Raw genomic sequence first — 72,089 nt, forward strand, 5'->3', positions numbered from 1 at the left:
CACTGACCATGTCATGAGTGATGTAAGATGTGACGTCATCAGCAGTGCATTGCGGGGGCGCGAGTTATAGTTTGCTGAACTAACTATAACGGGGGAATTTCTAGGGTTTTGTATGAGGGAAATGTCCAGCTAACTATAACGCCCCTGAAACCTATGGTTTTTTCAGTGAATTAATATTATGTTTAGCACCATTTTGCAATGGGTGTTCGCCAAAATGAGTGACCATTGGGAAGTAACTCACTATTTGGATGATTTCTTGTTTGTGGGTGAGAAGGCTCCAGGAGAGAGCTTCGGCGATTTGAGTCCTTGTTGCAGTTGTTCGGAGTGCCTCTGGGTCCTGAGAAGACAGAGGGTCCTAGTGAGGTCCTAGTGAGATCTTGGGCATTAAGTTGGACTGGATCACTGACAGAATATCAACAGCCTATCTGTACATGGGTAAGTACAAAAATATCGAAACCAAAATATAATTGTTTGAAATATCGTTGTTTAAAATATTGTTTTTTTAAAATGTCTTAAAAATAATTTAAAAATAATTAAATAATAAATATAATTAATAAAAACACAGTTAGAATTATTTAGAAAACAGTTAAAAACTGATAAATGAAATATAAAAAAAATTAAACATACAATTATTTATATGTATTAACTTAATATTGATAAATCATTATTTTATTGAATTGAAAACTGTTAGAAACATAAAAAAAGTTATAAATACATATATATATATTCACTGAAAAAACCATAGGTTTCACACATATTATAGTTAGCGGAAATTTTACTGATAAAAAACCAATGAAATTGCCCCGTTATAGTTAGTGCTGGCAACTATAACTCACGCGACCGCAATCCTCTGCTGATGCTAATACTGTATTTAGACACTTATTTGCCCATGTCTTCTTCCATACATTTTTAGCTATACATATATTACAAATATTTTTTTTTATAAAGACACATATGTCATCAGCAGAAGATTGCGGTCGCGTGAGTTATAGTTGCCAGCACTAACTATAACGGGGCAATTTCATTGGTTTGTTATCAGTAAAATTTCCGCTAACTATAACATGTGTGAAACCTATGGTTTTTTCAGTGAATTTGCAAGGTTTTTTAAATGCTAATTCCTAACTATAACGTGTGTGAAACCTATGTTTTTTTCAGTGAATTTGTACGGTTTTTTAAATGCTAAGTTACTTTACGCCATTCGAGGCGTGCGCGCCCACTTAACGCAGTGCGTTCCGTGCACGGTTTTTATCAACTTTAATAAGCCCTGTACATTTGGTGGCCTTCGGCCACCAAAAGCACAGGGGGTGGGGTCAATGTGGATAGTGTTTTTTTTATTTCGATTTTATAATTTCATGTTGCCAAAATATAGTTTTTTTACTGATGTAATAAACACTGTACATTTGGTGGCCTACGGCCACCAAAAGCACAGGGGGTGGGGTAAGTGTGGATAGTGTTTTTTTTATTTCTATTTTTTACCGTACGCTTACGGTAAGCGTACGGTAAGCGTACTCGGCGAAATTGCCGAAAAAAAAATAAAACCGTTTTTGCTCTTGGGGGATGTTTGGGGACTCCCTCAACATGACTGTGTGGGAGGGAGTTGTCAAAACAGCCCCGTAACATGTTTTTGGGCATCATGTTTGATAAATAACACTCAGTGCGAGAGACAAAATGGCGGACGCTGCTTCCTGGTTTCGGCCGATTCGAATGTTTACTAAGATCTAAGAGCCAATCAGAATCGCGCTCGCGCACGCCACCGTACGCGTACGGTAAGCGTACGGTAAGCGTACCGTAAGCGGGCTCAGATATATATATTGATTTAAAGGCTATTTTCTCAGAATCTACTGAACAGATTTACACCAAACCTACAAAAGGCACTTCCTTGACATAAGGACTACCTCTCTGCCAAATTTCTAGTAATTCTGTTCAGCCGTTCGGGCTGTAGCTCTGTCTAAAGGTCCTATGGAAAAATGCATGGGAAAAACGGGTTTTGGGACCCCCCTTTTATCTCAGCCCCCGCTTGACGAATCACCCCGAGACTTTCAGGGTAGGAGCGGAGCGTAGCGCCCCACCTATTTTGAGAAATTCGCGAGGATTCATCGACCGGCGCCAAAGTTATTCAAAATAGAATGTTGCGGATTTCCTATGGAAAAGGGGTCCTAACTATAACTACCTACTGGCGACCGCCAGTAGGTAATATATATATATATATATATATATTTCGAAGAAGGTTGCCCAAAGTGGAGAGACTGCACCCGAGGAGGTAAACACACATGCTGCAGGTGGTTGAAAGTAAGCCTGACACACCCCATTCCGCTGGCTTGCCAAACGCGTTTCGGGCGTCATCCCACCCTTGATCACTGGCTGCACTACAGAAGGACAAAGACAAGGTAATGTCGTGCACCTGTTTTTATTGCAACGGAGTAGGGCAGCCCACATGGGCTCTAGCAAGGCATTATGGTCTTAGCAGTTCCAGCCAGACTCCAGGCACAAACCGCTGTGGGTGCCAAAGTCCTTTAGTAGTAAAAATGTCTCACCCAAGTGGGTGGAAAGGGATATACACACAGCTGCCATCACACCAATATATACCGGCAGCTCAGGCCCTCCTCAGTCCAATCGCCGCTTGCATTGATTAAGAAGCGCAGATCCACCATGAGAAAGCAGCGGGGCCTCCCCGCGACCAGGCTGGCCGCTTAGTATTTCAAAGAAGGTTGCCCAAAGTGGAGAGGCCGCACCCGAGGAGGTAAACATACAAATGCTGCCGGTGGTTGAAAGCAAGCCTGACACACCCCATTCCGCTGGCTTGACAAACACGTTTCGGGCGTCATCCCGCCCTTGATCACTGGCTGCACTACAGATGGAGAAAGACAAGGTAATGTCGTGCACCTGTTTTTATTGCAACAGAGTAGTCCTGCCCACATGCGCTCTCGCAAGGCATTATGGTCTTAGCAGTTCCTGCCAGACTCCAGGCGCAAACCGCTGTGGGTGCCAAAGTCCTTTCGCAGTGAAAACGTCTCTCCCAAGTGGGTGGAAAGGGATATACAAACAGCTGCCATCAGACCAATATATACCGCTATTATTAATACACCACATGTACTTGCAAGTGAATGGCAGGTTGGCGAGGCCTCTCACCCTACAGGGTAGGATATACATTTTTTTTAACTGAGGCAGCGGAGCCCACTTGGGGAGAGAACTTTAAGTCTATGTGGTATATTTTGAACTGCAACTACCAGCATACCACTGTCGCCCAGTGGGGCGGGGCTAACATTTGAATACATTTGTTCTTTGAAATATGCTTCCTGTGTTCAGCCAGCCAGTGATCAAGAGTGTTATGCTTGTAACGCGTATGGCATATGGGAAGGCAGCTACCTGCTGTGGAGCTTTGCTACCTGTGGCGTGTGTGCGGATACCCCTCCGTGTGTGGTGTTTTCATTGGAGACAACCCTGGTTTTTGTATTTTGTGGCTGGTCCAGCCACGAAAATGCCCCACCGCTTGTCAGAGCGGGTCTCGAGTGCTTGATGATCGGAGCACTCTTACGAACGTAGTGGGCCTACGCTACAGGGACGTACTTGCAAGTGAATGGCAGGTTGGTGAGGCCTCTCACCCTACAGGGTATGATAGTTTTTTTGAACTGAGGCAGCGGAGCCCACTTGGGGAGAGAACTTTAAGTCTATGTGGTATATTTTGAACTGCAACTACCAGCATACCACTGTTGCCAGTGGGGCGGGGCTAACATTTGAATAAATTCGTTCTTTGTAATCCACTTCCTGTGTTCAGCCAGCCAGTGATCAAGAGTGTTATCCTTGAAACGCGTATGGCATATGGGACGGCAGCTACCTGCTGTGGAGCTTTGCTACCTGTGGCGTGTGTGCGGATACCCCTCCGTGTGTGGTATTTTCATTGGGGACAACCCGTGTTTTTTAAATATATATATATATGTATATATATATATACACATAAACGTGTAATATAAATATAACAATAATATATATATTACCTACTGGCGGTCGCCAGTAGGTAGTTATAGTTAGGACCACGTTTCCATAGGAAATCCGCAACATTCTATTTTGAATAACTTTGGCGACGGTCGACGAATCCTCGCGAATTTTTCAAAATAGGTGGGGCGCTACGCTCCGCTCCTTCCCTGAAAGTCTCGGGGGGATTAGTCAAGCGGGGGCTGAGATAAAAGGGGGGTCCCAAAACGCGTTTTTCCCATGCATTTTTCCATAGGACCTTTAGACAGGGCTACAGCCCGAACGGCTGAACAGAATTACTAGAAATTTGGCAGAGAGGTAGTCCTCAGGTCAAGGAAGTGCCTTTTGTAGGCTTGGTGTAAATCTGTTCAGTAGATTCTGAGAAAATAGCCTTTAAATCAATATATATATCTGAGCCAGCTTACGGTGCGCTTACGGTACGCTTACCGTACGCGTACGGTGGCGTGCGCGAGCACGATTCTGATTGGCTCTTAGATCTTAGTAAACATTCGAATCGGCCGAAACCAGGAAGCGGCGGCCGCCATTTCGTGTGTTTCACTCAGAAAAAAAAGAGTGATAACAAGAAAAGGGGGCAAGGAGGAGAGTTACAGACCCCCTAACATTTGTAAGGGGGTCAAAGAAGGACAGAAAAGTACAAAGAAAACATTTATTGATTTTAAAAAAAATCGCGGGGTACGCGTACGGTAAGCGTACGGTAAAAAAAAAAAAAAAAAAGAAATGAAATGCAGATTTAAGTGTTTAGATATTAGGGGGCTCTAAAAAGTGCCGTTGTGTTTATGAAGTGATTTTTAAGTGGTACCTACAAGTAAGTACCGATGCAGAGTCTAAGGTTCAAGAGGAAGACTCTGTTCCCTTCATCATTGAAGTGCACACCATCTCCTCTATAAATGTCTTGCATGTCGTAACGCAAGTTGTTGTGGTAAATGGAACCCATACCATAGTCACGGAGGAAAGCAGAAACAGATTTGTTGACTTGCTTTCTTGCTTTGTCAATCTGTGGACAGAAAAGATTGGACCAGTTCCATTTTTGCCTTTGGCATATGTTAGAAAACACAAAGGCAGTTTTAGGGAAAAGTGAAAACAGTTGTGCAAAGGTATCCTTCATAAGCATTTCCAGACCTACCCCAGTCAAAGTGCCTAGGTCATTGCCACCGCAGTGCACTATTATGAGGTCAGGGTGTTGGTTTTGCATGAAGGATTTCACCAATGGCATCAATTGGTGCCACTTTAACCCTCTCTGACCAATCCATTTAATGTCTACATTTGGCAAAGCAAGGTCTCTCACCATACCTGTTTTCTCTGCAAACTTTTCACTCCAGAAGACATAGCTGTGTCCTACAATCCACACTGTGAACATCTTCAAAGGAGATCTGGATGCACTCAGGACGTGTATTTCAGTAGAATGGTAAAAAGAAATGAAAGAAAGTTTGGAAATGGAGGCATACATATTTTTTTTTTTTTAAAAAGAACTGATTGGCTGTTTCATACCATTCTACACTAAAAACTAGGCTGTATGTGTAAATTTATAGAAGCATGTTTTGTATTGGTACAGAAAAATGTGTTACCAAAGAACAGTACTATGGATTTGCTGTTAGGTTAGAAAAGTCAAGCACTCTTGCTCTGTGGAATTGAAACATTGTTTGGCGAACTTCTGACCTAACTCCACACAGCAGTGTTCCATGAGCTGTTGCTATGGTAGCAGGCAGAAGTCAAGTTGGGGGAAGGGTACTAGGCAGAAGTCAAGTTGGGGGAAGGGTACTTTTGGAAAAGGGTTGGTTTTCAACCAATAGAAATGTGTGATTACATTTGAAAAAAAGGGGGAAGCACTGAGATTTGAAATTAAAATGTATATATGTGGAAAAAGAGAAGGAAAGTTTGCCATTATCTGGTTCTGCTGAGAGGAGAGAGGTGTAAAGAACAGAGATCCTGGCTCTGATAATCTGCTGTTTGAGTGCCACATTTCTTTCACAACTAACTAATTTTAAAGGTGAGTTTAGAGTTTGAGAGGGGATGTATATGGTAAATTAAGAAATGAATAATAGAAATGCAATTCTTTTTGTTGAAGTTGTGTTTATTATTTTCTGTTTTGGGAGAAATTTCAATGTGAGGAACAAGTAAAATAATATGGACTATGTTTTCACAATAAATTAAGGTGTACTGGTATAAAAAAAGAATAGTTTAAGGGTTTGAGGTTGGACTCAGTAATGCAAATACATTCAGCATCACTAAGGCTGGTTGCCCTTGCTGGAGTGTAGGCAGTCACCCAGGTTACAAATGGTGCTGGTCTGAAAAAGCAGTTTGGACATGTGCTTTTTAAAAAATCTGAAAAGTGGATTCATAATGTGTCAGTCTGTAAAAGTGATTATCACTTGCCAAAAAAAAGAGCAGTAAGAGGGCTTTCAAATTGGCAAAGAAATTTCGTTTTGTGACTAATGTGAAAACATGACTCTGTGTGCAAAGAGGAATTATAGGCAGAGATTTATTGTGTATTGCTCTGGTGATTTCACAGTTGCATTAGATGGAAAGGGGGAGCCATTTTTTGGTGCAGAAGCAGACTCTTAGCACACACCCAGCTGCTTACCATGTGGAATCATGCACAGTATTCACAAGCGAGTGGGGTTTGAGGTTTCAGTCAGTAATGCAAATACATTCAGCATCACTAAGGCTGGTTGCCCTTGCTGGAGTGTAGGCAGTCACCCAGGTTACAAATGGTGCTGGTCTGAAAAAGCAGTTTGGACATGTGCTTTTTAAAAAATCTGAAAAGTGGATTTATAATGTGTCAGTCTGTAAAAGTGATTATCACTTGCCAAAAAAAAGAGCAGTAAGTGTGCTTTCAAATTGGCAAAGAAATTTCGTTTTGTGACTAATGTGAAAACATGACTCTGTGTGCAAATAGGAATTACAGGCAGAGATTTATTGCGTATTGCTCTGGTGATTTCACAGTTGCATTAGATGGAAAGGGTGAGCCATTATTTGGTGCAGAAGCAGACTCTTAGCACACACCCAGCTGCTTACCATGTGGAATCATGCACAGTATTCACAAGCGAGTGGGGTTTGAGGTTTCAGTCAGTAATGCAAATACATTCAGCATCACTAAGGCTGGTTGCCCTTGCTGGAGTGTAGGCAGTCACCCAGGTTACAAATGGTGCTGGTCTGAAAAAGCAGTTTGGACATGTGATTTTTAAAAAATCTGAAAAGTGGATTCATAATGTGTCAGTCTGTAAAAGTGTTTATCACTTGCCAAAAAAAAGAGTAGTAAGTGTGCTTTCAAATTGGCAAAGAAATTTCGTTTAAGGGCCTAATGTGAAAACATGACTCTGTGTGCAAATAGGAATTACAGGCAGAGATTTATTGCGTATTGCTCTGGTGATTTCACAGTTGCATTAGATGGAAAGGGGGAGCCATTTTTTGGTGCAGAAGCAGACTCTTAGCACACACCCAGCTGCTTACCATGTGGAATCATGCACAGTATTCACAAGCGAGTGGGGTTTGAGGTTTCAGTCAGTAATGCAAATACATTCAGCATCACTAAGGCTGGTTGCCCTTGCTGGAGTGTAGGCAGTCACCCAGGTTACAAATGGTGCTGGTCTGAAAAAGCAGTTTGGACATGTGCTTTTAAAAAAATCTGAAAAGTGGATTCATAATGTGTCAGTCTGTAAAAGTGTTTATCACTTGCCAAAAAAAAGAGCAGTAAGTGTGCTTTCAAATTGGCAAAGAAATTTCGTTTAAGGGCCTAATGTGAAAACATGACTCTGTGTGCAAATAGGAATTACAGGCAGAGATTTATTGCGTATTGCTCTGGTGATTTCACAGTTGCATTAGATGGAAAGGGGGAGCCATTTTTTGGTGCAGAAGCAGACTCTTAGCACACACCCAGCTGCTTACCATGTGGAATCATGCACAGTATTCACAAGCGAGTGGGGTTTGAGGTTTCAGTCAGTAATGCAAATACATTCAGCATCACTAAGGCTGGTTGCCCTTGCTGGAGTGTAGGCAGTCACCCAGGTTACAAATGGTGCTGGTCTGAAAAAGCAGTTTGGACATGTGCTTTTTAAAAAATCTGAAAAGTGGATTCATAATGTGTCAGTCTGTAAAAGTGATTATCACTTGCCAAAAAAAAGAGTAGTAAGTGTGCTTTCAAATTGGCAAAGAAATTTCGTTTTGTGACTAATGTGAAAACATGACTCTGTGTGCAAAGAGAAATTACAGGCAGAGATTTATTGCGTATTGCTCTGGTGATTTCACAGTTGCATTAGAAGGAAAGGGGGAGCCATTTTTTGGTGCAGAAGCAGACTCTTAGCACACACCCAGCTGCTTACCATGTGGAATCATGCACAGTATTCACAAGCGAGTGGGGTTTGAGGTTTCAGTCAGTAATGCAAATACATTCAGCATCACTAAGGCTCGTTGCCCTTGCTGGAGTGTAGGCAGTCACCCAGGTTACAAATGGTGCTGGTCTGAAAAAGCAGTTTGGACATGTGCTTTTTAAAAAATCTGAAAAGTGGATTTATAATGTGTCAGTCTGTAAAAGTGATTATCACTTGCCAAAAAAAAGAGTAGTAAGTGTGCTTTCAAATTGGCAAAGAAATTTCGTTTAAGGGCCTAATGTGAAAACATGACTCTGTGTGCAAATAGGAATTACAGGCAGAGATTTATTGCGTATTGCTCTGGTGATTTCACAGTTGCATTAGATGGAAAGGGGGAGCCATTTTTTGGTGCAGAAGCAGACTATTAGCACACACCCAGCTGCTTACCATGTGGAATCATGCACAGTATTCACAAGCGAGTGGGGTTTGAGGTTTCAGTCAGTAATGCAAATACATTCAGCATCACTAAGGCTGGTTGCCCTTGCTGGAGTGTAGGCAGTCACCCAGGTTACAAATGGTGCTGGTCTGAAAAAGCAGTTTGGACATGTGCTTTTTAAAAAATCTGAAAAGTGGATTCATAATGTGTCAGTCTGTAAAAGTGATTATCACTTGCCAAAAAAAAGAGTAGTAAGTGAAAATGTTTCAGAGAAGAGTTATGTCCAATTTGATAAAGGATGTGAAGAAATATAAGCAAAAGGCTAAGTTTTATAAGAGAAAAAAAGAAATTGAAGCCATTGCAGCAAAGGCATTAGAATTAAAAAGGAAACTATTCATTTTAATTTTGAATAGGATGCGTACATTAGACAAAATGGTTAATGTACTGAAATCACATAGCAAAAGGAAAAGAGTAGTGAACAGAACAAACTTTTCTAAAGTGTTTTTAGGAAAATGGATGCATAGTTCAAGTAGTGAACCTTTTTTTAATGAAGAGAGTTATTTTCAAAGTAATAGTTTGCTGCATGCAGTTGACACCAGAGGTCGTGCTTATGAAGTGAAAAATGGTTGCATAATGGAGAAGGAGATAATGGTTCCAAGAGATGAGGTACAAGTGATGGCGGATGAGGCTATGGGGAGACGTCCTAAAGCCCCAGTGTACACTTGGAATTGTAGTAGTATTTGCACTGTGCGTCAGGAATCTATTGATAAATTTCGTGAGTTTCTAAGAGAATATAGTAAAAAAAGTGTAAAACAGCAGATTAAGGTGCTTCAAAGTCTGGATCCATGCAGAGTGAGAGAGAATACTGGTTTGCAGGGTCATTCTCTGGCTTGTCTATCTAGAAAAGTGTGTAATAGTGTTTTCCATCATTTTAGGATGCTGGCTGTTCATCATACTGAAATGAGAAAGTTTGTGAGACGGTTGTATTTTGCTAAAAGTCCAGCAATAAAGTTAGATTAATTGAATAGGGCTCTGTTCCGTGGAACGGTATCAGATGTAGCGAAGGTTGTTGATGAAATTCAGTTTTGTTACTTTGGTCCTGAACAAAACAGTGCAGAGAAGGACACAGTAAATGAGGAAGAAGTGGAAGAGAATGTAGAACCCTCTGTAAGTAAGACATTTAATGATCACATAACAACATTTGCAATAATTAAGGGTGGGCGTAGTTCGCGAAGTAGCACTTCGCGAAGCTACGCAAAGTGAAGTTCGCACTACGCGAGCTACGCGTAGCACTTCGCGAACTGCGAAGTAACATGTTCGCACTGTGCAAGATGTTGTTTTCAATGATTGCACAGTGCGGACAAGCAACCGGCACTGTGCAATCATTGAAAATGGCATCTTGCACAGTGCGAGCTGTAGTTTTCTGCTGCTCGAGTAGATTTTTACTCGAGCTGCAGCTTTCTCAACGCGAACTGGTAGTTTCTCATCGCGAGCGGTCGCGAGCATACGCGACCCCTCGCAATGAGAAACCTGACCTTCTCGCGTTGGGAATCTCGCCGGGAGGTTTATTTTCCATGCTCGCGATCGCGAACAAGGAAATAGTCTCGCCAGGATGTCATTTTGCTTGCTCGCGGTCGCCAACTTGACGTTGAGGACCGCGAGCAAGCAAAAAATGACCGCAGCACTACGCAACACTACGCTACGCGTGTTCGCACTGTGCTACGTGCAGTTCGCGTAGTGCGAAGTAGCGCGAACTTCGCAAACTACGCGAGCGTAGCGTAGTGCTTCGCCCAGGCCTAGCAATAATCTCTAATGAAAGACCAAATATTACTTGTATTTGTTGCCGCAGAACTCATTATAGAAAACAAACTAGGAATGTTGATCTCTACAGAAAGAGTGAAAATGAAGATAATTATAAGTGGAAGGATTTTGCCACATATATATTTCTTGAAAATTGTTTTGAATTGGGTGAAGATCAGCGTATTTGTAAATACTGTTACAACAAGTTAGAGGAAAATAGAATGCCGACCAGAGCTGTACATAATAATTTAGAATTGGATGCTATTCCTGCTGAACTTTCTGAATTAAATACATATGAGTCTATACTCATTCAATGTGTTCATCCGTTCCAGACCATAGTACGTATGGAGCCCAAAACTGGTAAATTACCTCCTTCAGATTTATTGAGAGGTTTAAAAGGTAGAGTGGTGTATTTGCCCTTGGATTTGAAAAAAAATATGTAAACTATTGATGCGGATACTTTGGAAACTGAACCATTAATTATTCTGGTTAATGGTGTACCTACAAAGAATAAGAAGATTTGGCAGGAGCTGGTAGATGTACGGAAAGTACAAAGAGCAAATTTGTATTTGAAAAGGAATAACAAATGGTATGAATCAATTTATATAGAAGAAGAAGAAGAAGAAGATTTACAAGAAGACACAGAAACACCAACTGGACAAATTGAAAAAGTGGACAAGTCAAAGGAAGAAGAAATTTATGACCATTTTAGCATACAACCTCTTCATTCAAAAGAAGTTATGGGAGACAATATTGATCTATTTCAGATGAAGAAAGCAAAAGGAACTCCCGTGAGTGTATGGGAGGAGAGCTTGGAAGCTCGATGTTTTCCCCAGCTGTTTCCTAAAGGAAAAGGAGGACGATACGATGAACGTCCGGAACAGATTCCAGCTTCTGAGTATCGGACTACAAGACTATATGCTGAAGATCCCAGATTTCGACAAAGTATTCCTTATTTGTTCCATCTTTTATTTGAAAGCGACTTGTCTGCATTGTCTTATGCAGTAAATCACATTTTAAAAAGTGGAGTACATTTGCAAAATGTGTCTGCTAAGGATTTTATGGAGAAAGTGCAGCACCGAGATGATCATTTGGAAACACAACTGATCAATCTGATGGCTTGTCAGCGTGGGACAAAGGAATATTGGTACCGACGCCATGGTGAATTAAAATGCATGTTACGGAATTTAGGAACACCAACATGGTTCGTTACCCTAAGCTGTGCCGAGTACGCTTGGGATGATTTACTGGATTTTCTACGAGAGGCAAATTCAAACATTAAAAACATCGAATACAAGACAGCAGGAGAACTGTGCTCATTGGATCCGGTTAATGTTTGCAGATATTTCAATCATAGATTTGAGGCTATGATGTCCTTCATCTGCAATAAAAAAAATCCACCTCTAGGAGAAGTAGTGGATTTCTTTTGGAGAAAAGAGTACCAGGCAAGAGGTGCTCCTCATATTCATATGCTGTTGTGGATCAAGGATGCCCCAAAGTTTGGAACAGATACTGATGAAGCAGTGTTATCTTACATTGAAGAATATGCAACATGTGCTATACCAAAAAGCACAGAAGAGAAAAAGTTAAAGGAGCAAGTTTTACGTTTCCAAAGTCATCGGTGTGGAAAATACTGTCGACGGAAATACAAGAGCAAAGATAAATACTACACTAAATGTCGATTTGGATTTCCTAGACCTGTTCTTTCAAATGGAAGAGTTAACAGTTTTATGTCATCTGTGAGACATACTATCACAAGAAAATCACCTAAGAATACCTACAACCTTAAAAGAAAAGAAGAATCAAAAAATATAAATGACTACAACCCAGTGATTTTATCCATGTGGAACGCTAACATGGATATACAGTATGTAGCTGACAATTCCATTGCTGTTGCTCGATATGTAACGTCTTACATTACGAAATCAGAAAAAACAGAATTGAAGGAAATGTGGGAAGAGATTTCTCACGAGAAAACTGTCAGTAAGAAGCTGTACAGTTTCAGTTTGAAGATGTTATCGCATCAAGAAATTGGATCCTACGAATGTTCATATAGGTTATCTTCTGCAAGTCTCTACTCGAAATCAAGAAGAATAATTTGGGCAAGTTTAGGCCTTGCAGCAATGAGAAATCGGGTACTGAAATCTGTTGGAGAAATTGAATATTTGGCCGAGAATGACCCAGAAAGTACAGATATTTTGAAATCAAACATGTTGGACACATATTATCCCAAGAGAAGTCTTCATCTAGAGAACATGTGTCTCTATGAAGTGCTGCAGAACTACATTTATTCACGGAAAGCCGCAGAAGACATCAACAATGGAAAATATAAAGTCATTGGTGAGGAAGGATGTTTGGTGAAGCAAACAAAAGGAAGTTTGATAAATCACTGGAAGCTGAGTTGCGACACTACTGACAAAAAGGAATTTTACTACTTGGCTCTTTTACAGCTGTTTAAACCATGGCGTACAGAGGATGAACTACTGGGAGAATTTCAAAGCTCTGAAGATTCTTTTAATGCTTGCAAAGACAGCATACAATGCAATACATTCACAACTTATCTGCAAATGTTAAATGAAGATATTGAACAGGAAACTACAATTGCAGCAGAAATAGCTAGAGACAGTTCTCAGGACAGCCACAGTTCAGGAACACTCAGTCAAGATCCCCTAGGACAACCAATCGTTGAAAATGAAGCATCAATAGCCATGAATGAAGTGGAAACAGCTATGAATCAAGCTCAAGAAGAATTTATAGACTTACAAAATTTGGAAAGACAACTGAACGAAGAGCAGCAACAAATTTATGAAGAGATCAGAAACAAAATTGATCACGGATTTCTACATGAAAAAAAAGAGTGCTCATGCACATCATTTCATCCAATCAGGATGTATGTAAGCGGACAAGCTGGAACTGGAAAAAGTTTCCTAATAAAAGTCATCAGAAGCTACCTACAGGAAAAAACGGATTCTACTTTGTCTTGTGTGGTTACTGCTCCAAATGGGTTAGCAGCATATAACATAAAAGGAATCACTTTACATCGTTTGCTAATGTTACCAGTGGAGCATGAGAACAAAATACAATACAACAAGCTAACTGGAGAAGCATGCTTGGAAGTTTCAAGAGTATTGAAGAAGATGCAAGTTCTCATTATTGATGAGGTGAGCATGGTATCAAACTTAATGCTTGCCTTTGTGCATTTAAGAATGCAGCAAATTCTGAAGACAGACTATGACGTGTTATTTGGAGGAAAACACGTCATAGTTTTTGGAGATCTTTTGCAACTTACTCCAGTTAAAGGACAACCAGTGTTTAATACTGTGACACATGAAGACACGAAGAAGTCATTGGGAAGCATCGGTAATACAAATATTTGGTCCTTCTTTGAGTACAAGGAACTTACTACTAATATGAGGCAAGCAAACGATGAAGAATATGGAAGTATTCTGAAAGATATCAGAATTGGACTACTCACTGAAGCTGGCAAAAAAGCATTACAGAGTCGGCTGCTACATAATTTATTTCCAAAGGAAGAAATAGTTGCAGAGAAGATATACAAGAACATTGCAGAAAACAAAAGTGTCATCTGCTTAATGCCAACTCTACGTGAATGCTCAATATTCAATGAGGAGCTTTTGAAATTGGAAAAGGAAGATATCAGGAAATTGGAAGCAGTGGACAAAATTGAGGATGGAAGAATTACTGTCACATTAACAGGCACACTGAAAAATAAATTGGATTCACTAGAGAAGAACATTTCCAAAACAGCTGGATTAGAAAAAAATCTATATGTTTGCATGAACTGTAGAGTATTTTTAAGGAGAAATTTGGATGTTGAAAAAGGTTTAGTTAATGGAGCTATGGGAAGAGTTGTGGGTTTTATTAATTATCAGAAAAAAGATGGAATTGAATGTTTAAAAATAAAATTTGATCAGATAGAAGAAGTTAAAGACATTTGTCGTTGTTCAGTTCGTTTCATGCTTGTGAAAGACTTATATGTACGTAGGAAGCAGTTTCCGTTTTCGCTAGCATATGCTGTAACTATTCACAAGTCTCAAGGATTGACTGTAGATTGTGCATTTGTGAACATTGGTTCAACTGTGTTCAAAGAAGGTATGGCATATGTTGCTTTGTCACGAGTGAAAACATTATCAGGTTTATTCATGATAGACTTTGATGATTCAAAAGTTAGTGCTGATACAAATTGTGTACAGGAGTATAATAGATTAAGAAGAAGCTATGCTCCTCATTTAGGTCAGTATCCTGTGTTGGAGAAACGTGTAGTTTCTCGTAAAAGGAGAAATGAGAATATCTGTAATGAAGATGTAGAGAGGAGGAAAAAAAAGAGGAGTGATGTAGTTGCAAGCAAAAAGAATAAGGAAAATGAAGAACAGGTTGTAGGATGTCATTTTGAAAATAGCTCTGGTGTCAACTGCTACGCTAATGTAGTGCTGAATGTTGCATTTTATCTGGAAAGTTTGCAAGAGCAGATAATAGTAAATCAGGGAAAAAGATTCTGTTCTGTGCTGAGTCTCCTTTTTGAAAAGCTGAGTAATGATAAAACTCAAATAGAAAGTGCTACTGAAATTAGAAAACTTTTAGATGTATGTTCAGGACGAACACAGTTTTCTCAAAATGTACAGCAAGACGCACAGGAATTCTTGATGTATTTTCTTCAGGTACTGGAAGAAGAAGGGGTTCCCATTGAAAATTTATTTGGTCTCTCTTATAAATGGGAATATAGTTGTGAAAACTGTTATAATATATGTGGCTCTAATGTTGATAATGAAAGGTTTATTTATTTAACATTGCCAGAGAGTAAAACAGTCACTTTTGCTAAATTAGTTAAAGATGCTAATCATAGCATGCAATGCGGTGAGTGTAAATCTGACATGTTTTCAACGTTAATTTTAAAGGAATACGGACAGTATGTAATTTTAATGATGCAACGATGTAGAGCTGATGGTTCAAAATTGGATACTTTAATAAAGAAGTTTACAGGACAGCAATTATCAATTTCAGGAAAAACTTTTGTAACAGTTGCAATAATTTTCCATGATGGACCTACTGTAACTTCTGGTCATTACACAGTTTATCTTAAATGTGAAAAAGGCTGGACACTGTGTAATGATTCCCAATTGATTTTTAAGCAATGTTTGCCTTTTGATTTAGCAAATTCCTATCTAATCTTCCTGAAACCTAAATTTTAGAGAGATTTGGCAACATCTGGACAAAACAATTTTACCATTTTATTGGATTACCATTTGGAATTTACAAATAAAAAGATTTAACAAATTATCATTTGGCCTAATGGAAAGGTAACCAATTGTAATGTGGAATTTTTCCATTTTTTAAGGAAACTTTGGAAAACCAAAAATTTAGAAAAAATCGGTAACATCTGCACAATAAAAATTTTGGAATGTTATTGGATTGCCATTGGAAATTTTTTCAAAAAAGATTTTTAAAATTACTATTTGGCCATGCGGAAAGGTAAACAATTCTATTGTGGACTTATTTAATTATTAATAAATCTTTCGGAAACCAAAATGTTACAGAGAATCGGTGACATCTGTACAATTTAAACTTTAGATTTTTATTGGATTACCATTGGAAATTTAACCAAAAAAGAATTTTAAAATTACTATTTGGCCTAAAGGAAATGGAACCCGATGTATTGTGGAGTTATTTGAGATATATTATTGTGATTATACTTCTGAAACAAAAATATCAGACGGTATTTTAAAGAAATAAGTATTGATATTAGATGATATTTTTTAAGAATATTATGCATTTCTATAAAGTTATGTTTATGCAAAAAGAGATTGTGGGCTTTTTTAAAACAATCTTTGAGATTGTTAATTTTTTTTTGCCTGCTGTTAAATGATGAATGCAATTGCTTTCACAATTTATAGTGAAATGCAATATATTCTGAAAACAGCAAAAAAAAGGCAAAAATATTTTTTGAAAAATATGTAAATATGTGTACTGTATTATAAAATGTTTTATTAAATATTAATACTTTTTTCTTTTTTTTCATATTGAGATAGAACATTTTCGAAAACTAGAACCATTTTTAAAGCAATTAAAAAAAATGTAAATGAATAAATATTTTTTTGAGTGGGTATGGTAATCTGGTCTCTTTTTTCCACTTCTCTACAATCACATTTTCAGTTTTTAATTGTAGTCTCTCAAGGACCTTGTAATGTGATAATTGATTTTTAGTGTTTTTAAAAAAAAAAAAAAAATACGCGTACCGTAAAAAAAAAAAAAAAGTTTTTAAAAACATATATAAAAAATAGATGAAAGGTAAGGTTGGCTCTTAAAAGAGCCGTTGTGTTCATGCAGGGACAGAGGAAAGAAAGATTGGGAATATTAGATGGTACGACAAGTGTGCTGATCTATTTTACTGTTCACTAGGGAAATACTGGTCTCCCTATAACTAATTAGATCATGACAAGTGGCGCACCGTACTTCAACCCTCGCAAACCGAGGGTTAATTTCCAGAGGACCAGAAAAAGGAGATGCTCCCCCCATAGATGAAGGGCTCACCTGACCTGCAGAAGAAGGACTTTGCACTGCAGATGATGGTCCAGGCTGAGCTGCTGTGGATGTGCTTGGTTGATTTACTGAAGGGTTACCTTCAGTAAGTCGAGCATGTGTCCTTCTGTGTACATCCTTAAGGTGTCTCATCATGGTGTGATTCCCAAAGGAATACTTCCTGTCAGGATTCCCTCTTGAAAGTACACGCTTGCACAGCTTACAAGTCACTAAGGGTGCATTTACCTTTTGCTGGCCTTCTGGAAAAGAAAAATACTCCTATACGTAAGAGGTCTTTTGTTTCCTCGCTCTCTGCCTCAAGGTAGTGCTGCTAGCCTCACTCTCAGAAGAGCTCTGCTGTTCTGCCATCGTATCACAAAGACAACCCAGCTCCTTCTCCTAAGGGATCACAAGCAGAAATGAGGGGAATGGGTGTGGTGTAGGAGAGTTCTAGAACTGAAAGTAGTTTCAACCAATCAAAAGTTGTGTTTCATGATCACATGACCCACCGTACGCTTACGGTGCGCTTACGGCAAAAGTACGCATGCGCGTAAAAAAGACACGCGCTCGCTCGCATGCGCATAACAGTCATTCCCCAACACTTCCGCGTAACGTGCGCGTGTAGCGTACACGCGTACGCGCCCCACGCGCAGTACGCGCAGCTACGCAAATTGCGTAACTATACGCAAACAGCGTAGATAAATTACGGACATTGCGTAAACCGTACGCTTACCGTAAGCTTACCGTACGCGCACTAAAAAAAAAGAAAAAAAAAAGGAAAAAATGTATTGCTAATAAATTTTACATGTTTATTTTAAAAAAAATGTAAAATAAAAACATATTGTAGAATTTTTAAAATTTAACCATAGTCTTTAAAAAAGGATAGAAAATTAAAATAAAAATATGTAAAAAAAAAAGAAGAAAAAAAAAAAAATTAGCATTTAAAAAACCTTGCAAATTCACTGAAAAAACCATGGGTTTCACACACGTTATAGTTAGGAATTAGCATTTAAAAAACCTTTGAAATTCACTGAAAAAACCATGGGTTTCACACACGTTATAGTTAGGAATTAGCATTTAAAAAACCTTAGAAATTCAATGAAAAAACCAAAGGTTTCACACATGTTATAGTTAGCTGGACATTTCACTCGTAAAAAACCATTGAAATTCCCCCGTTATAGTTAGTTCAGCTAACTATAACTCGCGCGCCCGCAATGCACTACTGATGTCGTCACATATTACATCACTCATGACATGGTCAGTGACATCACTCATGACATCACTGATGACATCTCAAATGACATCACTGATGACATCATCCTTGTGACAGAGTGGTAGACCTCCTCTCACCCTAATATAACCTTTGATACACACATTTAAAAATAGAGACTGAAATTTTCAAAAAAATGGACATACCAATAACAGTTACAACAACCTATTCAGTAATTCTAAGATCCACATACACATCCACTCATCCACCAACAATCCTATACAGTCACTCATACATGTACTCACACATCATATGTACTCATACACCTAAACATCCTGTAACACAATGCCACTCATTCATAGAGTTACTCACACATAGTCACTCATGCTAATAAAGAATCAAACATCCATTTACCTGCATATACAGTTATACACACACCACCACACTTACTTTTACAGAAACTTACACATACTTAGTCTTTTAAATAATCACTTATAGAAACACATACTTATTCATACAGGCACTCTTCCAATCTCTCACTCGCACATATACTTACTTATATACACCAATATTCATATATACTAGTTTAAAACATATGTAGTTACTCATAAAGACACTATTGAGACAGTCATTCACTCACTAACACACCCATACACACACTCATCCACCCATACGGTCCTACACACATGCTGTCTTCAACACATACAAACAGTGAGTCACTCATTCATGCACCTATGCACTACATAATAACCCCCACCGAACCATGAAGACACTCAGACACTCATACTGATACTCAAAAAACCAACTAATAACCTATATAGACACTCATGTAGCTACTCACCAACCCATGCAGCCACTTATATACAAAGTGAGAGACTGATACAGGTATTTACACATTTAAACATTACTCACTTAGCCATGTATTCATAAAGATACACTTAATCAGTCAGTTACACAATCAATTTTTCAAAAACAAATCATCAATTTAGACACTTATATACTCATTTATTCTTCCATCGACCTTGAGATATACATATATTAAACATATTTAATTTTCAGAAAAACACACATTCACTGGATGATGTCATCAGTGATGTCATTTGAGATGTCATGAGTGATGTCATGAGTGATGTCACTGACCATGTCATGAGTGATGTAATATGTGACGTCATCAGTAGTGCATTGCGGGCGCGCGAGTTATAGTTAGCTGAACTAACTATAACGGGGGAATTTCAATGGTTTTTTACGAGTGAAATGTCTAGCTAACTATAACATGTGTGAAACCTTTGGTTTTTTCATTGAATATATATATATATATATATATATATATATACATATATATATATATATATATATATATATATATATATATATATATCTTCACCAAATGCTCACTTGTCAGATATGAAGTAGGCAGAACACAGCTCCGGGGTTAAAAGTGGCTTTAATGAACCAATCAAGCGTGAAACAAGTCCGTGAAACGCTGAGGCAGACGCGTTTCTAGCCAGGACGGCTTTCATCAGTGCCGGAATCACAGGTAAAGTTGATTCACCTGGAGTTCTTTTCAAACACTAGGAGACCAATCCCAGTATCACAGTCACTTGGCTCCACCTCCAATTCCAGGTATGTACCTCCTCACGCAGCGTTTCCTGGCAGGCTACATGCTGGATCCTGTGGTTTATCGTGGAAACTCATCAAGTGATGAAGTGAGTCCAAAACACCCAGTGGTGTCCCCAATCATGGCGATTAATACAAGTTCCACTGCAGCTCGCCAAAGTTGAAATGTTCAGTTCATGCCACTCGTGTCCCCTTTGTCAGGCGTACAGTTACGCCTCCTCTCTCACCATGCAGAAAAGAACTGCTCCGTAGCAATAATCCGCTGGGGGGGCTCTGAGTTGCAATTTTCTTAGCGCGGTCCAAAGGTTTGTTGACTCTCGCAGCGCACCTGAACGAGAGGGCGTGTCCTTGCCGGTGTCAACAATGCCGGCTAAACATCTTCACCAAATGCTCACTTGTCAGATATGAAGTAGGCAGAACACAGCTCCGGGGTTAAAAGTGGCTTTAATGAACCAATCAAGCGTGAAACAAGTCCATGAAACGCTGAGGCAGACGCGTTTATAGCCAGTACGGCTTTCATCAGTGCCGGAATCACAGGTAAAGTTGATTCACCTGGAGTTCTTTTCAAACATTAGGAGACCAATCCCAGTATCACAGTCACTTGGCTCCACCTCCAATTCCAGGTATGTACCTCCTCACGCAGCGTTTCCTGGCAGGCTGCATGCTGGATGCTGTGGTTTATCGTGGAAACTCATCAAGTGATGAAGTGAGTCCAAAACACCCAGTGGTGTCCCCAATCATGGCGATTAATACAAGTTCCACTGCAGCTCGCCAAAGTTGAAATGTTCAGTTCATGCCACTCGTGTCCCCTTTGTCAGGCGTACAGTTACGCCTCCTCTCTCCCCATGCAGAAAAGAACTGCTCCGTAGCAATAATCCGCTGGGGGGGCTCTGCGTTGCAATTTTCTTTGCGCGGTCCAAAGGTTTGTTGACTCTCGCACCGCACCTGAATGAGAGGGCTTGTCCTTGCCGGTGTCAACAATGCCGGCTAAACATCTTCACCAAATGCTCACTTGTCAGATATGAAGTAGGCAGAACACAGCTCCGGGGTTAAAAGTGGCTTTAATGAACCAATCAAGCGTGAAACAAGTCCATGAAACGCTGAGGCAGACGCGTTTCTAGCCAGGACGGCTTTCATCAGTGCCGGAATCACAGGTAAAGTTGATTCACCTGGAGTTCTTTTCAAACATTAGGAGACCAATCCCAGCATCACAGTCACTTGGCTCCACCTCCAATTCCAGGTATGTACCTCCTCACGCAGCGTTTCCTGGCAGGCTGCATGCTGGATCCTGTGGTTTATCGTGGAAACTCATCAAGTGATGAAGTGAGTCCAAAACACCCAGTGGTGTCCCCAATCATGGCGATTAATACAAGTTCCACTGCTGCTCGCCAAAGTTGAAATGTTCAGTTCATGCCACTCGTGTCCCCTTTGTCAGGCGTACAGTTACGCCTCCTCTCTCACCATGCAGAAAAGAACTGCTCCGTAGCAATAATCCGCTGGTTGGGCTCTGCGTTGCAATTTTCTTTGCGCGGTCCAAAGGTTTGTTGACTCTCGCAGCGCACCTGAACGAGAGGGTGTGTCCTTGCCGGTGTCAACAATGCCGGCTAAACATCTTCACCAAATGCTCACTTGTCAGATATGAAGTAGGCAGAACACAGCTCCGGGGTTAAAAGTGGCTTTAATGAACCAATCAAGCGTGAAACAAGTCCGTGAAATGCTGAGGCAGACGCGTTTCTAGCCAGGACGGCTTTCATCAGTGCCGGAATCACAGGTAAAGTTGATTCACCTGGAGTTCTTTTCAAACGTTAGGAGACCAATCCCAGTATCACAGTCACTTGGCTCCACCTCCAATTCCAGGTATGTACCTCCTCACGCAGCGTTTCCTGGCAGGCTGCATGCTGGATCCTGTGGTTTATCGTGGAAACTCATCAAGTGATGAAGTGAGTCCAAAACACCCAGTGGTGTCCCCAATCATGGCGATTATTACAAGTTCCACTGCAGCTTGCCAAAGTTGAAATGTTCAGTTCATGCCACTCGTGTCCCCTTTGTCAGGCGTACAGTTACGCCTCCTCTCTCCCCATTCAGAAAAGAACTGCTCCGTAGCAATAATCCGCTGGGGGGGCTCTGCGTTGCAATTTTCTTTGCGCGGTCCAAAGGTCTGTTGACTCTCGCAGCGCACCTGAACGAGAGGGCGTGTCCTTGCCGGTGTCAACAATGCCGGCTAAACATCTTCACCAAATGCTCACTTGTCAGATATGAAGTAGGCAGAACACAGCTCCGGGGTTAAAAGTGGCTTTAATGAACCAATCAAGCGTGAAACAAGTCCGTGAAACGCTGAGGCAGACGCGTTTCTAGCCAGGACGGCTTTCATCAATGCCGGAATCACAGGTAAAGTTGATTCACCTGGAGTTCTTTTCAAACATTAGGAGACCAATCCCAGTATCACAGTCACTTGGCTCCACCTCCAATTCCAGGTATGTACCTCCTCACGCAGCGTTTCCTGGCAGGCTGCATGCTGGATCCTGTGGTTTATCGTGGAAACTCATCAAGTGATGAAGTGAGTCCAAAACACCCAGTGGTGTCCCCAATCATGGCGATTAATACAAGTTCCACTGCAGCTCGCCAAAGTTGAAATGTTCAGTTCATGCCACTCGTGTCCCCTTTGTCAGGCGTACAGTTACGCCTCCTCTCTCCCCATGCAGAAAAGAACTGCTCCGTAGCAATAATCCGCTGGGGGCGCTCTGCGTTGCAATTTTCTTTGCGCGTTCCAAAGGTTTGTTGACTCTCGCAGCGCACCTGAACGAGAGGGCGTGTCCTTGCCGGTGTCAACAATGCCGGCTAAACATCTTCACCAAATGTTCACTTGTCAGATATGAAGTAGGCAGAACACAGCTCCAGGGTTAAAAGTGGCTTTAATGAACCAATCAAGCGTGAAACAAGTCCGTGAAACGCTGAGGCAGACGCGTTTCTAGCCAGGACGGCTTTCATCAGTGCCGGAATCACAGGTAAAGTTGATTCACCTGGAGTTCTTTTCAAACATTAGGAGACCAATCCCAGTATCACAGTCACTTGGCTCCACCTCCAATTCCAGGTATGTACCTCCTCACGCAGCGTTTCCTGGCAGGCTGCATGCTGGATCCTGTGGTTTATCGTGGAAACTCATCAAGTGATGAAGTGAGTCTAAAACACCCAGTGGTGTCCCCAATCATGGCGATTAATACAAGTTCCACTGCAGCTCGCCAAAGTTGAAATGTTCAGTTCATGCCACTCGTGTCCCCTTTGTCAGGCGTACAGTTATGCCTCCTCTCCCCCCATGCAGAAAAGAACTGCTCCGTAGCAATAATCCGCTGGGGGGGCTCTGCGTTGCAATTTTCTTTGCAATTCACTTAAAAAACCATAGGTTTCACACACGTTATAGTTAGGAATTAGCATTTAAAAAACCTTGCAAATTCACTTAAAAGACCATAGAGTGGCAGTCGCGCGAGTTATAGTTAGCTGAACTGTCCACCTAACTATAAAATGTTTTTTCACCCTTCGGGGTCCTTTAGGGACCCCATGACACAGGCTAGGGGGTCAGGAACTCTCTAGCCTGCCCCCTTTTCACGTTCGCCACCTCTCTTTTTCACTCTCGCACCCAAAACAAACAAAATGGCGGCCGACACTTCCTGATTTCGACCGAGTCGAACGTTGACTGACATGTAACCACCAATCAGAATGACGCTCGCGCACGTTAGGGTGCGCGCACGGTGGGCGCCTATAGATATTTCTGTACTTTTAACTGCAATTTTCTCAGGAAATACTGAACAGATTGACTCCATACATGCAAAAGGCACATGCCTGACCTGAGGACTACCTCTCTGCCAAATTTCAAGTAATTCTGTTCAGCCGTTCGGGCTGTACCTTCGACTAAAGGTCCTATGGGAAAATGCATGGGGAAAACACGTTTTGGGACCCCCCCTTTTTCTCGGCCCCCGCTTGACGAATCACTCCGAGACTTTCAGGGTAGGAGCTGCGTGGAGCGCCCCATTAGTTTTGAAAATTTCGCGAGGATTCATCAACCGGCGCCAAAGTTATTCAAAATAGACTTTTCAGATTTCCTATGGAAACACGGTCCTAACTATAACTATCTACTGGCGACCGCCAGTAGATAATATATATATACACAACTATATAATAAATTAAAATATTAAAATTAAGATTTAAAATATTTACACTACATTAACTAGAAAAGTAGGGACATATTGGATAGCGTAGGTGATAAAATTACTATTCCACTACAGAAAGTGCAACAGTAGGGAAAGTGTTGGATAGCGGAGGGGAATAATTTACTATTCCCACTACAGCCAATGCAACAGTAGGGGAAGTGTTCGATAGTGGAGGGGAATTACTTACTATTCGCACTGCAGTGAATGCAACAGTAGGGAAAGTGGTGGATAGCGGGTGGGTACAAATTAATATTCCCAGTCCAACGAGTGCCACAGTAGGAAAAGTGTTGGATAGCGGGGGTTAAATTTACTATTCCCACTCCAGGGAGTACAACAGTAGGGAAAGTATTGGATAGCGGGTATGTAAAAATTACTATTCCCACTCCTGTGAGTGCAACAGTAAGGAAAGTGTTGGATAGCGGGTATGTAAAAATTACTATTCCTACTCCAAAGAGTGCAACAGTAGGGAAAGTGTTGGATAGCGAGTGGGTCAAAGTTACTATTCCCACTCCAGTGAGTGCTACAGTAGGGAAAGTGTTGGTAGCAGGTGGGTAAAATGTACTATTCCCACTCCAGTGAGTGCAATAGTAGGGAAAGTGTTGGATAGCGGTATGTAAAAATTACTATTCCTACTCCAGTGAGGGCAACAGTAGGGAAAGTGTTGGATAGCGGGTATGTAAAAAGTACTATTCCTACTCCAAAGAGTGCAACAGTAGGGAAAGTGTTGGATAGCGGGTGGGTCAAAGTTACTATTCCCACTCCAGTGAGTGCTACAGTAGGGAAAGTGTTGGTTAGCAGATGGGTAAAATGTACTATTCCCCCACCAGGGAGTACAACAGTAGGGAAAGTATTGGATAGCGGGTGGGTAAAAATTACTATTCCCACTCCAACGAGTGTAACAGTAGGGAAAGTTTTGGATAGCAGGTGGGTAAAAATTACTATATCAACACCAGCGAGTGCAACAGTAGGGAAAGCGTTGGATAGCGGGTAGATAAAAATTACTATACCCACTCCAATGAGTGCAACAGTAGGAAAGTGTTGGAGAGCGGGTGGGTAAAAATTACTATTCCCACTCCAAAGAGTGCAACAGTAGGGAAAGTGTTGGATAGTGGGTGGGTCAAAGTTACTATTCCCACTCCAGTGAGTGCTACAGTAGGGAAAGTGTGGGTCAGCAGGTGGGTAAAATGTACTATTCCCACTCCAGTGAGTGCAACAGTAGGGAAAGTGTTGGATAGCGGATATATAAAAAATACTATTCCCACTCCAGTGAGTGTAACAGTAGGGAAAGTGTTGGATAGCGGGTGGGAATAATTTACTATTCCCACTCCACCACTCCTGCAAAATAATTAATATTAAATAACAAATAATACATTTTTCAAAAATATTTTACATCCCATTATATTCCCCTATAAACGTCACCACCAATATTGTAAAATATTACAAAATTAACATAATTATTTAACAATTAATTAATTAACTAGTAACAATTAACAAGTGAATTAAAAACAATCAAAAATAAATTAGTTCACACAATTAATACTATAAAATAACTTTAAATAAATATTGTATAAAAAAATATAAAAAATTGGTGGTGATGGCGCTTCCCGCTAGCGCGTAGCCCTTGGTGATGCTCCTCCCCCTCCAGTGATAGCGTCTTTGATGGTTTGGCACGGTGGGAGCAGAGGCTGAAGACAGGAGCTGCTGTTTGAATTTCATTCACGCTCCTTTGAATCATCACGGGCCGGTTGTGGGGCGGCTGCAGTTCTGGCTGCTCTGCGGTTCTGCGGCTTCGTCAAAGAATATTCTGAGTGCCGCCCTCATTTGGATATAGAGTGTGTATGCTGGGTGCCAGAAACTGATTCACGGAGGCTCCGGTTTCAGTATACTGCCCAGCTGAGTGCAGAGTGCGGAGGCTCCGGTCAGATTTTTTCCCATTTCTCCTGCTTGGCAGCTGCTGTATAGAGGCTCTGTGCTTGGAAAAGTGGAGAAGTGGAGCAGTGTGGTTTCTACAAGAAGCTGGGTTATAAAAGCACAGAAAAAAAGTGGAAAGTGTTACTGGAGCATCTTAGAAGCGCTGAAAGTTAGTCAATTGGAGAGAAAGATTGAGCCAGGAGGAGAGCGGGAGGAGAGTGGTTGGAGGGCGTCGCTAATGGTGAGTCCTGATATAATTTGCTGTTAAAAGATCTGGCAAGAGACTTGGGCTGGTCAGCATTTGTGATTTAAAAGCTGGTGTGTTTAGTTAAAGTCGTATAATGTAGAAACAGTTGAAGCTTGCCGCAGATGCAGCGAAAGCGGATGCTGCAATTGCAGCAAAAACGAAAACATGTTTAGCTAAAGTCAAGCTGAATCAGACTTTAACTAAAGCAGGAAGTAAAATGCACCACGGGGAGTCCTCCTTTAGCTGTCAAAGTTCAGAAACCGATGATCCATCACTAAAGGAGATAAATTTGATGGAGGATTCAGGATCTAAGCTAAGGAATAATAACTTGGCTATCCAGAAGAATGCCAGATATTTCCCTCTCTTTGTTAAAAAGATGCTACTTCCTATCACTTCGCCAAGGTCAGATAAGTTCAGCCAAGACTCCTAAGCGCAGAACACCTTAGTCACAACAGGAGATACGATAACATTAGCAGTATCGCCAGAGCCAGCATTATCTCCAGGGCCAGTATCCTCCTCTTCTCCAGGGGTTCCCTCCCCAGGCGCTCAGGGAGTACAGGTACAAGCAGAAGAACAGTTGATGGTTTCGCTAGACTCGGACCAGCTTAAAAATACTGCTTTAACTCTGGCAATGGCTGTCGCTTCCTCAGTCTCCGCCCTCTCTCCTCTCTACTTGCGAAAAGGACATTCTAATACAATCTAATGGCACCATGCCAGTCCAGCAAGGTCAGGAAGATCAACAAGGCCAGCAAGATCTGCAAGGTCAATAAGTAGCTTCATTCTCAAGGAAGACTAAATCGCTATATCTTTTGATGATCGAAGATAATAATGAGCCACAGCAAGGAGCTAAAGAATGTGATCTCGCACTCCAGGATGAGAAGGCTATTTCATATCAGATGGATATTAAAACTATGTTAAAAATGATTCTTGAATAAATTCGGGACATGAAGAAATCACAACAATCTGAAATCTCTGCAACACATCAGCGACTGGGGAAGATAGAGGAAGCAGTCGCTAGTCTCCCAATTCGAATACAGGAGGCTGAAGCAAGAATTTCCCTTGTTGAGAACGTAATGAATGGTCATTTTCAGCAAGTAGATCTAGCCTCCCATGAGAAAATAAGTATGAAAAACAAGATTGAAGAACTTGAACATTTGTCAAGTCGCTCAAATCTACGGATAGTTGGTGTCCTGGAGCAGCTTGAAGGAGCAGATACACTCAATTGGGTCGAATCCTTCATGAAGAAGGTTGTGATTCCTGAGTTTTCTGGCGACTTAACTGTAACTAGAGTTCATCGGGTTCCAGCTCATCTTCCCCCAAATTTGAAGTTCCCCCGCACTATACTTGTTAATTTTGCAGATTATTGCATAAAGGAACATTTTTGTCTAAGGCAATTCAGTCCAGACAGTTTGAAACTGAGAATAGAGCTAAATGTAGATTTTTTTCTGACATGTCCGCAGCGGCTGTAAAAAGACGCAAAGAGTTTGTCAAGTTATTGTATCTCTTCAAAGCCCATGGGGCACAAGCTTCTATTGCGCAACAATCTAAACTCAAAGTCCTTGTGCGGGGTAAGTTTCACTTGTTTACACATATTGAAGAGGCACTTTTCTTAAGGCAATTTCAGCTGGAAAATAACTTGTTTTTTTAGCTTATTGTTTTGTCTTCAATAATGCCCTCTCATGTCTGAACAAGGAGAGATGCATTTAGGTCTTGCTGTCTCTTCAAAATTCTTTTTGAATGCCTGCTTAAGGTTTTTTTTTTTCTCTTCTTTTGGATCTCAATCTTGAGGTTTGGGTTTTGTTTTTTCGTGGGGGGGGGGTTGGTCACCCTTGGTGCAATATCAGGGCACCAGTACTAGTATCTGGAGAGGGGGGAATGTGGACAGCGGGGAAGCCACATTTTCTAAGAGTGGGATGGTTCTTGGGGTATGTGTGGGGCGAGGGCAGCTTGGGTTAGCAGAAAAAAAGAGCAGGTGCTATCAGAAAAGTGATAAAATGTGCAGGAATCTACTGAGTACAGAATTGAAGCGTATAATGTTTTTTATTCTTTTCCTTTTTTTTCTCTTAGCAGAACGAGTATATCCAGTAAATGTCAGGTTTTTTCTGTAAATGGTAATGGTATTTTGAATAGACGTAAATATGGAGGATTAATTAGGTGATAGTTACTTTAAAACCTCAAATTCTTTTTATTCAAGAAACTCATCTGAAAACAAATACCCCAAAATTTTATATACCACAAATGTTTTCTAGAGTTTTCTTTGCTTCAGCAGGTGTTGCAATGAGGGGGATTGCAATATATTTTTCATGGGAAATTGATTGGGTATTTCTTCAAGAACAATGGGATCCCTTGGGGAGGTGGATTTGGGTACAGGTTAAAGTAAATGAACAGGTTCTGAATCTTATTAACTATTATGGTCCAATAACTGATGACGCATCTGCATTACATACACTTTATGAACTTTTGATTGGGGTTTCTGGGCAAATTGTGTTTGGGGGATTTTAATTATATTCAGAATTTGAAAATGGATTCTTCAAATATAGGAAAAAAACAATTGAAACCTTAGACAAAGAAGGTTTTCGATGCTTTGTTAGAAGATCTTCAGTTAATTGATGCCTCCTCTTCATGACACTCGAGGTGCGCAAGCAAGGAGGAAGCAAAGGAATGACCAAGCCAGCACGTGCTGCCAAGCTGCACACAGGTCGATCCAACCGGGTGTGACCATTCTCATCAGGAGTTGGCAGCCCGGGGGGAAATTCAGGACCACCAATGAACCAGGGACCTGAACTGTCGTGGCCAACTGAGGCACCATGGTGATGGCCCAAAGAGGAACGGAAGAAGTCTTGTGTAACATCCCCTGGTTCAATGAAGCTCCATCAACCCCCTCCAGACAAGTCCCTGAGGCCCCTAAGGAGCTGGCGAAGAACCCCTACCACATGGCTAGTGATCAGCGGGAGAACCCGGGTCCTGAGGAGGCCTGCGAACCATCATCAGGTCCACCACCAGTTTTGACTACGAGGCCTGACCCTCCTATTCGCAACCACCCGCATCACTATAGTTTGAGGCCAAATCCTAAGCCAAGCAAACAGCTTCAGGACTTTGTGTGCTAATCGCTTGGGACTATGGTCAAGGACTAACTTGGGAAGGGATGTAATAGATCAGCAGTCCTGTTGTCGGGTGACGCAACCGGAGATTCATGTACCACATCATCCGTGGGGCAGGCGTGGCCCATGAGAACAATAAAAGGGGAGAAACTGCATGTGGTTCATCTCTCAGGCTGACACTGTGTGTGAAGTGTACTGTGTCCCTGTGCAGTGCTGGGCACCTGCCCTGGTTGTTAGTGTGCCTCTCTATAAATAGCTCCAGACAGTAGTGGGATCGGGCTCCTAGCATGTCATCAAGACCTCATCCAACTGTCTATGGAGCAACTTCAGTAAACCAAACACGGCCTATATTGGGCCCTTACTTCTGTAGAGTATGGAGTCAAGAGGCCCTTTTTTGAGCATAGCTATGTTTGAGGAAATTATGTTAAAGAGTAATACTGTTAGGAAAGCAATGCTCCTGTTGCCTTTGGCAATATATCACTTTGTCCTCAATGTTTTGGGCAGTTGGGGCATATTTCTTTCTTTTAGGAACAATTTACACTCCCATACCCTGTGTAGGTGCCCCAGGGCTTGCTGTGAAGCTAGATCTGCCTGCCCATCAATATATGGATATACCTCTTGCTCATAGGTAAACAAAAGTAATTATTTTGTGAATTTAAAAATTCTGTGTCTGATGTAGGAAACAGTTTTGCACTCGCAAAGAATGTGATTCACAAAATATACTTTGGGAACACAAAAGACACAGTGCTAGTCTTCCTTATTCCCAAAATGTGTTTCATGACCCACACTGACTCACAAAGTATAGAAGGCATGTAAAGTGCATGATGCACTCTTTTCCTAGTCAGGAAGCAAGGATGAGTGGTTTGCCAAAGGTTGACCAGTTGTCCAGACACAAACGAGGTTGGCAACAAATTCACAATTTGTGGGTTCTGGCATTAGGGAGAGCACATATCGGTTGTTCGCTCCAGTGTGATTCCGGAATGTCAACTTGATGTCTGAAAAGCAGCACTTCATTCTTAAGGGTTTGGGCCGGCATGAAAAAAAAATTCGGCATTCTGTGAGTACAAATGCAGAGAAGGAGCTCTGCAGTTTTCAGTCATTTGTCACAGCATTTGCAACCATTGGGAACAGGCCAAAAAGGGTGCCTAACTCACACATATTAATGATGCAGGAGCTTTTGTGTCCTTCTGTGAATCTTCATTTTGAATACAATAGTAACAGTACATCAGTTACCGGTCCAAATAGAGGTCATGTAGCGAAAGAGTTGGTCTGTAGTAGTAACAACGGGACTGCAATCTCACCTCAGACATCAACTCTATTTCCCGTAAACTGTTTCTTATATTGTCTTTTCTTGTGTTGATAACTTCCAAAACTGGCAGCAATGGAATTTGTGCCCTTAGGCCCTCAATAGCTTTCTAATTAGTTCAGAAATCAGTCTCAGGTATCTATAGTTTCAGTTCAGTGAAGGAAAAAGCATATTGAAAATAATTAAAATAAACTTTTGTTGCGTGTTTACCAATTTTCATTCAATTAAAGAGAGAATGATTAGTGTAAATATTTTTCATACTGTTCAGCATCATTATCGAATGTGTATCCCGAATTATGGAAGAACCTCTTACCTAGGGGCCTTGTGATTTGTTTCCCTGGCAATTGTTACCAGTTAGAATGTGTAATTTCATTTGATTTGATCTGCTTAAAACGTTTGGAAACTATTTCAAAAGATTTGCAGCAGAAGAATGAGGATGCCGCCCCTGGGGGAAGTGACGGTTGCAGACTAGTCTTCCCCCTGGGTGCTTTGTGCTGACAGGCATCGGACAGGGTGGGATAGGTTAGTCGGGGGGAAGAATTGGATTAATTAAATGCTATATAGGTGTCAGGAAGGGTGTGTCGGGCCTTTTCCTGACATCAAGTACCACGGGGATGGACAGGTTTAGGCAGGACAGGAGGAGGCACCTGGGGCGAGGCCTGGTGCTCATCTGGCCATTTTCCATAGTCTGGGATAACACCATGATGGTGACGGACAACAGGGGCATGCTGGCAGAGCTCCAGGCTGGGAAAAAAGTGGAGGCAGGCTTTGGCATGAGAATGAAGAACTCAGCAACCAGTTAATTTGGGGGTAGGCATTGCAGCCTCCCGGCACATCTCTCCTTGTAAGCAGAAGAGGTCTTGTCAGAGGAAGAGGGCAGGGGTGCTGTTGCAGGGTCAGATGCCCCTATGGACTTACCATTGCCAAGCCGGCCTACAGACCATGAGCTCACAGGGATGGCCGGGCCTTTGGATCGGTCTGCTGGCCTCTCCCTAGAAGTGTTCAATGAAGGCTGGCTGGGATATAGGACCCAGCCGTTGATAAGTGCAAGTTTGTTCGGACTGGGCACACGCACATGGTGGGAAAAGTTGAGGGAGGACATTCCATGGTTGCTGCGGCCTCCAATGAGGGCCTTTTGGGGAACCAAGGGCCCCTGGGGCCCAGAAACTCCCTCACCAGTAAATGACAGGGGGTAGATATGGAGGCACAGATGAAAGAACAGCACCTGTTCATCCAGAAGACAGAGGAGAGCTGGGCTTGGATGTGTGAGGCCTGGTAAAATAAATTTGGCCATGGCCCTGCGATCTGGTGACCATGTTTGAAAGGTGAGTGCAGCCAGGACGAATAGGCTGGGGGTCCTGGGCTTGGAGGGTGGTGGTTGTGGGTGTCAGAGAACGAGAAGCTAGATGTAGGTATGCCAAGAGCCATTGTGGTTCAGGCCCCATTGGTGGGAGGGACCCCCCTGGGTAGTGCAGTCTGGTGGGGGGTGGGACTTTAAGACTGGTATCTAAGGCGGGTAGACAGATTGGGATGCCAGCAGGGCCCACGACTGCCACTGGATGCTGGCCCAAGGCAGCAGGGGGGTCCACTGTTGCCTGCCCTCCAATGAGGTCACATGCACACAGAGAATGGCCAGAGCCACCTATGAATGAGTGTGCCATAACTGTGCGGTCGCGACAGAGTTGTGCCTGGGGATGATTGTGTGGCAGCTACAGATGAGGATGAGCTGAACACACAAAAAGAGCCCACTGGTCCAAATCGTAAATCTACTGGGAAGATGGATTCTGTCTACCATGCAGCGGAGGGGATCCCTTTTAAAAGATGGTTTTCCTTACACACCAGAGGTGTTATGCTTCATCATAGGGGTGCCTCATTGCGACCAGAGCCTAGTCATGACACGGGCTACAACCCCTTCACTGCAAGGGAGGAGCTAAGCGATGTTTTTTGTGAAAGAGGATGGTCCTAACACCCTACGTGAGCGTGGTGTGTTGTAGGTGAAGTGCAGTGCTATAGTGAATAGTGGTTTAAAACTGTCTACAAGGTTAGCTAAGGCGAACTTTATCCTAATACCCTGTGACAGGATTAAAAACAGATAGCTTGTAATGTAGTTTCCGGCATTAGAGGCAGCTGCATTCGGTAACGATCGACATGCCTTTGCCTGTAGACCTATAAAAGTGTTGTGGCCTTCGTCAGGATCAAATTTCAGCTACTGCAAAGACTGATTGAGACAAAAATGAGTGAAAAAACCATATTGGCACTGGTATGGGACACTACACCAGTTGTCCGGTTGTTGAGTGGATTCGTCGGCTGAACCTGTGGTAAAATAAACAAATAGCGTTCCATACCAGTAACATTGTGACAAAGAGTATACAACGCATGGTGAGACCACAGCACAGAAGACAAACAAAACATCACTTGATGAAGACAGTCAAACCACCCTTAACTATAAGTGAGTTGTAGTCATTGCGAGACTCACCTACAACAGTCAGGGAATTTACTGCATCTGTCCTGGGCTTTGAGCCATTGTACATACGCCAACTATCCTAGTGGATAAAGTTGGTGGCGTTAGGGTCAAGAAAAGAAAAGAAAAGAGTACAAGTGTGGTTAAAAATAGCAAAGAGGTTATTCAAATAGTTTGAACAGATCAAGCAGAATGCAAGCAATTCCTAGCATGAGCTGGAACAAGATGGGTGGGCAACTGCTCTGCATGTGGGGTGTGTGCCAATGTAAGTCAGCGTGTGCTGAGAGCGTACCTCCTGTGTTGGCCGTAATACCAGTGTAGGCACAGCGAGGAAGTAGGTAGAGTAATTTCGGTTCCCATGAGAGCAGATAACATCGTATATTAGATGCACACCATCTCCAAGTGAGATGGGGTGAAGTGCAAGGGCACGGTACCGTTTACAGATCTGGGCAAAGGGAGTCAGAACTCAGCTGAGTCCTGGCCATCAGGGCGAATTAAATATGGCCAATAATGTATGCGCTAGTAGCACGTTTCACTCATAAACGAGGCTAATTGGATGGAACGACCCTCAGCCCTATCCGTCTAAGAGATGCGGATATTATCTGATGTAGGGAGGGGTGGTGCGCAAGTCTGGCACACCGTATGGCACACCAGGAGAGGTGATGCACATATAGGACATGCCTGGTGTGGACCCACACGTGAATGGGGCTATAATTAACCATGTGCCATGAAGGCTCGTTAATAATAACCCGTGGTAGGCGTGCCTGACGCGCGTGGCAGCCAAAGCATGTGTTGAGATAAGTAAGGATACGGCCGTGAGCCTCGTTGGAAAAAGACCGCTCCAAAAGTGGCGGATCCTTCGTGTCAAGATCATTAAGTAAAATGCGCTAAATAATGCTCGAGATGGAGGTCAGCACTGAAGAAAACAAGCAATCTCTCCACTTCAGATGGGCAGGGTTTTCAAAGCGTTCGTCCGGTGGACAGGGGGGAGGACGTGTAAGACACGAACTGCCTAAATAATGCCAGAGCACAGCCGAGACCGATATCCTGTGGGGGACCTGGGAGTGATGGGAAACGTAGTCCGACGGGACTCTATTTCCTGTAGAAAAGCCGGGAAAGCTGGGAAACATAGTGCGGAAGGACTCGGTTCCTTGTTTTAGAGCTGGGAATGCTGGGAGACGTGGTCCGACAGGACAACGTAAGTGTTCGTATCAAGGTGAAATGGAACTAACAGTAACAGAGTGTCTGACTATGTCAAAGTGAGGCGCAGAACGTGCATCACCATGGTGAATAATTTTGCACTGCAGGACGTGGTCTGGAGAACATGGCAATAACAGTGCAATGGTAGATGGAAGAAGAACAGACAAACAGAGCAGAGAAGTAGAAAAAGTGTAAAGGTAGCTTAAGTTCAAGGTGCAAGGTGCCCTGTGTGTTGAGAAATGTTAAGAGAGGGCCAGCCAGGGGATGTCATCGTTGAACCGAAGGGTGGATGTGTTTAATCAGAACACCCATCTTTGCACAATGCGCAAACGTTTTTCTGTGAGGTTGGGTGTCACGTGCTGAGGTTGAGTTTGTCAAGCACAGTCCAGATGACGGTGTCTTCCTGGTGATGCATTTCTACAAAGGGCCTGATTCTAATGCGGTTAGGAAAGCATTCCCACCTAGGTCCTGATTCTAATGAGGTTAGGAAGGCCTCCTAACGGCATTTGCTCCTTCCAAATCAGATCGGGAACGTGTCTTCCTGACCGAGGGCCCAATTATGATGCGGTTAGGAACATATGCTCCCATTGAAGTCAATGGGAGTCCAACCAAATCGTATCGGGAAGCATCCGGATGCATCGTACTCCCTCGGTCGGACTCTCCCGATCCGAGTGAGCCAGAAATCATTTCCAAACCGATTTGGTCGGGAAGCTTTCCAACCCACAATAGAATCGGGCCCAAAGTGTTTAGTGAGCTTGGTTGTTTGTTTGGCGCATCTGATCGTACTCTTATTCTCCAGTATGTGTGTACGTACTTTGCGTGTGGTCATCCCTACATATCTGAGCTGATCCTTGACTATGATAAAGCCAGTGATGAGCGGGAACAGGGTGAGTAGTTAGAAAGTTGAAAGTAAGGACAACACTGATGGGCAAGGTGTGGTCACTGGGGCAAATGGTACTAAGGAAGATAAACACAAGAAAAGATTACCATACATGGGTTTGGCAATGCCCCTGGGGTCCCATCTGCCTAACAAGACTAAGAATAGAATTTGGAAACACGAGTACATCGATGTTTTCAACCTACTGCATAGGGTAATTCAGGTGAAGGAAGGGTCCAAAGAGCAGGAGTGGGAATTGACTAGGAGGGCTAGGGTCCCTAAAAACATGGAAAATTGGACTTCTGCACTTTTGATTTATGACAGCATCTACTGTGAGTGCCACACTGTCAGGACATTTGCATTACTCAAGTATATGGACATCATTTGTAAGGCCTAAATGCACTTTGGGAGCTATGATGACGAATTCAGGGCCTGGATGAGCCTTAATCCTGATAAACTTTGGGGGGAGGTGGATTCTTATCTGTGGATGCAGTAGAGGTTGTCCACTTAATTCACAGCATCTACGCATACAGTGAGTGGCCAGCCTGTTACTTATCAGTCTTTTAAGCTCCGCCCTGCTCCACAGGGAGCGGGTTATGCTCCAAAGCCAACTGGACCCAGCACAGGGACGAGTTGGAATTTTAATAAGGAGTTTGTGGAAATTTAAGCATGATTGTTCCAAGTGCAGAGGTGGGCATTAACCCTGGGCGTAGTTCGCATAGTCGCACTATGCGTAGCTACGCGAAGTGCACTTTGCACGCTACGCGTAGCTACGCGAACTGCGTGGTGCGGTAGGGAAATGCTGTTCGCAATGATTGCACAGTGCCGGATGCTTGTCCGCACTGTGCAATCATTGCGAACGGCATCATGCACAGTGCGAGCGGTTGTTTTCTTCCGCTCGAGTAGATTTGTACTCGAGCGGCAGTTTTCTCAACGTGGGCTGGTAGATTCTCATCACGAGCGGTCGCGAGCATATGCGAACACTCGCAATGAGAAGCCTGACCTCCCTGCATTAAGAATCTCGCCAGGAGGTTTATTTTCCACGCTCGCGATCGGCAACTTGATGTTGCCGATCGCGAACGAGGAAGTCTCACCGGGATGTTGATTTTGCTCGCTCGCGGTCACCAACTTGACGTTGAGGACCGCAAGCGAGCAAAAATGCCCGCTACGTGTTTTTACACTGTGCTACATGCAATTTGCGTAATGCATAGTTGTGCAAATTACGCACACTCCATGAGTGTAGCGTAGTTTTCCGCCCAGGCCTAGTGGGCATCCACTCACACAGTGTTTCATACTGGAGAGTCCAGGAGAACAATCAAAGGCTTCCAGAGGAAGGAAGCAAACAGGTTGCTCTGGACTTAAGGGCTCCTAACCTAATTAACCCCCTCTGTGCCCATGACGAGATGGTCTCGTCATGGAGCACAGTCGCGCTGTGCCCATGACGAGACCATCTCGTCCCCGGGTGTGTAGTTTTCAGAAATGTGTGGGTTTGGTAGGTTTCCCTAGGTGGCCGCCGAGCACCGGGCCAAAAACCCAAGTGACCCCCCTTGCAAAACCAGGTCATTTTGAGATAGGCAATTTTCATGTCGCCTCACTACGTTTTGGGTCCTTGCCTGTCGCGGGTACTTGGGCCTCCCACACAAGTGAGGCACCATTTTTACCGGGAGTCCCAGGGGAATGCTGGGAGGTGGGAAGTTTGAGTGAGCCCGGTGATGCCACAACTTTCCCACACAAAAATGTGTGAAAAAGGTGATTTTTTCAGCTAAATTTGAGGTTTGCAGGGCATTCTGGGTAAGGAAACATTGGGGGATCCACGCAAGTTATACCACCCTGGAATCCCCCGGGTGTCTAGTTTTCAGAAATGTGTGGGTTTGGTAGGTTTCCCTAGGTGGCTGCCGAGCACCGGGCCAAAAACCCAAGTGACCCCCCTTGCAAAACCAGGTCGTTTGGATATAGGCAATTTTCATGTCGCCTCACTATGTTTTGGGCCCTTGACTGTCGCAGGTACTTGGGCCTCCCACACGAGTGAGGCACCATTTTTATCGGGAGACCCGGGGGAACTCTGGGTGGTAGGAAATTTGTGTCAGCCTGGTGATGCCACAACTTTCCCACACAAAAATGTGTGAAAAAGGTGATTTTTTCAGCTAAATTTGAGGTTTGCAGGGCATTCTGGGTAAGGAAACGTTGGGGGATCCACGCAAGCCATACCTTCCTGGCATCCCCCAGGTGTCTAGTTTTCAGAAATGTGTGGGTTTGGTAGGTTTCCATAGGTGGCCGCCGAGCACCGGGCCAAAACCCCAAGTGACCCCCTTGCAAAACCAGGTTGTTTGGAGATAGGCAATTTTCATGTCGCCTCACTTTGTTTTGGGCCCTTGCCTGTCGCGGGTACTTGGGCCTCCCACACGAGTGAGGCACCGTTTTTACCGGGAGACCCAGGGGAACGCTGGGAGGTGGGAAATTTGAGTGAGCCCGCTGATGCCACAACTTTCCCACACAAAAATGTGTGAAAAAGGTGATTTTTTCTGCTAAATTTGAGGTTTGCAGGGCATTCTGGGTAAGGAAACGTTGGGGGGATCCATGCAAGCCATACCTCCCTGGAATCCCCCGGGTGTCTAGTTTTCAGAAATGTGTGGGTTTGGTAGGTTTCCCTAGGTGGCCGCCGAGCACCGGGCCAAAAACCCAAGTGAACCCCCTTGCAAAACCAGGTCGTTTTGAGATAGGCAATTTTCATGTCGCCTCACTACGTTTTGGGTCCTTGCCTGTCGCGGGTACTTGGGCCTCCCACACGAGTGAGGCACCATTTTTATTGGGAGACCCGGGGGAACGCTGGGTGGTAGGAAATTTGTGTCAGCCCGGTGATGCCACAACTTTCCCACACAAAAATGTGTGAAAAATGTGATTTTTTTCAGCTAAATTTGAGGTTTGCAGGGCATTCTGGGTAAGGAAACGTTGGGGGATCCATGCAAGCCATACCTTCCTGGAATCCCCCGGGTGTCTAGTTTTCAGAAATGTGTGGGTTTGGTAGGTTTCCCTAGGTGGCCGCCGAGCACCGGGCCAAAACCCCAAGTGACCCCCTTGCAAAACCAGGTTGTTTGGAGATAGGCAATTTTCATGTCGCCTCACTTTGTTTTGGGCCCTTGCCTGTCACGGGTACTTGGGCCTCCCACACGAGTGAGGCACCATTTTTATCGGGAGACCCGGGGAACACTGGGTGGTAGGAAATTTGTGTCAGTCCGGTGATGCCACAACTTTCCCACACAAAAATGTGTGAAAAATATGATTTTTTCAGCTAAATTTGAGGTTTGCAGGGCATTCTGGGTAAGGAAACGTTGGGGGATCCATGCAAGCCATACCTCCCTGGAATCCCCTGGGTGTCTAGTCTTCAGAAATGTGTGGGTTTGGTAGGTTTCCCTAGGTGGCCGCCGAGCACCGGGCCAAAAACCCAAGTGACTCCCCTTGCAAAACCAGGTCGTTTGGAGATAGGCAATTTTCATGTCGCCTCACTACGTTTTGGGCCATTGCCTGTCGCGGGTACTTGGGCCTCCCACACGAGTGAGGCACCTTTTTTATTGGGAGACCCGGGGGAACACTGGGTGGTAGGAAATTTGTGTCAGCCCAGTGATGCCACAACTTTCCCACACAAAAATGTGTGAAAAAGGTGATTTTTTCAGCTAAATTTGAGGTTTGCAGGGCATTCTGGGTAAGGAAACGTTGGGGGATCCACGCAAGCCATACCTCCCTTGAATCCCCCGGGTGTCTAGTTTTCAGAAATGTGTGGGTTTGGTAGGTTTCCCTAGATAGCCGCCAATCCCGGGGCCAAAAACTCATGGGACTCCCTTTGCAAAACCAGGGTGTTTTGTGATAGGTAATTTTGATGTCTCCTCAATTGGTTTTTGGCCCTTGCCTGACGCGGACACTAGGCCTACCCACGCAAGTGAGGTACCATTTTTCTCGTAAGACTTTGGGGAACGCGGGGTGGGTGGAAATCTGTGTATCCACGCAAATTCCAGAACTTTCCACCACAGAAATGTGGGGAAAATGTGTTTTATTTGACAATTTTTTAGGTTTGCAAGGGATTCTGTGTTATAGACCCTGGTGGGAGGCAATCAAGTCACCCCATCCTGGATTCCCCTGGGTGTCTAGTTTTCAAAAATGTATAGGTTTGCTAGGTTTCCCAAGGTGCCCGCAGAGCTATCGTTCAAAAACTACAGCTAGACATTTTGCCAAAAAAGGGTCATTTTTCACTGCGAGATTGAGGTGTGACCATGTTGCATTTTGCGCCGTTTCCTGTTGCGAGCACTAGGCCGACCCACACAAGTGAGGTACCGTTTTTCTCGTAAGACTTTGGGGAACGCGGGGTGGGTGGAAATTTGTGGATCCACGCAGATTCCGGAACTTTGCACCACAGAAATATGGGGAAAGTGTGTTTTTTTTGACAATTTTTTAGGTTTGCAAGGGATTCTGGGTAACAGACCATGGTGGGAGGCACTCAAGTCACCCCATCCTGGATTCCCCTGGGTGTCTAGTTTTCAAAAATATATAGGTTTGCTAGGTTTCCCAAGGTGCCCGCAGAGCTAGGGTTCAAAAACTACAGCTAGACATTTTGCCAAAAAAGGGTCATTTTTCACTGCGAAATTGAGGTGTGACCACGTTGCGTTTTGCGCCGTTTCCTGTCGCGGGCACTAGGCCGACCCACACAAGTTTCTAAACTCTATATTTTGTTCCCATTTCAGAAATACATAGGTGTCTTTCATACCGATTTTTCCATGTACACATTTATACAGAATAATTACTATATACCCGGTACATAATAAAAAACCATTGCAAGTTGCTGCTCAGTTTTTGGCTCTGGGTTCATCGGGTTCTTGGTGAACCTACAAGTCCTATATATCCCCACAACCAGTAATGTCCAGCGGATGTAATGGTATATTGCTTTCAAAGAGCTGTCATAATTAGACGAAGTTACAGGTGACCCCTTGCTGAATTCAGAATTTTGTCTTCTTTTTGAAAATGTATAGCTTTCCAGGATCCATTATTGCTTTTGTACCCATTTCTGCCATTAACTGGAAGGAGGTTAAAAGCACAAAAAATAGCAAAAATAGGCTATGTCCCAGAAAAATGCCAAAACTGTGTAAAAAATGTTGGGTTTCTGACAAAAGTATGGTATCCCCGTAAAGCTGGGAAAATGGTGATTTCAACCCCGCAAACCCTTTTTTGATAACATTTGCAGGGAAAAACCCAGATGCTTTCATTTGCAGCCCATTTTTGCTATTTTTCCGAAAAAAAACAAACTTTTGCTGTATTTTGGCTCATTTCTGTAACCCCTCTAGGAGAATCCACAAACCCTGAGTACCTTTAGAATCCCCATGATGTTTGAAGAAAAGGACGCAAATTTGGCGTGGATACCTAATGTGGTCAAAACGTTACAGGGGCCTAAGCGCGCACTACCCCAAATAGCCAAAAAAAGGCTTGGCACAGGAGGGGGAAAAGGCCTGGCAGCGAAAGGGTTAAGGTCGAGACCATGGTAACTTGTCTCCCCGTGTATCTGGACAGAGAGACAGCATTGCTTTTGCAATGGGGTTTCACAGAAGGTTTTCAGGTGAGATACCAGGCATCTAGGGGGTCACAGGTGGGCAGACAACTTGAAATCGGCCAGGGAACTCCTTGAGGTGGTATCAGCAAATTTGGAAAAACAGGTAGCTGAAGGTAGAGTGGCGGGCCTGTTTTTTAGTGGCCCCTGACAGATTCGATAATTTCTCCACTGGGGGTGGTGCTGAAAAAAGGGGTGTGGGAATTCAGGAAGACCCACCACTAATCTTGGCTGCAGGGCATGTCAGTCAATGACTTCATAGGAGATGAAGATACCAGGGTGCTGTACACCTATGTGGACGATGCTATTTGCTTGGTGCAGAAGTGTGGGAGAGGGGGAACTGGCAAAGTTAGACAAAAAATCTGATTTTAGGTTGCAGCTCATACACCTGGCTTACTTTTCATTGGTAGGCATGCAATTTGGGGATGACATCTGGATGGACAAGGTTTTGCCAATGGGGTGTGCCATTTTCTTTACACTGTTTGAGATGTGGGATAGGTGTGGCACAGCGGCCAGAGCGGCTGCCTCTGGAGCACAGAGACCACGGTTTGATTGCTGGCTGCAGTTCAGCTTAGCATCATTTTACTCTAGGCAATAATCATTTAGTCTCCCCGATGGCCCCCAGCCCCTTGAAACCCTTGAGGGGTGATATTTTTGTGCTTTAAAAATGCAAATTATTATTACTATTATTCTTATGTTTAGCACCTTTTTGCAATGGGTGTTCGCCAATATGAGTGACCATTGGGAAGTAACTCACTATTTGGATGATTTCTTGTTTGTGGGTGGGAAAGCTCCAGGAGAGTGCTTCGGCGATTTAAGTCCTTGTTGCAGTTGTTCGGGGTATCTCTGGCTCTTGAGAAGATGGAGGGTCCTAGTGTGGTCCTAGTGAGGTCTTGGGCATTAAGTTGGACTGGATCACTGACAGAATATCAGCAGCCTATCTCTACATGGGTAAGTACAAAAATATCGAAACCAAAATATCGTTGTTCGAAATATCGTTGTTTAAAATATCGTTTCTTTTAAATGTCTTAAATATAATTAATAAAAACAGTTAGAATTATTTAAAAATGTTAAAAACTGATAAATGTAATATAAAAAAAATGATATATATTTTGTGTATATATATTAACTTAATATTGATAAATAATTATTTTATTGAATTGTAAAATGATAGAAACATAAAAAAGTTATAAATATATATATATATGCATATATATATATATATATATATATACATAAACCTGTAATATAAATATAATATATATATATATATATATATACACACACACACACACATCTATATAGTAAATGGAAATATTAAAATTAATATTTATTTTCAATGTTTACACTACATTAAGTATAAAAGTAGGGAAATATTGGATAGCGTAGGGGATAACATTACTATTCCACTACAGAAAATGCAACAGTAGAGAAAGTGTTGGATAGCGGAGGGGAATAATTTACTATTCCCACTAGAGCAAATGCAACAGTAGAGGAAGTGTTCGATAGCGAAGGGGAATCATTTACTATTCCCACTGCAGTGAGTGCAACAGTAGGAAAGTGTTGGATATCGGGTGGATAAAAATGACTATTCCCACTCCAATGAGTGCAACAGTAGGTAAAGTGTTGGATAGCGGGTGGGTAAAATTTACTATTCCCACTCCAGCGAGTGCAACGGTAGGGAAAGTGTTGGATAGCGGGTATGTAAAAATTACTATTCCCACTCCAGTGAGTGCAAAAGTAGGGAAAGTGTGGGATAGCGGGTGGGAATAATTTACTATTCCCACTCCACCAAGTGTAACAGTAGGGAAAGTGATGGATAGTGGGGGGGAATAATTTAGTATTCCCACTCTTGTAAAATAATTAACATTAATTAACAAATAATTAATTTGTTTTAAACAATTTACCTCACATTATATTCCCCTAATAACGTCACCACCAATATTGTAAAATATTACACAATTAACCTGCATATTTAACAATTAATTAATTAACTAACAACAATTAACAAGCAAATTAAAAACAATCAAAAATAAATTAGTTCACACAATTAACACTATAAAATAACTTTAAATAAATATTGTATAAAAAATAATAAAAATGGGTGGTGATGGCGCTTCCCGCTAGCGCGAAGCCCTTGGTGATGCTCCTTCCCCTCCAGTGATGGCGTCTTTGATGGTTTGGTGCAATGGGAACGGACGTTGAAGACAGGAGCTGCTGTTTGAATTTCTTTTGCGCTCCTTTGAATCAGCACGGGCCGGTCATGGGGCGGCTGCAGTCCTGGCTGCTCTGCGGTTCTGCGGCTTCTTCAAAGAATATTCAGAGTGCCGCCCTCGTTTGGATGTAGAGCGTGTATGCTGGGTGCCAGAAACTGATTCACGGAGGCTCCGGTTTCAGTATACCGCCCAGCTGAGTGCGGAGGCTCCGGTCTGATTTTTTCCCATGTCTCCCGCTTGGCAGCTGCTGTATAGAGGCTCTGTGCTTGGAAAAGTGGAGAAGGGGAGCGGTGTGGTTTCTACAAGAAGCTGAGTTATAAAAGCACAGAAAGAAATGTGGGAAGTGCTACTGGAGCATCCTAGAAGCGCTGAAAGTTAGTCAATTGGAGAGAAAGATTGAGCTGGAGGAGGGCAGCAGGAGGGCGGCGCTAATGGTGAGTCCTGATATAATGTGCTGTTAAAAGACCTGGCAAGAGAATTGGGCTGGTCAGCATATGTGATTTAAAAGCTGGTGTGCTTAGTTAAAGTCGTATAATGAAGAAACAGTTGAAGCTTGCCGCAGCTGCTGCAAAAGCAGATGCTGCAATTGCAGCAAAAACTAAAACACGTTTAGCTAAAGCCAATCTGAATCAGACGTTAACTAAAGCAGGAAGTAAAATGCACCATGGAGAGTCCTCCTTTAGCTCTCAAAGTTCAGAAACCAATGATCCATCACTAAAGGAGATACATTTGATGGAGGCTTCAGGATCTAAGCTAAGCTTGGCTACTTCGCCAGGAGATGTTGTAGCTCGAAAAAATGAAGAGCAGAAGAATGCCAGAGATTTCCCTCTCTTCGTTAAAAAGATGCTACTTCCTATCACTTCGCCAAGGTCAGATAAGTTCAGCCAAGACTCCTCAGCGTAGAACACCTTAGTCACAACAGGAGATACGATAACGTTGGCAGTATCGCCAGAGCCAGCATTATCTCCATGGCCAGTATCCTCCTCTTCTCCAGGAGTTTCTTCCCCAGGCGCTCAGGGAGTACAGGTACAAGCAGAAGAACAGTTGATGGTTTCGCTAGACTCAGACCAGCTTAAAAATACTGCTTTAACTCTGGCAATGGCTGTTGCTGCTGGAGCAGAGTTTTCAGTTTGAAAATTCTGGGGCTTTTGAAGCTCTGGCATGTCTATTCGTTGTATTAATTTATTAATAATTAATTATTAATTATTTGTCTTGTGCAAGTGCGTTTATATTAATCAATCCGTTTGTTTTAACAAGAAAGAGTTATACGTGAGTGTGCTTAAATGTGCTGACTGATAATAACGCGTGTGTTAAATGTGTTTTCATGTTTAAACGTTGCTATGTGCTGTTTATTTTTGAGCACAAAACGCTTTTGAATTAATGCTTTTCCATGTTGCAAGTGCTAGATAAATGCATACACATAAGGGTATTAGTGGGGTTAACACTGTTTAATCACTATGCTGTAGTAACGTTGTTTTTGTCTCTTTTAATTAAGATGGTCTATTAAGGCCTATGTTGGCCTGGGAAAGAAGGCTGAATAGTGAGCCTGGCTGTGATTATAATTTGAAAACTGAGACGAGGGAGACCCCTGCTGGAAATGGTCCTGAAGCTAACTGACCATGGTCCTTGTCAAAAAACTTTCCATGAGGACAGCAGCAGTTTTGGGAGTTCTCCAAGAGAAGTGAAAGTGTCCTTGGCAGCCTTGGGAAACAAAGGAGCCTTAGAGAGAAGCTCTGAACTGTGGCTCGATGGCCGAGGAGAAGCAGGATAATTGTGATACATGTTTTATTTTCTTGGTTCCTGTTCCGTAGTTTTTGCTATGTGTATTTTTCCTGAGCGGAGATTCTCAAATGTAGCAATGTTACATCCTTTCCTTCTCGCTCTGCTCAGCAAGTCCGGCGGACATTATGGTTTTTTCTATGTTCCCAATGTATCTTTCTATTGTTTAGAGTATTATAAGATGTTAGCCTAGAGAGGGTCTTTTGCCACTTGCCTTTTTGCCTTTGCCGCGTATTGAACCTGCGTTGCTGAGGATTGATGCTGAAGGGACTTCGTCTTGAGAGACATTTACCGAGAGACTTGTCCTGACCCGTTCTGACATTTAGCTAGAATAGGTAACTATGAGAAATGATTTACTCTGCTTGATTTTCTTGACTAATTTTAGATAAAGCAATATAATTTTAAACATGGTGTTGGATATTCTTTCTTGTCAATTATTGGGTTTGCGTTATTGATTATTGTTGTATATATTGTATAGACTATGCTTAGGGACAGTCACAAAAACCAGGTCTTATCGACCTCGATATAGATGCAGGGTGTTTAGGAGTGTTTTCTTTCCACAGGTTTATTGCTGGTAGAGTATTTGAGCGTATGTTAGTGAAATGGGCCCTAGCGTATGATGTATGCATGTGCGTGTAACTGTGAGATTACTATATCCGTGGTAGTGGGAATATTGTACACACCCTGATCTCTATCAATTTCCTGGTAGCAGAGATAGGATGGTTTTTGATGATTGTCTTGATTAGATAAGATTGTTTTTATTGATTATTGATTATTGGTTCATGTTGGTATATGTACTAATACTATATGTTGGAGTCGTAATGTTGAGTTATATGTAGTGCTTCTGGAACTTGGAAGCTGTAGCAGTTCCGTAGTAGGGCAGAGGGAAGTAAATGCTGCTCTCGGGAAAGACGGAATTGTAGGGAATAACGTGTGACAATTGAAGTTGCGCGTCACATTGTCTGGGTTCGGAATCAGTGACATCGTCGTATGTTACTATTAGATATTTCTGGTATATAAAGAGTGTGAATGATAGTGAAGGTTATCTGTGAAACTCTGGTCTTAAATCCCAGGGATCCGTAAGGATTTCCGTTAAAGCTTATCGCGGGAGGAGTAATAGGTATTCTCTGAGCTTATTTGAAGAACTGGGCAAAGAAAGCTTGCTTAGTTGATGTATGTTATAATTCTGTAGTGGAGCAGATTGTCTGTTCTCGGGAAGCAGGATTCTGTGCGTATGTACTATATTTCCTTTGTATGAATGTGCGTGAATGTTTGTACATTTAGTTGATTGTAAGACTCTTTGGACAAGTCCTAGAGGAAACAGTTAATGAATGTATGTTAGTAGGGCAGAGTAGAAGAAGTGCTACTGTGTCAATGAAAGGTTTCTTATGAAATAGACTCTTTTTTACTATTCTGTGGTTAGCGAAGCAGACAATGGAGAAGTTTTTATGTTGTAACTAATAGATTTTGTAGAAATTTTGACACGAAGTCTACTGAAAATTTTTTGTAAAGGAGGGGTAGACGAGTGACAGAAGACAGAGACAAACTGCAGCGACTGTTGACGTCAGAAAGACCGCGCTCTGATTGGATGGTAGATCAGAATAGTGCTCGCGCTAGGATTGGTGCGTTAGTGTGAGCCGCGCAAGGATTGGAAGAGCTTTCTAGTGACGTAAACGTTCCAGGATTGGTGCGTTAGTGTGAGTCGCGCTGCAATTGGTTGAAAATTCGTATTGTATATTAATAATACGGAAAGAGTAGAGAGTTCTTTGTAAACGCTAAAATGTATTATCAAGAAGAGAAGAAGAAGAAAACATTTTTTGGTAAAGTTAAAAAGTGGTTTAGCAAGGATAAAGATGTTAAAACAAGAGAGGGCGAGTTGTTACCTCCACCGAAAACACCTGCATCCTTCATGGCTGCGAGACATGGGTTTCATACCTGTATATGGTTGGAGAATTGGGTTAGGTATACTAAAGAAGATGGTGTTCTAGCATTTCCAGAACATGGTTCATTTAATCTGGCCGTGTTGAGAAACTTACGGGAAAAGATGCTATGTCTTGACCCGAAGCCGAGACCTACACAGTTCGAGGCTTTAGTGGAATGGGAAGAGGAAGTACATGAGAGAGAGAAACAAAGATCAGGAGGGTACTATAGGTACATGTTTGGGAGGAGACATGATCGTGAAACTCATCATGATCGAATGAAAAGGTGGCGAGATGCTAGTATGTCAGAGGGATTATATCCGATGAGAACAGTTGAAGGAGGAGCAGAAAGGGTTCCTGAGTCAGAAATAAGAAAATATGGAGTTAATGAGTATGAGGATGAGGTCTTGAATGACATGATTTACAAAACACCACCTCCATATAGACCAGAACCGGACAAAAGTACACCAGTTGTTTCTCCGATAAGAGATACAGTTTGTGTTAGTGAGACAGAAAATGGGACACCTGAGGTAAGGAGTGATCATTACCTTGATGAGAATGCCAGACAATTAGCCAGAACTACAACAGAGTTGACTGAGAAGATTAGGGAGTTAACGATGAATCTAGAAGCTGTTACGGTGCCTGTAACAATAGGTCCAGTTATGCCTGTGTTTGACAAACAGAGAGCAGGTGAAAATGGACTGGTGATTCCATATGTTGGGAATAATCTGACAAATTCAGTTGGTCCTTCAGGAGATTCAGGCAAAAGAGCAGAAAGAAATGACCTGAGACAATCAAGACATGACACATGTAGTGAAATATTGGATGCTAGTGAAGCTAGTTGTTCAGGGATGCCAATTTTAGAACCGCAAAAGAGAGTGGTTCCAGTGAGAAAAACTGCTGAAATAACAGTTGATGATTTGAATGATTGGATGAAGGTTCTACAGAAAAAGGATAAAGATTCACAAGTAATTGATGTAGCTAAGTTACGTGTAGAACTAGAAGAGCTTGTTACAGGAACAGTTCCAACAGAGATTCTGAAGAGTCATCATGATGGTGAACTAATGTTTATGTGCAAAAGTGTTACCTGGAGAGCAAGGAATACACATGACAGGCTAAGAGCAATAGCAAATGAACAGGGAGTTGACATTGATAAAGTGAAAGCTTTACAGAGAACTTACAGGATGGATTTTACAGAGAAGGACATTGAAAATTTGAATGCTACTGGTAGAACAGGACAGATTAAGGAAATTATAGCATTATTACGAAGATGGGGTGATGTTGAAAAGTGGAAGGATAGGTGGTACAAGAAAAGAGATGAGACTGAAGATAGAACAACTTATTCAGCATTTCCAGTGAGAGAAAAGGAGAAACCAGTGGATAATTATCCTATGAGAGAAATACCTGGAGGAGGATATGTACATGTTCCATGGACCAGACGGGATATTTTATCATTTACGAATGATTTCCCTCGATTGAGAGAAAAGCCCGTCGAGTGGTATAGGCAGGTAGATAGGTTTGTGAAATTGTCAAAAGTGCTGTGGGTTGACCTGAATAGTCTGTTTGATATAATTGTTCCAGCAGACTTGTGGACTGAGTGTAAAATAGTTGTGAGTTGGCCTACTGAGGAATACCCAAGAGACCCAAGAACAGGGGCACCAGATCCAGAGGTAATGAGAAAGTATGATCAGGTGATGGTATACCTGAAGAGTAAAGTACCTGCAAAAGAGACAGATTGGGTAAAGATAGATCGAACACAACAGGAAGCGAAAGAATCAGTTTATGCTTTTTACGAGAGGCTGATACTGGCATTTAAACAATTCAGTGGAGATGAACACCTGGGTGACAAAGATTTGAGTCACTTTGTATACAGATTTGTATATGGCCTTAGACCTGAAATTGGTGAGAGAATTCGTGAGCACACAGTGGATTGGCAGAGTAAGAAAGTAGATGAGATCCTGAGACATGCAAAATACTTCAGTGATGAAATTGAAGCAAAACAAAGAAAGCTGAAAGAGAAAGCAATGTGGGCACAAGTGAAAGTTGCAGAGAGACAGGAAGCACAGTTAGTGGAACAGGCGAATAATCCAGGAAATAATGCAGGAAATAGACCAAAATATGCAGGAAAAGGAAAAGGAAGTCTTGAGGAAGCGAAGAAAAAGTTCCCTTGTCACAACTGTGGCCAATTGGGGCATTGGAGATCGGAGTGTCCTAATCCACCATTAGTGAGTAATGAGAGTAAACCTTTAAATCAACAGGTGCAGAACCAGAACGAAGGAAATAATCAACAGCAGCAACAACAGAAAGTTGTGAGACAGCAGAGTCAAGAGCCAAAACCGCCCTTGCCGCAGAATAGAGGGTTACAAACGTATAATCAGGATTCTGGATTCTACAATGATGAGCAGGTAAACAAACCAAGACGTTCTAACAAAGTACAGCAGTACTTGTTAAAGAGTGAAGGGAGTGAGTCTGAGGGTGATTATTGACGGTGCCGAGGAGAGGAAGAAGAGTGCATACTTGGTGCAACTCTAGAAATAGACCAGGCAGGACCATTTGTGGATGGGAAAATAAATGAGGAGAGTGTTACTTTTTTGGTAGACACAGGTGCGACAAGATCAACTGTCAGGTCAACAGATGTTAGAAATCTTCCTCTCTCGGATGAAGCAATCCAAGTAGTTGGTGTAGCCAATACACAAATCAAAACACGTCTTACTGAACCTGTAAGAGTACAGATAGGGAAATTTTCAGACATGCATAGATTCATTGTCTGTGACACGAGTCCAGTGAACCTATTGGGTAGGGACTTGTTGTGCAAGATGAATTGTACAATTTTTTGTACACCGGATGGAATAGCCTTTGAGACACCAGATGAAGATGCTTTGTACCGAGTGACTCTAGAAAATAGAGAGAGTGAGTTAATTGGTGCATTTGCTGTGTTTAATCCGGAGGATTTGCCTCAAGAGCTGAGAGACACAGTGAAAAGGACAGTTTGGGATTTTACTGGAGAGGATGTGGGATTGATGAATAATGTAGATCCAGTGAAAATTGCAGTAAAAGAGGGAATCACATATCCTAACATTCCTCAATACAAAATGACACCAGAAATAATTGAAGGGATAACTCCTATAATTGAGAAAATGATTCAGCAAGGAGTCCTGAGAGAACTACTGAGTAGTCCGTGTAATTCACCGATAATGGGACTAAAAAAGCCCAATGGGAAATTGAGGATCGTACAGGATTTGAGAAAAGTTAATAAAATTGTGGTGGCATGTTGTCCTATTGTGCCAAATCCATCAGTGATCCTGTATCAAATTCCACATGATGCTGAGTGGTATACAGTGATTGATTTGTGTCATGCGTTCTTTTCAATTCCATTGCATCATGATAGCCAGCCGATTTTTGCATTTAGGTTTGGCCAGCGTATCTTAGCATGGTGTCGAATACCACAGGGGTATACGGAGAGTCCTTCGATATTCAATCAGTTATTGAAGAAATCGTTGGAAAGTTTGATCATGCCCGACAGTTCAGTGCTAGTGCAGTACATTGATGACCTACTGGTGGCATCGAAGACACGTGAAGCTTGTGAAGTAGATACCATAGCTTTACTGAATCATCTGGCAGATGGAGGGTTAAAGGTATCTCCAGCCAAATTGCAATTTTGCAAGAAAGAGGTGCATTATCTTGGACACAATATTGAAAAGGGTCTGAGAAAAGTGACTACTGACAGGATCAGAATAATTAGAGAAATGAAAGCTCCAAAGACCCAGAGAGAAGTGAGTATGGTTCCTGGGTATGGTGGGTTATTGTCGTCAGTGGATAATTAATTTTTCCCTGATAGCAAAGCCACTGATTAAACTGACAAAAAGTGAGATGACGGATCCATTGGATCTAGATGCAGAACAAATGGCAGCATTTGAAGAGCTCAAAAGTAAAATGTGTGAGGCTCCAGCTTTGGGTATGCCTGACTATGAGAAAGAATTTGAGCTGTACTGCAGTGAAAGAAATGGATGTGCACTTTCAGTGTTGATTCAGAAACATGGATTACTGAGAAGGCCTATTGCGTACTTCTCATCGACACTTGACCCTGTAGCTGTGGGTTTACCAGGTTGTCTGAAATCTGTGGCTGCAACATGCAGAAGTCTGGAACAAAGTGAGGGAATCATAATGGGATATCCTGTAAGGGTATTCGTACCTCACAATGTGGCAATTCTTTTGACAAGAAGCAGAACTCAGTACATGTCACATAGTCGTTTAACCAAATATGAAAAAGTGATTCTAGGAGCATCAAATGTGACTCTCGAGAGGTGTGTGAATGTGAATCCAGCGACGCTTTTGCCAGACATTGAAAATGTGGGTGTGAAAATGGAAGATGATCATGATTGTTTGGATGTGCTTGAGTACTGTACAAAACCAAGACCAGACATAAGGGATTTACCCTTGAATGAGAGTGATCATGTGTTGTTTGTGGATGGATCATGTCTGAGAAATGATGATGGTGTGCTATGTGCAGCATATGCGGTATGCAAAGTTTCAGAGGTCATGGAAGCATCACCATTGAAAGGAGTGAAATCTGCGCAAGTTGCTGAATTGATAGCATTGACAAAGGCTTGCGAAATTGGGAAAGATTTGAGGACGACTGTGTTGACTGATAGTCAGTATGGATTTGGAGTGGTGCATGATTTTGGCCAACTTTGGCTACAAAGAGGTTTCTTGACATCGAGTGGAACTCCAATAAAGAATGCTGAAATGATTGGTAAATTGCTTGAGGCGATACAGCTGCCTAAGGAGTTAGCAGTTGTAAAATGTGCTGCCCATGGTCCAGGGGAGGATTTTATAACGGTTGGAAACAGATATGCCAACGATGTTGCGCAATACTGTGCCAAGACAAATCAGTCCATTAACAGGGACAGAGAAGGGGAAATGTCTTTTCTCTCTGTGATGTTTACTAATGTCCTAGAGACCTGGGATGAAGTGAAACAGTTGCAAGATGAGGCAGGAGAGGAAGAGAAAAAAGATTGGATTAAGGCAGGATGTGCTCCAAGAGAAACAGACCATGTTTGGGTCTACAGAGATGGCAGACCAGTGATGCCCAATTCCATCTTGTCGTCAATGGCAAGGATGTATCATGGCCAGGGACATTTGGGGAGGGACGCGATGGTTAGGTCGTTCAAGCAGACCTGGTACAATGCAAAGTTCAGGACAATTGCAGAAAGCATCTGTCAGAGGTGTTTAGTTTGTCAGCAATTTAACACTGGGAAAAAGACAGTGGTGAGTCTGGGAACAATAGGCAGAGAAGGAGGTCCTTTTACAAGAATGCAGATTGATTTCATTGAAATGCCCCAAGTAAACAGACTGAGGTATGTTCTAGTGGTAGTCTGTTTGTTTTCAAGGTGGGTGGAAGCTTACCCGACTAGAAGAAATGATGGATTAACAGTGGCAAAGTTACTGTTAAGGGAGTTGATTCCTAGGTACGGGTTTCCAGTAACAGTTGAGTCTGATAGAGGTGGACACTTTCAAAATGAGCTTATGGGTTTGATTTGTGAAGCATTGAAAATACAGCAGAAGCTACATTGTGCATACCGACCAGAGGCTTCTGGTGTGGTTGAGCAGATTAATGGCACAATCAAGAATAGAATTGGAAAAATGTGTTTGGCCACAGGGTTGAAATGGCCTGATGTCTTGCCTCTGATTTTGATGACCATCAGGTCTACTCCTGATAGAACTACTGGTTTGAGTCCTCACGAGATAATCATGGGACGTGCTATGCGCCATGCATTCGTGCCTGTCAATAAGTTGGTGACAATAACTGATGACATGATTTTGGATTACTGTAAAGGCCTGGCTGACGCAGTTCATTCTGTGTTTCACCAGGTTGGAGAAGAAGCTACCACACTTGAGAAGAAGCAAGCCCATGATCTGAGTCCAGGAGACTGGGTGAGGATAAAAGTTCACAGAAGAAGAAATTGCTTGATTCCAAGGTGGGGAAGGCCAAGACAAGTTATTCTGACTACGACGACTGCAGTAAAGTGTGCTGGAGTGAAGCACTGGGTACATGCAAGTCATACTTTGAGAGTTCCAAACCCAAAAGAAGGGACTGGTAAAGAGTATTTTGAAGAGTCAGATTCCAGCGATGATGAAGATACAGAATCAGTGGGGAAAGAAGTAGGAAGAGCTTCGAATGAACCACTGCGAGTATCAGAAAAGAGATCGAATTCTGTAAGAGAGCCTGAAGTTTCAAACAGCAGTGAAGGAAAAAGAAAAGAAAAGAGAAATCACACAGAGACTACTCCTGAATCAGAGGAGGAGGAGATTGAAGAACCACTTGAGATTATACTTGAAGAAGTAGGGTCAGAAAAAGATAGAGAGGGACAGATTGCGGAAGACCCCCGAGGAGGTGTAGGGAACATTCTTGATGAGCCAGGTGAAGGGACAAGTAGACAGCAAGAAGATTGCGTGTCGGAGACCCGAGGAGGGACAGGAGTAGGGAAGTCTCAAACAGTGGTGAAAAAATCTGTGGAGAAGAAGAGAGCTGCTGGAAAACGGAAACAAGAGGCACTTGAAACAGATGATGAAGATGAACAAACAGAGGGTCGAGTTCTGAGAAAGAGAACTTGGATTGGAGAAAGAAGTAATAAAGAAATAAAGCCGAAAAAGGTGTTAAGAGGAGACCGTTGGCCTAACAACAGAGTTAAGAGGCTGAGATACAAAATAATAAGAGCAAATACATCGAAAGCTGAACAAGTGAATGAAGTTTCGAGTCAAAGTTCAAAAGCTGAAGGAGAAGAATTAAAGGAGTCAAACGAACCAGTGGAAATAAAAAGAGTAAGAAGACCCAACCAAAAGTACAGATCACCGGAATGGTCTTATGTGGCACTGTCTGAAGGAGGAAAAGAAGAAGCAGTGACTCGAGATAATCCGGAAGAGATCTTGAGAGAAGTGGTTGAGGAAGATACTGGTGAAATTCTGAAAGTATTCTTGACTGACATTGGAGAAGAGTCGAGTACTGAGGATTTTGATGTTGGAGATCTGATACAATTTGATGTTGAAGAAATTGAAGTGAAGAATGACAAGTATCCAAACTGAGTGAAAGAAGGATTCACTTGGATTAAGTGAACGGAGAGATCATTTGGATAAATTGAAAGCTGAAGAATTGCTGGAGTGGAGTAGTAGAGGCTAAACTAATATGGCTAACATAGAGGATAATAGAAATAGATGCGCCTTCTTTAAGAGGTGGTGTAGGATGTGCTGCTGCTGTACTGGATTATTAATGCTTCTATGGGGTGTTTTAGTTTTATTAGTTACTTTTAAAGTAGAGTTTGAGATGCATACAGAGAATGTGACAAATGTAGAGAAGAATTCACAAAAAGTAGTTCCAATTAGAATTAATAATGCTTACACACACAAAGATAGGTCAATTAATAACTTTTCTAGTAATGTTTTTTCGAAATTGTTATATGAATATGTGAAGACAATGGAAGTAAGGGATTGCTACGTCTGTATGCAATTACCTGCATCCGTCTCAGAGGGTGTTACTTATCATCATTTACCAGCTACATATGGTATTTCCTGTAGTATTTTAAGTAGTGTTTTTTATTTGTTAGGGAAAGTAGATTATAAGATGTCTAACAGAGATAGTATTTTGGGGCACTTGCCAATGAACAAAGAGCTGAATCCAGCTAAAGAAGCTAACACTTTTGGAGAGATTTTTATTGAAGAAAAAGGATTAACATTAGATTACATTTTTAAGAATAATTTAACTTGTAGTTTGAAAGGAGAGGAGAAAGCTTTCCTGGATATGGTAGAAGAAAGGAGATTGAACATGCATGAGAAAGCAGGGAAATATAAAGTGAGTGAGACAATTTGGGACATTGAGATGGGAAAAGAGTTGAAGAATGGGGCTAGTCCAACTTTAGCTCTATATGCACCACAGAAGGGTAAACTTTGTATTACAAGAAGGAAATCCCAATATGATACATATTTTGTTGGGACTAGTGAGTGCCATGATACATACTTCATTGCAACAGGTTGGGGTTTCAGAGGTGGAGAAGATACGATTTTTCCAGGAGTATATTATGTTTGTGGGAATAAGGCTTATTACAAGTTGCCTGACCATTGGTATGGCACGTGTTATGTGGGCCTAGTTTTTCCAAAGATTTTTCATATAGATAAAGTAACAGATGTAGAAGATGTTAACTTACTAATGCGTTTTAAGAGAGAAACTTGGTCTGAAATAGTGGGTGATATTTTTGGGGTTTTGATTCCAGCAGTGGGAATTTCTTTGAATGCTTATGGAATTCGGAAACTGTCCACAGTGGTTGATCGCTTATCGACAAATACCGCTGGAGGGTTTCTTTTGGTGAATACGGAATTAAGTGCCGTACGTGCCATGTCTATGCAAAATCGACTTGCCCTTGATATTCTATTGGCCAAGGAGGGTGGAGTCTGTGGAATGCTGAAAGTTCAACATTGTTGCACTTACATTCCAGACGAAAGCAGAGACCTAAAGGTCTATATCAAAAATATTACTGATTTCCATGAAGAATTAGTACCACTTGAAGCTGAGAGTTTGTGGACTAAAATAGCTAATAAAATAATAGCTGTTAAGGATTTTATTGCAAAGATAGGTAGTACTATTATAGGTAGAATATTGTTTCCCTTGTCTTGTATAATTGTGGCTTTATTAATAATAAGATTGGTGTGTGTGTGTTGTAAAAACAGGGGAGGGAGGAAGAAATTGAATAAAGAAAAGAAAAACAAGAGGTTGAAGAGAGAACCTCAAGAAATTGAACTAGAAGAATTGAGGGAGGGTGTTTACTTAGAGACAAAAAGGGATGATGAAAGAGTGACTGGTGTTTAATGTTGTGTAAAGGGGAAAAGACATTTCCGATTTCTCCTAAAATGGGACTAAATTTTCACTAATTTTTTTTTTGGGTTTATTTGGTGATAAAATCACCAAAGGGGGGATTGCTGGAGCAGAGTTTTCAGTTTGAAAATTCTGGGTCTTTTGAAGCTCTGGCATGTCTATTCGTTGTAATAATTTATTAATAATTAATAATTAATTATTTGTCTTGTGCAAGTGCGTTTATATTAATCAATCCATTTGTTTTAACAAGAAAGAGTTATACGTGAGTGTGCTTAAATGTGCTGACTGATAATAACGCGTGTGTTAAATGTGTTTTCATGTTTAAACGTTGCTATGTGCTGTTTATTTTTGAGCACAAAACGCTTTTGAATTAATGCTTTTCCATGTTGCAAGTGCTAGATAAATGCATACACATAAGGGTATTAGTGGGGTTAACACTGTTTAATCACTATGCTGTAGTAACGTTGTTTTTGTCTCTTTTAATTAAGATGGTCTATTAAGGCCTATGTTGGCCTGGGAAAGAAGGCTGAATAGTGAGCCTGGCTGTGATTATAATTTGAAAACTGAGACGAGGGAGACCCCTGCTGGAAATGGTCCTGAAGCTAACTGACCATGGTCGTTGTCGAAAAACTTTCCATGAGGACAGCAGCAGTTTTGGGAGTTCTCCAAGAGAAGTGAAAGTGTCCTTGGCAGCCTTGGGAAACAAAGGAGCCTTAGAGAGAAGCTCTGAACTGTGGCTCGATGGCCGAGGAGAAGCAGGATAATTGTGATACATGTTTTATTTTCTTGGTTCCTGTTCCGTAGTTTTTGCTATGTGTATTTTTCCTGAGCGGAGATTCTCAAATGTAGCAATGTTACATCCTTTCCTTCTCGCTCTGCTCAGCAAGTCCGGCGGACATTATGGTTTTTTCTATGTTCCCAATGTATCTTTCTATTGTTTAGAGTATTATAAGATGTTAGCCTAGAGAGGGTCTTTTGCCACTTGCCTTTTTGCCTTTGCCGCGTATTGAACCTGCGTTGCTGAGGATTGATGCTGAAGGGACTTCGTCTTGAGAGACATTTACCGAGAGACTTGTCCTGACCTGTTCTGACATTTAGCTAGAATAGGTAACTATGAGAAATGATTTACTCTGCTTGATTTTCTTGACTAATTTTAGATAAAGCAATATAATTTTAAACATGGTGTTGGATATTCTTTCTTGTCAATTATTGGGTTTGCGTTATTGATTATTGTTGTATATATTGTATAGACTATGCTTAGGGACAGTCACAAAAACCAGGTCTTATCGACCTCGATATAGATGCAGGGTGTTTAGGAGTGTTTTCTTTCCACAGGTTTATTGCTGGTAGAGTATTTGAGCGTATGTTAGTGAAATGGGCCCTAGCGTATGATGTATGCATGTGCGTGTAACTGTGAGATTACTCTATCCGTGGTAGTGGGAATATTGTACACACCCTGATCTCTATCATTGCGACTTTGCTTCCTCAGTCTCCGCCCTCTCTCCTCTCTACTTGCGAAAAGAACATTCTAATACAATCTAATGGCACCATGCCAGTCCAGCAAGGTCAGCAAGATCAGCAAGGTCAGCAAGATCTGCAAGGCCAACAAGTAGCTTCAGTCTCAAGGAAGACTAAATTGCTAGATCTTTTGATGATTGAAGATAATATTGAGCCATAGCAAGGAGCTAAAGAATGTGATCTCGCACTCCAGGATGAGAAGGCTATTTCATATCAGATGGATATTAAAAATATGTTAAATATGATTCTTGAAGAAATTCGGGACATGAAGAAATCACAACAATCTGAAATCTCTGCAACACATCAGCGACTGGGGGAAGATAGAGGAAGCAGTCGCTAGTCTCCCAATTCGAATTCAGGAGGCTGAAGCAAGAATTTCCCTTGTTGAGGACCAAATGAATGGTATTTTTCAGCAAGTAGATCTAGCCTCCCGTAAGAAAGTAAGTATGGAAAACAAGATTGAAGAACTTGAAAATTTCTCACGTCACTCAAATCTACAGATAGTTGGTGTCCCGGAGCGGCTTGAAGGAGCAGATACACTCAATTGGGTTGAATCCTTCATGAAGAAGGTTGTGACTCCTGAGTTTTCTGGCGACTTAACTGTAACTAGGGCTCATTGGGTTCCAGATCCTCTTCTCCCTAATTTGAAGTTCCCCCGCACTATAGTTGTTAATTTTGCAGATTATCGCATAAAGGAAAAAAGTTTGTCTAAGGCAATTCAGTCGAGACAGTTTGAAACTGAGAATGGAGCTAAATGTAGAATTTTTTCTGACATGTCCGCAACGGCTGTAAGAAGACGCAAAGAGTTTGTCAAGTTATTGTATCTCTTCAAAGCCCAAGGGGCACAAGGTTCTATTGCGCAACAATCTAAACTCAAAGTCCTTGTGCGGGGGAAGTTTCACGTGTTTACACGTATTGACGAGGCACAGGAGATTCTTAAGGCAATTTCAGCTGGAAAATAACTTGTTTTTTAGCTTATTGTTCTCTCTTCAATAATGCCCTCTCATGTCTGAACAAGGAGAGAAGCATTTAGATCTTGCTGTCTCTTCGAAATTCTTTTTGAATGTCTGCTTTATTTATTTATTTCTCTTCTTTTGGATCTCGATCTTGAGGTTTGGGTTTTGTTTTTTTGTAGGGGGGTAGGTCACCCTTGGTGCAATATCAAGACACCAGTACTAGTATCTGAGGGGGAAGAATGTGGACAGCTGGGAAGCCACATTTTCTAAGGGTGGGGTGGTTCTTGGGGTAGGTGCGGGGCGAGGCTGCTTGGGTTAGCAGAAAAAAAGAGCAGGTGCTATCAGGAAAGTGATAACATGTGCAGGAATCTACTGAGTACAAAATTGAAGCTTATAATGTTTTTTATTATTTTTGTTTTTTTACCCATAGCAGAATGAGTATATCCAGTAAATATCAGTTTTTTTCTGTAAATGTTAATGGTATTTTGAATAGACGTAAATATGGAGGATTAATTAGGTGGTTAGTTACTTTAAAACCTAAAATTCTATTTATTCAAGAAACTCATCTGAAAACAAATACCCCAAAATGTTATATACCAGGAATGTTTTCTAGAGTTTTCTTTGCTTCAGCAGGTGTTGCAATGAGGGGGGTTGCAATATATTTTTCACGGGAAATTGATTGGGTATTTCTTCAAGAACAACGGGATCCCTTTGTGAGGTGGATTTGGGTACAGGTTAAACTAAATAAACAGGTTCTGAATCTTATTAATTATTATGGTCCAACAACTGATGATGCATCTGCATTACATACACTTTATAAACTTTTGATTGGGGTTTCTGGGCAAATTATGTTTGGGGGTGATTTTAATTATATTCAGGATTTGAAAATGAATACTTCAAATAGGGTAAAAAAAACAATTGAAACCTTAGACAAAGAAGGTTTTCGATGCTTTGTTAGAAGATCTTCAGTTAATTGATGCATGGCGATTGCTTAATCAGACAGCTCGTAAATATACTTGTTCTTCACATCAACATCAGACTGCATCCCGAATTGACTTTTTATTGATTTCACGTTCACTGTCCCTTAGGGCTGCAGGCATTGGCGCAAATGCTTTTTCTGATCACTCATATGTTCAGGCCGACATAGAAATTGGCCTTTCTAAAAAAAGCAGATCCAAGTGGCAGATGGACCGCCTTCTCCTTCAAGATTCATTGTGGCTTGAACAGTTTAGACTCTGTTTACTCGATTATTTTAATATTAACGAAGGGACAGCTGATATTTTTTCTGTTTGGGGTGGATTTAAGGCTGCGGCCCGCGGACAGATGATAGCTGCTTCCGGCTGGAAAACCAGGGTACGGCTAGGAAAAATCGCACAGCTTCTGCAGTCATTGGATAATGCTTCTAAATTTGAGGTCTCCTTATCGCGGGGTCAGTTGGAACAGGCCAGGAAGGCATTTAGAAATAAATAGCTCTCAGACATATATGCAGAAGTTGTATGAAGAAAGCCCAATGGTTGGAAAGATGTTAGCTTGGTCATCTAGGGCTCAACAAGAATCCGCTTATGTTGTAGAAATAATTGTTCCAAAAACTAATGCAATAGTAACTGACAGAGCTGATATTGCTCGAATATTCTTGACCATTTTCAACAAGTATATACAACAAAATATTCAGTTAATTCGGATATGATCCATGAGTATTTTGCTTCACTTCAATTACCAACTATATCACAGAGTGTAGCCACGCAGCTTCAGAAGGATATTACAGAGGCTGAGATATCGGCTGTTATTAAGTCTTTGGCTGGAGCAAAAGCTTGTGGCGACTATGGAATTCCAATCAAATTTTTTAAAACCTATGTAAAGGAGTTGACCCCATTTCTGATTTTTTGTTTTTGATCATATCAAAACTGGTCCGAGAGCTGTTCGCGGCCTTACCTTGCGACCGACACATACCCGTAGCCGGTCCGTACTGTTGATGAAGTACGATGTGTATAACTGCCAAAACCTGACCGACACGTAGGCTGCGATTCAAGCTCCATTCTCTGTCCGAGCCGTAACTCCTAAAGCTGAACTGAGTCGCCCGGAAGCAGTATCAATAGCAGTTTCCACCCTGACAAGTACGATGCACACTTCCTACGCGCCGGGCGGGTCACCACATACGGCACGTCATAGCATCCGGAAAAGAATCATATCAGCTACGATTCGCGCCACAACTCAATCCACAGCTATGAGACGGACCAGATTTCAACGGGTACGAGACGGAGCAACAAGCAGCGTGTACGAGACGAACACATCATGAATCCCTTCGTGCAGGTCATACCAGTACTCTACATCTATGGCCAGATCAGGAACAGACTAGGGGTGGGCGGAATTTGCGAAAGCGACTTTCGCAAATTATCGTGAAAATGTTAAAAATCTCCGCAAACACGCGGAAATATCGCGAAGATGCGGAAGTTTTTTTCCCGCCCGTTCACGGTATTTTCTGCGTGGTCGCGGATCGCCAACTTACCCAGGTGGTTGCTCGCGGGTGCGGCCATCTTGTTTTCACTCTTCTCGCGGTGCATGATCACGAGAAGAAAGACGTGATCGCGTGGCGCATGACGTTACTGCGGGCGCGAACTGACACGAGACAGCACAAATGGCTACCAACAATCCAACATCTCGTGGAGAACGCGACCGGATCGGGAAAACTTGTCGGCGAACGCGGGGTTTCAGGTAAGGCGATCGCGCGCAAATGTAATATTTTACAGCGCGAGCAAGAAACAAATTATCGCTAAGCTGCGGAATGCGGAAATTTTGACATTTTCGCGCTCTCCACGGAACGCGAAAGTGTCAAATTATCGCAATTTCCGCAAGCGGAACGGAAATTTAGCCCAGGCCTAGAACAGACGCAGACGGCGCAGACAGTAAGTCAGACACCTACCACACAAACAAATGACAAGTACCCGCAAAATGGCACACACACACAGGGGATCCACATCCTGGCCACTAACAACAGCCCACCATAGGGGTTGTATGGCCTGCACCACTATCACCCCCACCCATAGGGCTCATGTTGACCATCACTAATGCCACCCATGCTCATAGGGGACCTGTTGCCCATCACCCCTGCCACCCCCACCCATAGGGCTCATGTTGCCCATCACCCCTGCTACCCCCACACATAGGGGACTAGTTGCCCATCACCCCTGCCACCCCCACTCATAGGGGACCTGTTGCCCATCACCCCTGCAACCCCCACTCATAGGAGACCTGTTGCCCAGCACTACTGCAACCCCCACCCATAGGGGACCTGTTGCCGATCACCCCTGCCATCCCCACTCATAGGGCCTATGTTGCCCAGCACTACTGTCACCCCCACTGATAGGGCTTATGTTGTCCATCACCCCTGCCACCCCCACTCATAGGGGACCTGTTGCCCATCACCCCTGCCACCCCCACCCATAGGGGACCTGTTGACCATCACTAATGCCACCCTCACTCATAGGGCTTATGTTGCACATCACCCCTGCCACCCCCACTCATAGGGGACCTGTTGCCCATTACCCCTGCCACCCCCAGTCATAGGGCTTATGTTGCCCAGCACTACTGCCACCCCCACTCATAAGGCTTATGTTGCACATCACCCCTGCCACCCCCACTCATAGGGCTTATGTTGCCCATCACCCCTGCCACCCCCACTCATAGGGGACCTGTTGCCCATCACCCCTGCCACCCCCACCCATAGGATGGGTGATGCACCACACATCTATCATACTCCAACATTAGGTATGTCAGCAAAATACATCCCCCTAACATCATGACAACAGTGTGTAGTCTGTGACAAATGCCCACAACAGTGATTATGAATTCGAACATACAATGTAACTAACAGCACATGTGTGACCAAAAAATGAGTGTGGCCTACACAAGGCAAGCATCACTATAGCACTGTGTCAATGTAAAAATAACAGCCCCTCACTGTGTAGAACAAAAGTTAAGTGTGGGGTTCCAAACTGCAGCAAATGTCGAGCATTGTGTTGATGGGGTCTAAACCCCCCCTCATCACAGTGACCAAAAGGTAAGTGTCATCATGGTCAAAGCTGCAAATGCCAAACAGCATGTATGATTCCCGGTCCCAACACATTAAACACTTTTGGGGTAAACTAGTGGTTGCGTCCCATACCCACAGAGATGTGGTGGGGCTAACAGTGCTGTGAAAACAAAACATACTCTGAGCCATGTGCAGACAAGCACCACACATGGGGGCTGACAATGCATACAGTGTACAATGACACAAGAGCAGAAGTGACCATCACAAAGCATACACACATCTCGAAAATAGACACACTAATCTAAACAACCTGTGTAGACTGTAGGTGACAGGTCACAAACTCCCATTCCATGTCAGCAATGGCACCTAACAACGAGGATGAATGTGCACAATGATGTGATATGACTCACAGGCACAGCAGGGAAAATCACAGAAACAGCATCCAGACAATGGCCCACAACAGCAATACCAATGCACTGATGCAGATGCACAAACACAAACAGGCAACCTCACACTGCACATCTGACACAACATGTGTGTGTGTGTGTGTGTCTCAGTATCCCCAGGCAACCACACAACACATGAGGGGGGCTGAACCACAGTGACACAGATGTGGACACAGTGCCATACAAATTAAACCATCATTGGGACCCCCTTAGTGGGCAATCAGGCATTGTGAGATGAGAGGGAGCACAACAGACACATATGACACAAGCTGGAATGAACACAAACTAACAGAGCAAGAGACTGACACACAACAGCACTACCCCCAGGGACCAGACATTGGGGTGACACAAGCATGCATCACACCTCCACTGTGATGACAAAGGTAGATGTCTTACAAACTGTGAAAACCAGACATGTGTCCTGTGCCACAAACGTACATCACATCTACATAAACACAAATCACTCAGCATGGCCTATCATCCATGGACAAACGGGAGCTAGAGGCCCATCCATGCAAACATTTACATCAGTCGACCCTCAACATCACACACCCTGAACTACAACAATGTGCATCTGTGAAGCCCACATGGACAGGTGACATTGCACATGCACACATGACAAACACAGGAATGTTGGGAGGAACTAAGGCGCACAGACTCATCACACAACGACAGTTAACAACCCTGGTGAATGACAGGCATACTGCACAGTATGCGGTACCTGGCCATGATGTCAAAGCTCACGTAACCTTCAGAATACCTCCCACAGTCCCAGGACAATGCATAAGCCAAGGAGAACCACAAGGCACACATGCTGACACCTGCAAACATTGCAGCCCTGAACCGGACAAGTGGGAGCAGTCACACACACATACACATGTCTCAATCACTGAAAGGTACCACTTGGGACAACTACATGATATTGCAAACTAACAAGTGCCTTAGGGACCCCTGACTGTGTCCCATCTGCATCTGACAACATCACCACAACTCAGAACTGAAAAATCCCAATGATGAAACACCAATTAACTGTAGTGTGTCATGCACCCACACATCTGGTAGCCCACGGCAAAGTTGTGGGATGAACACAGTACCAAGCATAAACAACAGGAACATTTCAAGGGAACACTGCCTGTGTATGAAAAGGGATGTGGACACACACACACATGCTCACATAACACACACCATTGCCCAGGCTATGTCACGGAACAACACACTTACTTGATGGGACCCAACTCCTGTGGAAGCCCAGCTGTGCCAAACATAGTCACAGCACATCTCACTCATGTCAGCACTGGTCAGTCAGCCATCAGTTACCACACAATGAAGGCTCTGGTCACAACAGCCTGGATACGTGAGTCTCCCCTAAGTCATCTGCACATACTCAACACATATGTACAGCAATTTGCACAGAGGACCCAGTTGCTCCTATACCAATGACGCCCACACCTGTAGGTCCAGTGGTGATGCGCCCAACATCAGGGAAATAGACAAATTGGACAATGGGAAGCACATCATATGTGTATGCGTGCAAGCCACAGATGTGACCATGCAAATTAAATGTTCACAAAGATGTCCACAAATTGTTGATCATGACACACCCAGTTAGCTGCAAAGGATGACATGGATACCAACCAGACTAGGATACATATCTCATGGACCACTTGGAGTACCTCACATCAACATCTCAGTATTCAACATTGGAAACCAAGCATTACAGGTGCAAGGGCATGCTAAACATCATCAACCTAATATACAGCTAAATCAAGTTCAGAAGGATAAAGAAAAAAGCTTTATTCAGCATATGAAAATTTAAATGTCCGTTCAAACAAAAGGCCAATGGCCAGTCCATTATCAAATGACAAGGAGTGAACTTGAGTGACAACTGTCACACGTTGCTTGCCTGCACTGGTAAGGACAGGGGACATCCCCTTGGAGGGGCATACATGGGGGCAGGCTAGGCACCGCAGGGACAGGATCAGGGTGCAGCAGAAGGGGTGGTGGATGCAGGAGAGTCCCTTGCAACTGCAGTGGAGCTGATTGAAGTGGTGGGTGCAGTCACAACTATGGGGCACAAGTCAGATGGGGTGGGTGCCGGCACAACTTCAGTGGGCAGGTCAGATGGAGTGGATTTGGTCCCCACTGCAGTGCCCAAGTCAGACGGGGTGGTTGTGGACTCCACTGCAGTGCCTAGATCCATGTGAGCGGAATGGGGTGCAGGTGAGGTCGGCAGGACAGAGGGGGGGACACGGTCCCCACATCAGTGGCACTAACTGTCTGACCGGGTGTGGAGGAGCAAGTGGTAGGGGGGAGGGCCTCAGCATTTTGGGGATGGTGTATCTGTGGGTGGGGGAACCAGGGGCAGGGTGTGGCGGGGGAACCTCTGGAGTGGTGGCCTGGGGGATGGAGGACGGTGACTCTGCCTTGGAGCTGTGTGGCGGCGGTGGGGTCTTGCTCTTCCGGCTCCGGGGGGACTTGCGGGTGGGGGCCTCAGTCTGACTGTGCCTGGGGGAGGGTGTCCGGGTATGTGGAGACTTCCTCTTTCCCTTGTAACCTGGATCTGCTGGGTCGGTGGGGAAGAGGCCAAGGTCACAGAGGAAGAGCTTCTGTGGGGATGGGGTTGCAGGTGAGACAAGAGAAGGGGCCTGGGAGGGAGAGGTTTCGGAGGACTGCGGGGTGGTTGTGGGTGACTGTATGTGTGTCTATAAACCATCCCCTGTGGTATCAGTCCCCTGCGCTTGCTTGTGTGCATGTCTAGCCCTTGGTATGGGTGTTTGTGTGCTGCCCGTGTCTGTGGGTTTGTGAGAATGTGCAGGTGTGTGTTTGCTTGGGACAGGTAGGCTGCTAGGAATCGTGGGTGGTGTAGGGGTAGGAGGGGTGCGGGACTGTTGGAGGAGGGACACTGCTGCCGTCAGGGAGGAGGCCACAGACTGATTGGTCCTCTGTAGGGCAGACATGCCCAATGAAATGCCCTCCATGAACGACACCAGTTGCGTCAACAGAGTGTTGTGTGCATGGAGGACACTCAGCATCGATGTATGCCCTACATGGATCTGTCTAAGTAAGTCCACAGACTCCTCACTCAGGGCAACAGGGGACACAGGGGCAGGGGGTGCGGTGCCTGGCACAAAGGAGACATGCTCCCGAACACGGGAGCCTCCACGGACCTCTGGGATGGGAGCCGATAGGAGGGTGGTGATGGTGGTGGTGGTGGCGGTGGCGGGGACAGCCTCACTAGCTGGGGTTTGGTGGCTGCTGACTTCCACCTCCACAAGGGAGTCATCCTCAGAGCTGCTGTGGACCTCAGCTGGGGTGGATGGTGCTGACGACTCCTCGCTGTGGTTCCTTCTGTCCCTGTCAGGCTCTGTGGCTCCTCCTGGTCCGTGGAGCTGTCCTCTCCTGTGGCCGTGGATGCATCTGGATAGAAATAGGAAGAAAGAGAACAACATCAGTCACCTGCACTGACTGCACACACCACAGTGAGTACATCACATCACAGGGCAAGCCCTGGGATCATAAGCTGAACACTGCTCAAAGTGCCAACACTGTTTAGAATAAGCCAATTGTCATTCTCAACATCAACTATGGCACACATTTTCCTCCTTGGCTTGCACCCATATGTCTGTTGCATGTTGGATGCTAATACCCCAATGTCCGGACATGCACCACCCACACATTAGTTGGACATGCAAGTGAACATGTAGGAGTATGTCACTATATACACAGCACATCTCTTGCCACTGACTCAGTACCGGTGTCCGGATGAGGGGATAGGCAGAGACTCATTTCACATGCTTGTGATGCATGCCAGCAACACACACTATGATGTTCTCATGTCCTGATAGTCAATGCTACAATGGGGTGCATGGTGCACACTTGAACACAATGCAGGATCACTCATAGCAAGTTAAATGCCATGGCACTGGCATCCCTGGAAAGTCAGTCAACACTGTCTCCTGTCACAGGGGCAGGCCATCCAGACAACAACAGTATGTACTGTGTCACAATCATAGCTCAGGGATAAAGATAACTCTGCAGATGACAAGTGCACTTGCCCATTCCCTGCAAACAACATATCCAGGACCCAGAATACCCCACATCATGCAAATCAGACATATGAGTCTCTGCAAACACAACTCCCTGTACATTAGCACATCACAGTATGCCGTGCGTGTAACCCAGCTGCCTGAAGTACACAGTTGCATACACCATTGTGTGCTGTCAGATGATCACACACCTATATGTCACACAGGTCTTGTCTCTCACAGTCATATCTCAGATGTCCTGCTGACCCTCAAAATCATGGACACCCCAGTTGTACGTAACAGGAAGCCACACCATAATGACACAGAGGCAGACACCTGAAGGCACATGTCACTAAGCACAACCTGTAAGTTGATACACAGGAGTGGGATTACAGAGTGTTTCTAAATGCCCTTGAGGAGGCATGACTACCCAGGTCTACGTGAAACAGTGTTTGGCCCTGGACAGTAGTCAGGTGGCAAAGCAAGTGTGGCATACTTTATATACATACGCCCACAAATTGGAGTCCCCTGCTGCATGGGTTTGTTTGAAATACCCCAGCCACATGTGGCGAGTCAGACCAGCAATAGTAACACATATCAAGGGCACACATAGATCACACTTCAGATCCCAGGCATTGGGTAAACAATTGAACCACCCATGAAACACACAACAGAGTCACGGGAACAGATGCTGTCCGGAAGCTGAAGCATAGCTGACTGCAGGGACACAGTGCCCTAGTGACACAAGCAACAGACTGTAGGGGCCACACCTGTGGAACAGATAAGGAGGGTGCATCACACAATTGAGGGACCTGAGTATTGGACTACAAAACCTACGTAATGTGGAAGTGTTACCAGGCCAAAAGACTGCACTTAGCATGTCAGACAGTACACAGATTAGGCAGGGACTTACCCCCTCCTTGCTGCTGTCTGGCCTTCAGCTGCCTATCCAGGTCTGGGAAGACCACCGCCAGGATCTGGAGCATGTGAGGTGTCAGGGTCCGGTGTCCGCCCCTCATGCGTGGAGGTGACAGCTTCAGCTGGACTCTTGCGATTCTCCGGGTCCAGCCCAGGAAAATGAGTTACACAGGTAGTGCAACCATGGGAAAGGACAAATAACCTGCATGTCTGACATGCCTGGGAAGTTTAAGCTTGCACTAATGCACTTTAGCAGCAGAACACCTGTTCATTACATGTACCTACACACTTTGGGGGATGAAAGTAGTCAATGAGAATGCTTGCCACTGGTGTACACACTGCTAGTACTGCTAGTCAGGCAAAATGCACAATTAGGAAGGCAGTGGACTGCACACTCACCTGCTCCCCTGGTTTCCCATACAGCTTGCTGTACTGTGGAAGGAGCCCATTCAGCAGGGCCTGGTTCTCCTCCATAAGTGAAGGCTGGGGCCCTCTCCAGAGTACGTGCCATAGCAGGAGCCAGAGGATGCAGAGACAGCAGCAGTGGTAGCAGGGATGTGGTCCAGTAGCATGTAGTGCAGGCAAGTGAGCTCCCTGGGGGCCAGCAAGCCTTATATCTGTGCTGCAGAGGCAGACTCTGTGCCATGTGTCCCCAGTGATAGGTCCAACACGGTTTCATTCTATGAATCTGGCCAATCCATGGAAATGTAAGACTCGTACACGTATTCCGCATTGTTCAAATCTTCACCTTCATGAAACACAAGGAATTGCAACATTGTTGTAGGCATCCAACTGAATTTCCAGCGCTTAACTCGTACAAGTTTTGAATCCGCATCCATCTCCATGAGAGTCCAGAGCCAATGGGTGCGCCCGGCTCGGTCAACTGACTGTACAACGCGTATTTTTGAAAATACACATGCACCCTTCTCCTTACGATTCAATGGCCAAGACGTACGCCTGTCTCGGACCATGCCTGCCCGACGCGCATGCATGATAGTCACCCGCGTCGGGCCTCATTGCAGTCAATGGCAAAGTGTACGCACGGCTTGGTCATGAACCGTGCAATGCGTACGCATTGTTACCCGCGTCGGTCCTCATTGTAGTCAATGGCAAAGCGTACGCACGGCTCAGTCATGAACCATGCAATGCGTTCGCATTGTCACGCACGTCGGACCTCATTGCAGTCAATGGCAAAGTGTACGCACGGCTCGGTCATGAACCGTTCAATGCGTACGCATTGTCACCCGTGTCGGACCTCATTGCGGTCAATGGCAAAGCGTACGCACGGCTCGGTCATGAACCGTGCAATGCGTACGCATTGTCACCCGCGTCGGACCTCATTGCAGTCAATGGCAAAGCGTACGCACGGCTCGGTCATGAACCGTGCAATGCATGCGCATTGTCACCCGCGTCGGGCCTCATTACAGTCAATGGCAAAGCGTACGCACGGCTCGGTCATGAACTGTGCAATGCGTACGCATTGTCACCCGTGTCGGACCTCATTGGTGTGACTATTTGACAGATTCAACACACAATTACTTGCCAGGGGCACCTGTGCACACCTACTACACTACAGCATTGGCCACACAGTGTCCCATAGCATGTAAGGCTGCATTCCCTGTGTATTGGGGGGGCAACATTTGGTTTGTTGTGTGTAACTTTTGTTCAGCCACTCCCAGGCTGTGCACGTGTTCATGGGGGCAGAATCCTTTGTGTGTTGTGCACATTACCACTGTGATGTGCAAAAGTACAGTAATGGGCATGAGTCACGGACACTATTGCAGGTTGGATATGTTTAGGACATGTCACATACACCCTGAGTCCTGGGGGTGGTGGCATGTACATCACAGTGAGACCTGTAGCCACAATTCAGATGTGCACCCATAGTCTGTGTGCGTGTTGTGTCTCAGATGTAGATGATCAAATGTGCCCAATGGGAGACAGTCTCCACATCCATGTGGTATATGCAGCAACCTTGATGGTGTGTGTGTGTCTAAGAGACGTACATGTAGGGCCTGCAGGGACAACAGTGGCCACTACCTGTGGGACTCAAGCTTGCCGTGTAGTGTGTGCGTGATACGCCATGTCCATGCCAGTGTCGATGTGGCAATATAGGGACCCTGGGTATCTGCATGGCAAAGATCTATGATGCCTGGGAGACATCATGCCTCACTTGTCACTGTGGTGTGGGTTTGTAACATCATAGCGGTACATAGGTCGGGTGACACAGCCAAATGATTGGCCATTGCACTACATGGGACTTATGTGGACATGTGGAATTGAGATGTGAGGTGATGGTCATGTAGGTGACATATGTGTCCTTGCCCAACAGCACACACCTCAGTACATTTTGTAATGTCATGATGTATCATGTCAGATTGAGCCTGGTCATGGCCACATGGGTGGATGAACCGACAATATTCCTTTGTTCATTTCTGTTCTGCAGGGCACCAGCTGTTCATCGACCATTCCCAGACCTTCAAACCATGCAGGAACGCGACTGCATCCGACGGTACCGCTTCACCAGGCCACTGATTGATGAGTTGGCGGAGCAGTTGGCGCCACATCTGCTAGCTGGCCGGACATACCCTGCAGCACTGACCCCAGAGGTGAAGGTGAAGGCAGTCCTGCACTTCTTTGCTACTGGTACCTTCCAGTACTCTGTGGCTACAGCAGGTCGGATGTTGCAAACTATGTTTAGTCGTGTGGTACGCGATGTCTTGGAGGGGATGTTGCATTTCCTTGACCTGTACATCAAGTTCCCTAGCCCAGCTGAACACCCTGAAATAAAGGATGCCTTTTATACACTGGGGAGGATGCCGAACGTCATCGGATCTATTGATGGGACACATGTGGCCCTGATACCACCACAGACACATGAGCAGGCATACCGCAACAGGAAACATTTCTACTCGATCAATGCTCTGGTGGTATGTCTTGCAGACATGTGTATCACAAATGTGTGTGCACGGTTCCCTGGTTCTGCGCACAATGCCTACATAATGAGGAGTAGTCGCATTGCAACGCTGATGTCACAGATGCCAGATCAGCGTGCCTGGCTTGTCGGTGTGTACTGACTGTTTATAATTGTGTGTGTGTTTGTCAATGTTTTATTCCGCACTCCTACAAAACTCAGCTACTTGTTCATTTTTTTGTGTGGAGGTGACTCCGGATACCCCAACATGCCGTGATTGCTGACACCCCTCAGGAACCCCTTGACACCAGCCGAGATGCGCTACAATGAGGCACATGGTGAGAGCAGGAGGGTGATTGAGCGGACATTCGGCCTCCTGAAAAGCTGCTTTCACTGCCTGGACAAGACTGGACGGGCCCTCCCATATGAGCCTGCAAAGGTGTGCAAAATTATCCTTGTATGCTGCATACTACACAACATGGCAGTGCGGAAGAAGGTGCCTCTCATCCAGGATGACGATGACCAACCTCCGCCACCTGTGGAGGATCCCGGCCTGGGCCACGATGCCAGTGATGATGAGCATGAGGGTGACGTCCACTCACAGCTCATCAACAACTTCTTCACTTGAATGTGAGTTTCCAGAGTTGTTATGTCAATGTATGGAGTTAGCCTGGAATGTGTTGTGGCTGCTCTGTTGCTGTATGAGTGTGTCTGTGTGCCACTTGACTGGATGCGTGCAGTGATGTGTCCATTCAGGTGGTGTGTACTCCTCAATAGGGTAGTACTGCTAACTTGTTTCTGTGTAGGTTTCTTGTGACATGTTTTGTGCATGTGTATTGCATTTCTCTCCTCTTCTGCTGTGCTTTTGACTGTGTCTTGTGTCTATCCTTCACAGGGTAATTTGCCTGTTGTTTCGTCAACACTGACCCCCGACACCCAGAATCCGACACCAGTGTGGGAGTAGTCAATTGACATCAAGTGATGTGCCACACACCCCTGGACTACAATTCTCAGACACTCTGTGACCGTGTGTCCACCGTAACGTACAATTGCCTTGCAACTATTTTTGAATAAACATGTTGCTGATGTGTAATGAACCTGTGCTATGCTTTGTTAGGTGCATTGTCTGTCTTTCTAAATCTGAGTGACATTTGCTTACCTCACCTGTGGACTTACCAATGACTGTGGATAGGTGTTGTGTTTGGGCATACCTATGTGTTTCAGGTCAACATCATTGTGTGGGATGAGTAACATGGCCATGGTGAGTATGTGTTGTGTTGCCATAGTGGTGTGTCTCCCTCACATGTGTCACATCACCATGACTCACCTAACATTGGTAACATTGTTGCAGTATTTGGCATGAACATGTGATTAACACGGACCCCCTGAATATGAGAAAACAAAATTCCTAGGACAGGGTAATGTACAATAAGGTAAATAACTTCCTAGGCAATTTCTGATCGGTGATCAAGAAAGCGTCTCAAGATTGATGGTGAACAGGCCGGTGATGAGAAAGGATAAAACTCTTTGGAAAAACATCCTACAAACCATCAAATCGTTTGGTCTGCCTGCGAATCATTCATTTTTTAAGAATTGTGGCTTTTCCTGATGAAGGCGTACTTTTCGCCGAAACGCGTGTAGGAGACTATTTCTGTCGCCACAATAATATTTCTATTTGTGTATTAATGTTGACATTTTTAAACTGAA

This window comes from Triturus cristatus, chromosome 6 (assembly GCF_964204655.1).
Source record: "Triturus cristatus chromosome 6, aTriCri1.1, whole genome shotgun sequence".
In the NCBI taxonomy this organism is placed as follows: domain Eukaryota; kingdom Metazoa; phylum Chordata; class Amphibia; order Caudata; family Salamandridae; genus Triturus; species Triturus cristatus.